Here is a 72,089-nt window from a genome sequence, read left to right on the forward strand (position 1 = left end):
GGGAGTGCAATTCATATTATAATTCATATACTTATGTACTGAAATAGAAATCTAATATTAATTATTGCCATAAAACAACCTCTACACACTAAGAAAAAAAAAATCACTATGGTTTTTATTTCTTGTGAGAATGAACCCCTATGCTTACCATTATGTCTCCGAAGAGCCACCCACTCCCAGTCCCAAACAAAAAACCAAAAAACAAAAAACCCCTCTCCCAATTTTCACACCTCCTCCTGTATAGAATATACAAATTTCAGGATTTATCTAGAGGAAACAAATTATAAAGACATTATTAATACTTATTTAAGCATACTTTCGACTCAGTAGCATTTCCTTTCACAAATTTTGGTAGTCCTCTAGAGTGACCTGTCTCATATAGAAAAGGCTGTGGTCCCTTGGGTTTGCTGGCAGACGATCCTGCACATGCAAGAGCATTTATCAAACACATAATCGAACACTTCTGAAGTCTATGGTAAATTTAAAAGTTACTGGTGTTCTGAAGATTTCCTCAACTTCTCTTTTGATACAAATGTCAAAAATGTAAAATGACAATTCTCATTCAGAAGAGATATAAAATATAAGAAACCTGTGAAAACCCAACACCTCAAGATCAAGAGTTATCTGAATCACTGACACCAAGCAAAGGAAATTTACACCATAAAAAGTATGAAAAGTTTTTAAATTTACTTTTAAGATTGTCAGTAGTTCAAAAGCTCTATCATTTCCTTAAACCGACTAACACTTCCAAATGTGTAGACACAGTAAGGTCTGCCACATCTACATCCATGATTACTATTTCAGAGGCTTCATTCCTTACATGCTGCGTTCCTTTAAGTACTAGACTAAATATGTTGTGCCTAAGAAGTCTACACTGGAGAACAGTTTAGACAGGACAGGACAATAATGTCCCCTTTTAGCACACTAATGAAGTTGATAGACTGACATTTTCTATACAGCACTGCTCCTAAGCTTTCACAATGCACAAGTAACTAAATTATCACCCAAGAATCTCATCTCTCCAGTATTAAATGCCAGCATTATAATACATCAAAACTAGTACAGTAGTCCCATGAATTCAGTAAAAAAAAAAACCTGCCCAATTCTTCTCTCCTGCCTCTGGGAGGCAAAGCCCTGCCCCATGAAACCAGAGCAGGGAAAGCACCCTTCCCTCCTCAGTTCTGTGCCTGCCTGTGGGAGCTCCTGAGTGTAAGGCTGGAGCTTGTGTGCACGGTGGGGGAGGGGGAGGGGGGAGGTGGATATGTGTGTGGTTGACTGGAGGCTGGGGGTGGGGAGGAAGCTGGAGGGATGAGAGAAAAATAGGTCATCTGTAATTCTCCCAACATTTCATAAACTTGTTGACGTCACTACCAGGTGATTGACCAGCAAATAAAACTTTTAGCTCAGTAAGTTTAAATTCTCCCAAGCAGGTATACACATTCTTAGAGAAGGGCAGAGATAGATAATAGTGATCAAGAAGTAATACCTGCCTAGCTAATACCTGTGTACTCTAAATCATATAATAGTTTCAGCACAATTAGAACAACTTTCTCGCTTCTTCAAAACTTCCTTTTCCAGCCTTTTGATTATCAGGATACACAATATAAGTTGTGTAAAGTTCCTATCCCTGACCTATCAGTAACTATGGTTGGTGTTATGTGGCAGGTGCTCAAGGCTACGGACAAATAGGGTTTTTTTTGTTTGTTTGTTTTGTTTTTTAAGATGAAATGGTTTTTCACTCAGGACAAGCTTGGATACCTAATCAAATCCAGACAGCAAATCCAGAGGGTCCCAAATCAAAAACATGCAAGAGAACACACCAGTATAAGACTCTGTTTCGGAATAGTTTACACATAAGTGCTGCAGTCATATAATTGGTTACAGTTACTCACCTGCCACAACAAGCCTAACTGTAAGTAAATACGAGTATGTACAAGAGCATTCCTGAGGTAAGTAAGAAGTCAGTATGAGACAGAACCTGTTAGGTTCTATCATGGGTGACTCTTCCCTATTAAAGACAACATCTCTAAATTCCCACAAGTAAGGCCAGCTCCAGTGCCCTGTGGTGGCTCCTTTGCTAGCCTAACTTTTGAGCCTCTGTTTTCGCCCATCCCAACTTCCATCCATTACAATGATCAATAGCTTCTGAAATAAACATCTGTGGACCAAAGAAAAGTCGCATCAGTTTTTAATACAAGACATTTGTGGGCTTGGTTACCCTCAGCCTTTTTTTTCAGTTTTCCAAATCTACCTCCAGTTCTTCTTTAAAGAAGCCCAAATGACTTTTGATCAAATTAGAGTGAAGGAGGCATAGTCTTGAAGCAAACATTGGTAACTGCTCCTATTCTCAGAGCCTTGATCGTTGACTTTCAAAATGACTCTAAATAGGCATTTGAAAATTATTTTCTTTTTTAAAACTTAGTCTTCTATTTTAATCATTATTTCCCGTAACAAAATAAGCTCAAACACTTCTGAATTTCCACACAGCTCTTAGAAAGACACTTAGATGCTAATTAAAAGCTAAGCTACAGATTATAGTAAAACAAGTAAAAGACAGCTACAAAAATATCTGTCAGAAATTAAATACATATATTAAATACTGGACAGTGCAAAACGTTGAGATGAAGCATAAAAGAGAATGGCTGCAACCCTCACACAGTTGGAGACAGACAGTGGGCATTTCCTGAGTTACAGACCTGGGGGCGGATAACTAAGATCAGAGGGCTCGTTGTTCACTGAGCTGCAGCTGCTAGGCTTCTGTTGCTCCTGACTTGCCTGGTGGTCAGTAGTCCAGGCCTCCCCATCTATCCCAGGTTCTAGCACTTCGGGTGCCTCTGCCTCCTCTTCTCCACTCTGCTCTGCATGGTCTTCCTCAGAACCATTAAGGGTTTTTCCAAGCTGGAGAGTCTCCATTGTTCTCTGGGTTTCAGAGACCCACGACTCAATTCTACTATTGAGCTGTACTTCTACAGATATGGGTTCATGAGTATAATCTTCCTCCTCTTCCTCATCTTCATCATCCTCTTCTTCAAGCATGCCGGGGACAAGGGTGCTGGTGGTGCTGGTGATGGAGGAATTCAAGAGATCTCGGCAACTGCCATCCAAAGAACCAGTCTCTGTACTCTGCTGGGAGGCCCATTCCAGGTCATCTGGCTTCACTTCGTCTTTATCGCCGCTCCCTGTTGACCTCCCAGGGTTTGTAGCTGAGGTAGTACTGCCTGCAGCCGGCAGTGACGGCTGCTTACCAACAGGGGCTGCATCCAAGGGAAGTTTACTGGGCTTTTCTGATGCGCTATGCTTACTGGAAACCTCTCTCTCATTTTCTGATGTTTCCAGCCCATCTGAGGTTTCCACCATGTTTCTCCAATTTGTTTCTGCAAATACCAAACAGATTTTTAAAAAACCAGAACAGTTTCAGAATCACAACTCCTAAAAGAAGGAAGAACAAACTAGCAGAAATCTGTTGGCTTACCAACTGGTTGGAAAAACTAAGTTTATTCTAGTACTGTTGTAAGCATTACAAAAGGAAAACAACTCTCAAAAATGTGCGTTTAAGATAAAGAAACAAGGAGGCAAAAGTAAGTGTATTTATGTCTCAGAATGCACAAGATCTTATAACAACAGGAGCTCATTAATGCTTCTAAATAAAATCCATATATTCATGAGAACCAATGAATTGGGTTTTTTTGTTTTTTGTTTTTGTTTTTGCCTAGAGGTGTACTGGCCCCAAGGATCACAAGTCACAGATGACAGACCCAAGATGTCCAGCAGAAATAGTTCTAATTTAACATGTTTGTGTCATGCTCCCACAGCAAGTTACCTGAGAACTATCTTAGGCTGTAATGGGACTTGTTTCCACTTATAATAAGCAAAGAAGCCATCCATGCATTTCAAATATTTGTGAAAATCTGTTTTATACTATATGTAGCTGGGCTCACCAACTGAATTTGGTAGCCAAAAAAGGAAGTGTTATTATATAATACAGTGGTGATAATCAATTATTTTTAATGACAGGAAGTCAGTTTAAGAAAAAAAAAACATACTAAGATTATGAGGAGATGAAGGACAGCTCTCCTATCCCTAATTTTTCCTGTGCTTTTCTTTCATTTTTCATTTTTTTATTATTAAGGTATAATGGACATATGGCATTAGTTTCAGTTGTATGACATAATGAATTGGTATTTGTATATATTACAAAATTATTGCCTTAATAAATCAAGTTAACATCTGTCAGCATACAGTTACTAAAAATGTTTTTCTTCTGATGAGGATTTATGATCTACTCCACAGCAATTTTCAAATATGCAATACAGTATTATTAATTATAGTTGTCATGTTATACATTATATCCCCATGACTTATTTATTTTATAACAGCAAGTCTCTACCTCTTGACACCCTTCACCCATTTCACCCACTCCCCAAGACTCTGGCAACACACATGCACAATGTCTTCTTTATCCATTCATCCATTTGATGGACACTTAGGTTGTTTCTATAACTTGGCTACTGTGAATGATGACGAAATGAATGTGGGAGTAGAGATATCTCTTTGAGATGATAATTTCACTTCCTGTGGGCATATAACCAGAAGATGGATTCCTGGATCATATGGTATTTCTATTTTTAATTTTTTGAGGACCCTCCATACTGTTTTCTGTAGTGGCTGCACAAATTTACACCATCAGAGTGTATAAGGATTTCATTTTCGCTATATCCTTGCTAACATTTATTTTTTGTCTTTTTGATAATAGCCATTTTAACAGCTGTCAGGTGGTATACCTTGTTGTAGTTTCAATCTGCATATTTCCCTGAAGATCAGTGATGTTGAACACCTTTTTATATTGGCCATCTATATGTCTTCTTTGGAAAAAATGTCTATCCAGATCCTCTGCTCACTTTTTAGTTGGATTGTTGGTTTTCTGCTATTTGGTTGTATGACTTCTTTATCTATTTTGGATATTAACTCCTTATCAGACAGATGATTTGCAAATATTTCTCCCATTCAGTAGGTTGCCTTTTCATTTTGTTGATTCCCTCTGCTGTGCAGAAGCTTTTTAGTTTGATGTAGTCCTATTTATTTATTTTTGCCTTTAAAAAAAAATGCCCCCTTCTATTTGCATTATAGCTGCTATCTGCAGTTTGTAAATATGTTGATCAAGCTGTAGTGATAAAGGAAGTCTACTCACATTAATGTATCAACTTGAACATCGCCTATCAACTATTCACTGATAAAAACCGTATTTTGGGCACTTTAAGTCAGGGCACATGGTTTGGAAAAAAACATTTCCTTCCTGCAGTTACTTCAAGTTTGAAGTAAGTTGTTTCCAGTCTCTCTCCTACCTCATGAAAACAAACTAACTCCTCCTCCTCCTATATTTTCATTCTTAATTAATAACATTATCACTTCCATAGTCTCAAAACAGAAGGAAACTTATTGTAATCCTTGACCCTATCTTCCTCCCTTACTTTATTCCACTGAACTTATATGTCACTTCTAGCTCAAAAACTATTAAATTTGGTTACTACTGTCTTAGCCCAAGCCTTCTTTATCTTGCTATACACATACATATATTCCTAAGTGGTTTGGTGAATTGGTCACATGACTGTCTTAACGGGCTTTCTATTACCCTAGGACAAGATCCAAACACCTTAGCTTGGCATAGCCAAAGCCCTCTGTGATCTGACCCTCACCTAACTTTCCCACCCCATTCATTACAACCCCTAGCCATGCACTCTATGCTTGGGATCACTCTGCCTTCTCACTGCTCCCAGAAGTCATAAACTTTTCTATTTACAATTCCTTGCTTTGCGTAGGCTATTCTTTCCATAAGAGATTTGTTTTCCTCCTTTACCTTTCAGACTCTCACCCATCCTTGATAACCATTCCTAAAGGTCAATTCCGTATGAAGTCTTTCCTGACTTTCCACTAACTTGAATTCCCATAGCACTTTTTGCATATATAGTTCAAAAGCACTAGTTTTGTGTTTGCTGTGCTGCCCCTTCCTCCCTCCTTACCCTCGTTCCTGCTCATCTGTGTCCCTATGGTTGGCAAAGAGTAAGTACTGAAGGCAAAAAGCCTATTAAATTAAAAATACCACACATATATTTAATGATGCCCCCCAAAAAACTTTAAAAGGGCATTAAAAAATTTTTTTTAAATTTTAGATGCACATTTATACTTCCTTCTAACAGTTTTTTTTTTTTTTTTAAAGATTTTATTAATTTGACAGAGAGAGACACAGTGAGAGAGGGAACACAAGCAGGGGGAGCAGGATAGAGAGAAGCAGGCTTCACCCCGAGCAGGAAGCCCGATGCGGGGCTTGATCCCAGGACCCCAGGACCATGACCCGAGCCAAAGACAGACGCTTAATGACAGCCAACCAGGCACGCCTCCTTCCAATAGTTTTTATCCTCCTTCAAAAATGTAAGAATCCACTTGGGGTCCTGGAAAAAGTTTCACCTCCCCCTTCTCAATGAGTCAAGGAATAGGAGAGAGGAAGGAGGTCAGGATACTAGGTCAGGCCGATCTTTCTCCAGAATCAACCTTGGGCCTTCATCTAGTTGGGTAGGTGAGCTGAAAGCCCACATGGGTCTTGGGATAGGAAAGGGAGCTATGACTTTAAAAGCAGAGGCAAAGGACTCTATCAGCCATCAAAAGACTTGTCACAATAATCAAAAAGCCACCACTCAACGTATCTACCAGGGAGGGAGGGTTTAGGCTCCCACTTTAAAGTAACAGATGAAGCTTAATAACAACTGATGAGCACACAAACACAGGCAGACAACATGGAGAAATACAAGGGTATGAGAGTGCCACCTTTCTCTAGGGGACAGGAGAAATCTGGGATGGGGAGGAGGACAGTCTAAATCCAGAACAGAATCTCTACAGAAGTCCACTTCTGATAGAGGAACAAGGAAGCACGTTATTAAAGGAAGAACCAAAGCTCTCAACAAGCCTAGAAATGGTACTGATCCAAACATACTCTGCTTCTGAACTATTTACTGTGGATAACTTATTCAATAGAGCTCTTCTTTGCTTATTAATCCCTTCTACACTTTCCTGTTGTTTATTGGGTCTTAGTGAAAATGTCTTTTAAACTTTCAAATCACTAGAGGATTTGTCGGAGGATGAGATGTGTGTATTTCTCCTTTCAGTCAGTACACACAGGGAAGCTGTCCATCTTTAGTTAACAGAACAAGCAAATGAGTTCAAGAAACTACAGAAGAAACCAGTGGCAGAGAAAGAGCAGAAAAGTCAGGAATGAGCAGAAAATTCAGAAAATTCAGGCACACCTACGGTATAATATTTCTTATCTCATAGGGCTGCTCACACAACTGAATGTATTAATAAACATGAAATGCTTAGAGAAGTGCCTACCACATAGCAAGGATTCAGTGAGATACTATCATTATGTATCAAGTGCCCATTATGTACCAAGTTCCTATCTCAAAGAACTTACAACTTAGTTGGGATTTATGCTCAAAACTATTTGTTTCATGTAAAAGTATGACAGAACTGAGACTCAGCACAGGTGGAAGGAAAACATAAGCAAAGAAAACGAGGGATATACAAAAGATAGTAAGACTGGACTATCATAGGAGGTTTTCTATTCTACCAATGATGAGCATTTTTTCCCCAGCTTTTTTTTTTTTTTCTTTAAACTATGGGGAAAAAACATTTGAGAAATCCTGTATCAGGATAACATGGAAGATGTTGTTTGTTTTCTACCCAACGGTCATTCCCCATTTTCTTCCTGGATAACAGAACCCCCAAACTTGGGATGAACTTGGGCCCAGTCCTAGAGGATGAATTAAAATAGTTCTTAGACTATCACAGTTATCACATTCCCTTGCCCATCTCCCTTGCAGCTAAAAGGAGTCACAGTTCTGGCCAAATGAAACAAAAGGAGAAGTCTTCTGAAAATGGTTTCCTTCACTGACAAAAGCAACTCACTGCCTGTACCTCCTGCTTTTGACTACTAATGCCAGAGCCACAGCAGCTACTTATGAACATGAGATGAAAAGCACAAGAATAAAAAGCCACAAATTGCGAATGGGAGAACAGAAAGAAGGAAAGAGCTAGGGACTTTGAGGATATTGTGAAATAATTAAATATCCTGATTTCTTTAGGCTGCATTAGTGGTTTTATGTTTGTTGCTAAATCCAATACAGAAAGAATCCAATACAGAAAGAATAACTTCATGCTTCCTTCTCAATGTTATTTGTGATTCCTTCCACTATTTTGTTGGTGTCCTCATACATGAGCTCATCAAGTCAGATTCTTTAAGATTCTATCTAAAACCCTCCTTAAGGATTCAACCATTAGCTCTACACAGATTTAAAAAAAGGGGGGCACGCAAAATGGTATCACTTAGAATTGAGTTCCCAAACTGGAGCTTAATTCCCAATCCAACTGCAGTTTCAACCTCCCCTAGAAATGTGGCCTTAACTGGTCAGTCAGGAAATTTTTCTTTTCATCAGTACCAATGAGTCTGTCACTTGGGTCCTCTCCATCCTCCAAAGAAAGATGAGGTAATCTGCATAAGACCCCTTGCTTTTTCTACTAGCGAAGTCTCCTCTGGAACAATCTTCTTCTTTTCCTAATAGCTTTCTTGCCCACCATGCCCCACCAAAATCTTCCACTTGGTAAAATTCTTCAGAGTGCTTATCTACTTGCTAGATGGTGGCTGCCCAATTCATGAATCATTTAATAAAGCTAACTAGATCATCAAAAACACTTGGCTGAATTTTTGTTATTTAACAGCTCATAGAATTTTAGCTTTGAGTGAAACCTTATAGATGACCTAGATGAACCCTCCCCATTTCACTAAAGAGAAATCTGAGGCCCAGAAATTAATAAATTATTTCTCAGTCCTCCACAAAGAGTGTGAAAAAGCTAAGGCTCCAATCTTTGAACACTTTAAAATTTGGTGCTTTTTAAAAACATCTCCTAAGTCTTTGAAAGGTTCTTTTCATAATTTTTCTTTTCGTGTGCCCAAATGAAGATTATGGTCATCTGCTCAAACCTACAGCTTTATGAATTTACCTTGAAGTTTGCTTTTGAGATCTGCATATCATTATACAGAGAGAACTGATCTCATTTACAAAGTTGGCACTTTATCTGCTTTATTTTCAACTAGTGGCACTTCAGGCAAAGAAACATGTCTGCCTCTAAGCCAATAATACTTATCCTTGGTCTGCAGTTTCCCAAAGTCCTACAGTAACTTGTTCATTGTCTCTGGCCTAGAGCTTTGTCAAAAGCATTTCAAACATTTAACCACAATCATAGATAGGGAGACTAGGAAAGACAGTGTGAGGGAAAATATGAGGACTCATTTTTTTACATGTTAAATTTTAGGTGGCAACATGCTATTCAATAAATTCCCCCATAGATTTAAAAAAGAAGAAGAAGAAGAAGAAGAAGAAGAAGAAGAAGAAGAAGAAGAAGAAGAAGAAGAAGAAGAAGAAACAGGAGCCAAGTTGAGCAGGTGGCTATCCTAAAATGGGGAAATGAACCAGAAACTACACCATGAAAAGCAGAGAACTTAAGAGTTCAAAGTACTGTAGAAAAAAGGCAGAGAAACTTCTAAGACATAGACTGCAGTAAATAATGTTATTTTAAACATTATACATGTTGAAAAGAAAACCACAGTCCCCAAACAGGACCAGAGGCCAAGTCACCAAACCAGAGCTTAAGATGTAACCTAAAAGCAGTTTCAACCTCTCCCAGAAATGTAAGTTTGAAGAGTTTTCTGGTCAGCGCCAAGGCAGTAATCTGTCACAAGGGCCCTTTCCACACCCAACGGGAAGTTGAGACAATTCACTAGTAAGACCCCTTGCCTGTCCCCCCAAAGGAAGGTGACCTGGCCAGGAACAATCCTTTCTTTTCTTTTGCTAATAATTTCCTTGTACCATCCTCTTTCCTATATAAGCCTTCCATTTTGTGCAATTCCTCAGAGCTGCCCTCTACTTGCTAGATGGGATGTTGCCTGGTGCATAAAGCACCTTCGAAAGCCAATTAGATCTTCAAATTTACTCAGGTGAATTGTTGTTCTTTAACACACACAAATGCTGGGTTATAGTCTGTTTCTTTTTGACTACCATCAAACTTAACGTAAATGTTGTATGTCTAGGCTTTATAAGCTTATATTCCATAACATTCAGGTCTTCTGTTTACTTAATATATCAAAACTTCAATAACTCAGTATAAGGCATCAGAACAAAACTTCCTAGAATTTACTTAGTTATAGGTCACAAGTATAGTACCTTTTGCTTTTTAAATCCTTTTGGGCATTCTGGAAATGTGACTAAATTACAGGGTCTCATAGCAAGTCTCAGCTCCAAACAGTCTCCTAATTTTTAATGGACATGCTTCATGCAATTTTTCAAACCAAAATTCTGACCAAAATGTGAATAATCAATGAGATAAAAAACAAAAGATAGCATGAAAATAATTTCCAAAATGATTTTAATCACTTAAATGATTTCAGTATTTAAATCATCTGCTATATACCATATATACCAACTTACCATATTCCTTTTCATTTACTTCAGAAATAGGCTCAGAAATGACACTGCAGAAAGAAATGGCGCTTGCTGCAGAGGGGTTCCGAGAATGCCCCATGTGGTGTGGTACCTTTTTCACATTCTTCAAGGCTTCCTCGGCCTGCTCTTGCTCCATTGCTGCAACCATATCTTTATATGCTTTCCTGGCTTCCTCAGTGAGCTCTACTAACTTATTAAACAGGCTCTAAAAAGAGATTTTGATTAGTCAGTTTTTTTGCTATACTTTTTATTCCTACAATTAACAATAAATGTCTCTATGGTTTCAGGATCAGACACACTTTCAATCAGCACAAAATCCAAATGGTATGCACACTGCAGAACTTATAAAATACTCTATAACTTATAGATATTGTTCTGTAATTCTCACAAGTCTGAGGAAATTTCTTTATTCAATACTAGTCATTAACTGTGATACACTAAAAGTTCTTGCAAAGTTTATCAATTCAACAACTGCACTCTTGAGTCTCTGGCACTACAGTGAGTACAAAGACCACTGGAACACCATCTCCTCGTAAGGAAACTTCCATGTGGCTGAAAGATAGGAGACACCAAGGATTCAAGGTACCTCATGTTAAATGCCTTGAGATGTACAAAAAGTTTTGGCTTTTGGAAGAAATATTACCTCTCATACAGGCCTTGAAAAATAGGTACAATTTTGAAGGGTGGAGATTCTGCATTCTTAGCCAAACAGGTATAGACTTAAGAAAGTACAAGGCTTGTCTGGGGAGCAGTGAAGAATCTTATATGGATTAGAATATAAGAGAATGAGTGTACGCAGTGTGACGTTGAAGGATATAGCAAAAGATGGCAGTCTCCACAAGATTTAAAAGTTCCCTGCATGTGTGCTTATTGGAAGAGCTTGAAGAAGATCAAAAGAAGTCAGTAATGGTGTGGCTAGCTGAGACCTTGATGATGAAAATCTGACACTTTTAAGAAGGACAAGCCAAAGATATTGGAACAAATGCAAATTACAAAAATAGAATAAAGAGCCTGAAGTAGAATGTGGAGCTAAATAATCAGAAGTTCTTCATCAGTGAAAGAAAAATGAACATGAACGGTAATTAATAATTCCAACAAAATGGTGGGTGATGGACTATACAAATGTTAATAAAACGGCAAAATTCACACAGTTCTGAAGATGAACTTCGACAATTATGACACCAAAAAAAAAAAACCTCCAAAGAAAACTGAAGTTTCCACGCCACTAGAAAGGACAAATAATTTTTTGTGATTCTTATATCATAATCAAACAACCTTCTACTTCCGTTTAATGTCTTGATTTAGTATCACAATGCAACACACCACACATTACATAAAAAATGTCAGATGTCAGATCTGAACATTCCTAAGAATACATTTAATATTATATATTAAATTACACTTTCAGACAATGGAGGAAAAGTACAGTACAATTTTTCTCCTCCTACCAAGGCACTGTCATTTAAGTTTAAACCATAGCTGGATGAAAGCATGGCAAAAAGTGTCATATTGCTATGTAATAATATTTCCCTGAAAACTAAACTTCAGAAGGAAAAACCTAAGTAGCATGCTTTTACCCAACTTCAGTTTGAACTGTTTAAGGTACTACGTACAATAAATGCTGTTGCCAACTGCAATGATTTTAAGCATGTTAACTACTAGTAGCAGCAAAATATACTCAGGATTTACTTACTTTTAAAAAGAAGGAGTAATGAATTCTGGTAAAAACAGCTCCTGTGTGTTACATGTAACAGACTTCCTAAATAGTTATTTGCAATGTTTAACAAACTATGCATTTAAGTGAAGCCAACAAAAAGAAAATGGACATATGGATGTGTGATATTGAGATTAACATTCATTTTAAAATATAAATAAATAGTTGGGAATAAAAAATTAAGAAAGAAGAGGAAAAAAATTTAAGAGAAAAGCTATCGGGGAATAAAAACCCTTAATGTCAGGGTAAGGAGAGAAAGTTCAATTCAAAGGTTAGTTTTAGCATATGGTAAAAATAACTCAGGTGTACTACCACATTATTGCAAATGCGTAAACACTTGATAATATACCACTATTTCCTTTAGCCCATTTGAAGAGTATATTTTGGTTTAAACAATAACTTACCTATCTCAAAATAGTAAAGGACAAGTAAAACAATGTACAAACAAAACTGGCAAGCATTTTATAAAGCCACACAAATAACCTAGTATATATATAATTCAGTGAGAAGTCAATACAATGAAAAACAGGTCCACTTTTCCTGACCTCAATCTCACTCCTATTCTATCAACTAAGAGTGAACAAAAAAGGAGTACATTTTTATTAGGTGTCTTTATATGGGACCCTTTTTCCCACAGAGGTACTTATCACCCAAACTGTCACATACAGTTTAACATAGCAAGCAGGTATACACATACCACACAATTTACTGAACAAACATTTATCACCCGCTCAATTCAAGTGATATGAAAGGTGTCAGGGACACATAGATAAGAGGCCTGCCCTCAAGGAATTCATAGTTAAAGGGAAAGAAACACATAATCTGCAGCAAGGCAGCATGATACCTGTAAGTGAGAAAAGCATAGGCTACTGTGGGAGCAGAAATATTGAGTAACTTCATGGGTAATGGGAGAGAAACTGAAAGGACAGGGAAATGGGGGTATGCAAATATGGTGACTGGATAAGAAAGGACACACGCTTAAATAAATAAAAACAGTATGGCTGGGAAGAGGGAAAATGGTCCATGAATGGTGTTAAAAAATACTTCAGAGTCAACTTCATAAAAGACTCTTAAAATGTTATCAGTTACTAATTATTACATATGGAGATAAATAACTTTTATTCTAATTGTTAATTACCAACCTATTATTATTATTACTTATTATCATCAGCTCCTATGGGCAAAGCTTTGTATTAGCAGACCAAGGGAGGAAGATAAAGGTATCATGAGTGCAGAATTACTTTGACAACTGGTTAGGAATTCCATTTTCAAAAGAAAATCCTCTCTAATTAAAGGATCTTTTTCTCTCTTGACTTTAAGTAACACAAAATATAGCCAGCATGTACACTGAAGAAAATTATTTTATATAATATTGAATATCTTTACCCAACAGCTAAATAAATTATCATGTATTACAAAAGAAGAAAAAAGCACTGTGGGAAAAACAGGAACTAAAATCTTTACAGCCAAAATGCTGCAGGATTAACTTGTGTAAATGTTTTTAGCACTAAAAAAAGGAAATGTAATACTCAAAAATTTTCCACTCATTCTTGGGAGAGTCACCTCACTTCTTCAAATGCTTAAAAAGAACACTGGCATGTGTTAACAGAAAATGGATGTTGGGCGGGGTGGTGAGGACAAGAGGGAGTGAGGAAGTGTATCCTCTAAAGTCTTACCTCAGCACCAAAGTAGTTGAAGATTCCCACTACACTAACAGGAACCAACTTGTTCACACAGCGTCCTAGAGCTTTTCTTCCAAGGGCAAACACAAAAGGAATTTCTTGTTCCCGTGCCATGGCTATAACATTATACAGAGCCTCATCCAGTCCACCTGAGAAAGTCAACACATGCTGAAGTCTTAATTTCCTTACATAAATGGAGGTATTTCAGCATCTAACAGCTGAAGTGTAAAATACAGCAGCAAAGGATTCTATGAATGCTTGTGGCACTTTGACTATTCCAACTAGTTTCCTATTGAAATTTATGATATATGGATATATATATATATATATATATATATATATATATACACATACGTATTTTCTTTCTTCCCAATAAATTTTAAAATTATTCAATGCCAGTTTTTGTCTCTCCATAGGGATTGGTATAGTGGAAGTCAAATTTCCATTTGGAAATTTCCATTGCCAACCATTAAAAAAGAAATTACAATTGTTAGTAACGACTGATGTCTTTATTCTCTCAGCTCAAGTGGCAATAAGACAGAAATATATATTACTATTTTTATTGGTATTTCTCCCCTGTGGATAATATGCCTATGACTGCTACCTCTGCATCCATCTAATCCAATTACCCAAAGTGGCTCATCCATGAAAACAGACAACTCAGAGTGCATGACCCAGCGTAGGTTCACACAAGAGCCTCTACATGGGGCTGCTTATTTTTTGAAACAAATCACCATAAGAAGGAGCAGACAACTTTATCTTTTCTCTAATTCTATTTAAGGGAAAAGGACCATCAAAGGTACATAATATAAAAATTTTTAAAGGAGAAATATATTTGTAGCAATAAAGGAATGTACTCTTATAAGTCCTCACTCTGATTACAACAGAAGAGACACTTGGTTGAGCCAACTTAAATCCTTCACTAGTGTTCACAGACTAGGATTTCTTTACAGTCCAATCTCAATTTTATTACTTAATTTGAGGTACTGAAAGATTTCACTTTCTTTCCTCATGTTCAACATTGTTTTATACCTAAACTCTGCAAAGAAAGACATATGGCTTTCACTTTAAAATTCATTGTATATCCTACAATTATACTAAATAAATACCAAAACACTTCAAAAGTAAAATGTTCATACCTTTCGACTGGATTTTTTCACAGTTTGGAGAAATTATAACACACTTGATCTTATTTAACTTCATATGTTTAGTAACCTCCCTCAGGCCCATAACCAGTCGTCTTCTTGCTTTTGCTCTCACAGGATCTTTTTGGTAGATACGTTCCTGAAAACTGACGAGCTCTTGAAGAAGAAGAGTCACACATTCATCAATCTCTTTACAAAGAACCTGATTGCAATACCTGTAAAGGAAGCACAAAATAGGTAAGTCCATCCTAATTTACTTTCCTGTAATTATAAGATTATGTTAGGAAAAAAAATATCCAATAAGAGGTTTTCACTGAAAAATCAGCTCTTTAAAATCTCTTAAATTCTACTGCAAATTAGAAAAAGAGAAGAGTTTTTCTGAATTGTAACAAACTGGCTTTTATGGAAAGGTTGGATTATCCTCAGGTATGTACTATCCAAACTCCCAATTATTAAATTATTAAGGCTATAAATCAAATGTTAACCTGTTATTTGATAAAAAAGAGATATAATGTTTCTGGTAAGAAGATACAAAGTAATTCCATGCCAGTAAATACCATAATTTCTGGGAAACATAATATCCCAGAAGCTAACTGAATGCTCTCATAACAACCAAGTCATCCTGGATCCACACTCTGATAAGTCACAATCTCTGGGAATTGGCTTCTTCGAACAGAAAAATAAGGAGTTAGATAAGATGGCCTCAAGAGCTCCCCTAAGTCTGAAAATCTATGGCTGTGGAGCATGAACTCAGTAATTAAATTGAAGCCAAAATCAAAGAAACCTTGAGGTAAAAGTCACATGCCCTTATAGCAAGCAAAGCAACTGAATGAGGCCCTTTGTGAGATTATGTATGGCTATAATTTGAGCAACAGAGAGGCAGTGAGTGAGGCCCCTATAGTACTTACCTGCAGGGATAAGGAAGTCATTCAAGTTTACTTACTCCCTATATATTCTATTTCTCAAGTTCTCATCCTTAACCTCTACTATAAACAGGTACTATTGGTGTAACTTCTAATCTAAGACTAACCAGGCAAGTAAACTTCCACTTTTGAATTATATTATACAGTAGAAAAATATGGGACTGCCCTTTAGTGGAAAAAAATTATTTTGGAAAATTTTTTTCTTTATGTGAAAAATGTTTAAGTAAGTAGTGCTTAAATAAATAAATAAAGTCTGACACTACTTAAGAAGATATATACTGAGAAAAATTATCAAAGTTTGCAAAATAAAAGAATGCACTTAGAAAACAGAACATCAAAAATTCAGTTTTCTTCATTCTGCTTTTCTTTCAAGCTATTTACTTCATACATATGCAACATTTTACTCCCCAAGTGTTTCCTTTGCTCCACATCTATTATTTGACATTTAATTAACTTTCCAAATCCAGACAAAAAGAATTAGCTCAAAAACAACAGTATAAAGAAGAGGATCAAGATGGCAGAACAGGAAGATCCCAAGCTCATCTCCTCCCACAGACAAAAATAGCAAAAACAGCTCTTCCACAACTCAAGATAGAAAAAAGACGGGAATGGCAGAAAAGGGCTCTAGTCGGGACCCACATCTCCTGCTCAGTGATTCCTAGACAGGAGGGATATCACAAACACAGAGGCCATCCTTCCTAAGGAGCAAAAGATTCAAGCTCTGTATCAAGCGTGCCCACCCTGGGTACCTGTATCAGGAAGACCCCATAACCATTGGCTTTGAAAATCTATGGGGCTTAACTCCAGGAGAGCCAGAGGGCTAAAGGAAGCTGAGACTCTAATCTTAAAGGGCACAGGCACAAACTCACTGGCTCTGAGACCCAACACAGAGGCAGCATTTTGAAAAGCGCCTGGGCCACACGTGAAGATGTGCTAACTCTAGGACATGTGCAGGAGAGGCAGGGAATCTATGGGAACATTTTCCTGGAAAAGAAAAACTCCCATTCCACCACACTCAGCAAGTGACCCTGAGTGGGATCAGCAGCCCTACAAAGCAGCTATTGCCCTGCCATGCAGCAGGGAGCTTCAGTCTGGCACCTCCCAAAGCAGCTACAGCCCCGACCACCAAAGTGCTCCCAACTATTAAAGCAGGGCCTTTCTTGGGGCACCTGGGTGGCTCAGTGGGTTAAAGCCTCTGCCTTTGGCTCAGGTTATGATCTCTGGATTCTGGGATTGAGTCCTGCATCAGCCTCTCTCTGCTTGGCAGGGAGGCTGCTTCCTCCTCTCTCTCTCTGCCTGCCTCTCTGCCTATTTGTGATCTCTGTCTGTCAAATAAATTTAAAAAATCTTAAAAAAAAAAAAAAAAAAAAAAAAAAAAGGCAGGGCCTTCCAGCCAGCTGCATCTGAGGTCAAACCCACCTACCTGTGCGAACCCAGCAGTCACAGCCCAGCCATAACAAAAGGACATGTGCAGTCCACAAAGGGGACACCCCTGAAGTACCTGGTTCTGGGCACTAGGGGAGACTGTGCTTCAAGACCCAAAGGATGTCTTCTACATTAGATCACTCCATTAAGGCTCTGAGACATAGCAAATCTATCTAACACACAGAAACAAAGAGAGTCAAAATGAGAACACAGAGAAACATGTTTCAAATGAAAAGAACAAGACAAAACCTGAGAAAAGAATGAAATGAAATGGAGATAAGTAAACTACCTAATAAAGAGTTCAAAGTAATGGTCATAAAAGATGTCACCAAACCCAAGCAGAATGGATGAACACAGTGAGAACTTCAACAGATACTATCAAAAAGAACCCATCAGAGCAGAAGATAAAATGATACACTGGAGGGAATCAAAAGCATATCAGATGATGCAGAAGAATGATCAGTGATCTGGAAGAAGGGTAGTGAGAGTCACCCAAGTTGAACAGCATGGAGATAAAATAATTTTTAAAAATGAGTAAAGTTTAGGAGATAACTCTGAGAAAACATCAAGCAGACTAACATTTACATCATAGCAGTACCATAAGGGGGAAAAAAGAGTAAAAGAAGTAGAAAGCTTATTTGAGAAAATAATGGCAGAAAACTTCCTTTACCTGGGGAAGAAAACAGATATCCAGGCCCAGGAAGCACAGGAAGCAAATAACAAGATTAACCCAAAGAGAGCTACACTAAGAAATGTTAATAATGAAGATGTTAAAAATTAAAGATGAGGAGATAATCTTAAAAGCAGCAAGAGAAAAGCAACGTTATGTCCAAGAGAATATACACAAAATCATCAGCTGATCTTTCAACCTAAACTTTGCAGGCAGAAGAGAATGGCATCATATACACAAAGTACTGAAAGGAAAAAACCTACAACCAAGAAATTTACTTGACAACATCATTATTTAGAACTGAAGACAAGATTAATAGTTTAAAGACAAAAGTCAAAGGAGCTCATCAACACTAAACTGGCCTTATAAGAAATGTTAAAGGGACTTCTTTAAGTGGAAGAGAAAAAGCCACAACTAAAAGAAAATTACAAAAGAAAAAAAGCTCACTGGTAAAAGCAAACATATTGCAAAGGTAGTGCTGATCAACCACTTATAAAGTTAGTATGAAGGTTAAAAACAAAAATAGTAAAATCAATGATATCTACAGTATTTTGTTAAGGGATATAAATACGTAAAGCAGGATGTCAAAACATAAAACACTGAAGGGTGGGGGGAAATGCAGTGCTTTTAGAATGTGTTTGAACTTAAGAAATCATCAACTTAAACTTACATACATAGAATATTATACATGAAATTCATGATAAACAAACCAAAAACCTATGATAGATACAAAGGAAATAAACAGAAAGGAATCTAAACATAACACAAAAGAAAGTCATCAAATCCCAAAGGAAGAGATCAAGGAAAAAAACGAAAAACAAATAACAGAGAACTACAAAAACAGAAAACAAAAAAATGGCAGTAACTACATACCTACTGATAATTACAGGGTAAATGGAAGAAATACTACAATCAAAAACTCAGGATGGTTGAATGGATAAAGAACCAAGACCCATCAATATGCTGCTTATCAGAGACTCAACTGGCACCTACGTGGCTCAGTCAGTTAGGCATGAGACTCTTGGTTTCAGCTGCGGTCATGATCTCAGTCATGAGATCAAGCCCTGCATCAGGCTTGTGCTGGGCATGCAGTTTGTTTAAGATTCTCTCTCTCCCTCTGCTTTTCCTCCCTATCATACACCTGCTGTTCACGTGCTCTCATTCTCTATCTCTAAGAAAGAAAAAAAAAAAAAAAGACTAAGTTCAGACCTAAGACACATACATACTGGAAGTGAAAAGATGAAAAAAGATAGTCCAAGCACACAGAAATGAAAAGAAGGCTGGGGTAGGAATAGTTACATCAGATAAAATGGACTTTAGAACAAAGACTATAGAGAGACAAAGAAGGACATTAAATAATGACAAAGGGACCAATCTAACAAGAGGATATAATAATTATAAATGTCTATGTATCCAACATAGGTGCACCTAAGCATATAAAGCAAATATTTATAGACACAAAGGTAGAAACTGACAGTAACATAAAGACACCTCACCTACATCAACAGAGAGATCATCCAAAGAGAAAATCATTAAGAAACAATGGCCTTAAACAAAAGATTAGACCAGGTAGACATAATACAAATATAAAGAACACTCCATCCAAAACAGCAAAAAACACATTCCTTTCAAGTGTACATGGAACCTTCTCCAGGGTGGATCACATATTAGGTCACAAAACAAGTCTCAATACATTTAAGAAGACTGAAATCATATCAAGCATCTTTTTAACTACAAGGGGATGAAACTAGAAATCAATTACAAGGGGAAAAAAAAAACTGGAAAAAACACAAACATGAGGAGGCCAAACAAATGCAAATAAACAACCAATGGGTCAAAGAAATCAAAGAAGAAATTAAAAAATATCTTGAGACAAATGAAAATGAAAACAGAACTTCCAAAATCTGTGGGACAGAGTACAAACAGTTCTAAGAGAGAAGTTTATAGTGATACAGGCCTACTCTAAGAAACAAGAAAAATCTCCAATAAACAATCTAACCTTACACATAAAAGAAGAACAAACAAGGCCTAAAGTGAGCAGAAGAAAGTAAATAAATATCAGAGAGGAACCAAATAAAACAGAGACTGAAAAAGACAACAGAAAAGATGAATGAAACCAAGAACCATACTCTGAGAAGATAAATAATATTTATATGGACCTAGATAGTATTATGCTAAGTACGTCAGAGAAAAACTACCATATAATTTCACTTACAATGTGGAATCCAAAAAACAAAACAAGTGAACAAATTAAAAAAAGGAAAGAAAAGAAGAGAAAAGAAACAGGGCGCCTGGGTGGCTCAGTGGGTTAAGCCTCTGCCTTCAGCTCAGGTCATGATCTCAGGGTCCTGGGATCGAGCTCTGCATCGAGTTCTCTGCTCAGCGGAGAGCCTGCTTCCCCCTCTCTCTCCCTCCTCTCCGCCTACTTGTGATCTCTCTCTGCCAAATAAATAAATGAAATCTTTAAAAAAAAAAAAAAAGAAAAAGAAAAGAAACAGAAACAGAACCATAAATACTAAGAATGAACTTTACCAAGGGGTAAAGGGTGGAAAGATGGGCACAAAATGGGTGAAGAGGAGGGGAGATATCTGCTTTCAGTAATGGAATGAATAAGTCATGGCGGTAAAAGGTACAACATAGGAAATATAATCAATGGTATTGTAATAGCACTGTATGGTAACAGATGGTAGCTATACTTGTGGTAAACATAACATACAGACTTGTTACACACCCAAAACTAATGTAATACTGTGAATCAACTATACTTCAATAAAAAAATTTTTTTTTAAAAGGGACAATAATGATAAACCTTTAAGTCAGACTCATCTAGAAAATAAAGGGGGCCCAGATACACAAAATCAGAAATAAAAGAGAAATTACAACTGACACCACAGAAATACAAAGAACCATAAGACTACCATGAAAAATTATACATCCAGGGGCGCCTGGGTGGCTCAGTGGGGTAAAGCCTCTGCCTTCAGCTCAGGTCATGGTCTCAGGGTCCTGGGATCAAGCCCCGCATCGGGCTCTCTGCTCAGCAGAGAGCCTGCTTCCCCCCCTCTCTCTGCCTGCCTCTCTGCCTACTTGTGATCTCTGTCAAATAAATAAATAAAAATCTATTTAAAAAATTATATATCCATAAACTGGACAACTGAGAAGAAATGGTTAAATTCTTAGAAACACATAATCTTCCAAAACTGAATCATTAAGAAGTAGAAAGTCTGAATACTGTTTACTAGTAATAAAAGAGAAACAATAATCCAAAAAACCCCAACAAAAGTCCAGGACCAGATAGCTTCAAAGATGAATTCTATTACAGATTTATTATTTTTTTTTTATTTCTTTTTAAAGATCTTTTTTATTTGAGAGAGACAGTGAGCAAGAGATAGAGCACAAGCAGGGCAGGAGAGGCAGAGGGAGAAGCAGACTCCCGCTGAGCAAGGAGCCCAATACAGGGGTTGACCCCACAACCAACATGATCTGAGCAGAAGACACACACTTAACCAACTGAGCCACCAGGTGCCCCTCTATACACATTTAAAGAAGAGTTAATACCTATTCTTCTCAAAGTATTCCAAAAACTAAGAGGAACACTTCCAAATTCCCTCTATGAGACCCTGATGCCAAAACCAGAGATACTACAGAAAAAGAAAGTTATAGGCCAATATACCTAATGAACATGGAAGCAAAAATCCTCAACAAAATATTAGCAAACCAAATTCAATAATATGTTAAAAGGATCACACACCATGATCAAAATGGCATTTATTCCAGGGATATAGAGATAATCCAATATCAACAAACCAATCGTCATACACATTAACAAAATGAAGGCTAAAAATCATATGATCTTCTCAACAGCTATAGAAAAAACATTTGACAAAATTCAACATCCATTTATCGTAAAAATTCTCAACAAAGCAGATACACAGGGAACATACCTCAACATAATAAAGGCCATATTTGACACACCCACAGTTAATACCATACTCAACAGTGAGAAGCTGAAAGCTTTTCCTCTAAAATCAGGAACAAGACAAAGACGCTCAGCCTTGCCACTTTTATACAGCAAAGTACCAGAAATGTTTAACTATAGCAATCAGAGAAGATTAAGAAATAAAATGCATCCAAGTTGGTAAGGAAGAAATGAAACTGTCCCTATCTGCTGATGAAATGATACTGTGTGTAGAAAACACTAATGACTATATCAGAAAACAATGAGAACTAATAAATTAATTCAGTAAAGCTACAGGATACAAAATTAATACACAAAAATCTGTCGCACCTCTATACAATAACAAGCCAGCAAAAAGAAAAATTAAGAAAACAATCCCATTTACATCAAAAAGAATAAAATACCTAGGACAACCTAGGAATAAACTTAACCACGGAGGTGTAAAAACTGTACTCTGAAAACGAAAAGACATTGATGAAAGAAACTGAAGATGACATTAATTGAAAGATATACTGTGCTCATGGACTGGTAGAATTAATGTTGTTAAATGTCCACATTATACAAAGGAATTTACAGATTTAAAGCAATCCCTATCAAAACAGCATTTTCCACAGGACTAGAACAAAGAATCCTAAAATTTGTAGGGAATCACAAAAGACCCAAATAGCCAAAGCAATCCTGAGAAAGAACAAAGCAGGAGGTACATGCCCCGATTTAAAACTATTCTGCATAGCTATAGTCATCAAAAAAGTGTGGTACTGGCACAAAAACAGAGATCAATAGAATAGAATAAAGAGACCAGAAATAAACCCACACTTAATGGTAAGTCAATCCAAGACAAAAAAAAAATGCAAGAATATATAATGGGGAAAAGACTGTTTCTTCAATAAAATGGTTCTGAGCAAACTGGACAGTTACATGCAAAAGAACGAAACACACAAGAAGAAATGCAAAAGAACCCCTTTCTTACACCATATACAAAAATAATCTCAAAATGGATTAAAGACCTAAATGTAAGACCTGAAACTCCTATGGGAAGACATTATCAGTAAATTCTTGGAAATCAGTCTTAGCAATATTTTTTCTGGATCTGTCCCCTCAAGCAAGAGCAACAAAAGCAAAAATGAGCAAAAAGAAAAAAAAAATTGATGAAACGTCATCAAACTAAAAAGCTTTTACACAACAAAGGAAACCATCAATAAGACAAAAAGATATCCTACTGAATTGGAGAAGATAATTGCAAACGACATGTTAGATAAGAGGTTACTATCCAAAAAAAACCAAGACAAATGACAGGTTAATACCCAGAATACATAAAAGGATTCCTACAACTCAACACCAAAACCCCCAAACAATCTGACTAGAAAATGGGCAAAGCCCTGAACAGACATTCCAGAAAAGACATAAAGAGGGCCAACAGACACATGAAGAGATGTTCAACATTGCTAATCTTCAGGGAAATACAAATCAAAACCAAGAGATACAAATAAGCTATCACCTCACACCTGTCAGAACTGCTACAATCAAAAAGACAAGAAGTGTTGGCAAGCACATGGAGAAAAGGGAAACCTCATGTACTATTCATGGGAATGAACTGGTGTAGCCACTAGGGAAAACACCAGAGAGGTCCTCAAAAATTGGAAATAGAAATATCATACAATCTAGCAATTCCACTTCCCGGTATTTACCTGAAGAAAATAAAAACATGAATTCAAAAAGATATAAGCACCACTATGTCCACTGCAGCGTTGTTTGTGATAAATCCAGATATGGAAGCAATCTAAATGTCCATAAACAGATGAATAAATAAAGAAGATGGGGTTGTATATCATATGATCTCCCTGATATGAGAAAGTGGAGATGCAATGTGGGGACATTGTGGGGTAGGAAGGGAGGGAGACAAACCATAAGAGAATCTTAATCTCACAAAACAAACTGAGGGTTGCCAGGGGGAGGCGGGTAGGGAGAGGGTGGTGGGATTATGGACATTGGGGAGGGTATGTGCTATGCTGAGTGCTATGAAGTGTGTAAACCTGGTGATTCATAGACCTGTACCCCTGGGGCTAGTAATACATTATATGTTTATAAAAAATTTAAAAAAAAATATTAAAACCTAAAAAAAAAAAAAAGATGGGGTTGTAGCTATGTGTGGAATATACTGTGTGTGGCATATTACTCGGCCATAAAAAACAATCAGAGCTTGACATTTGAAACAACATGGATGGATCCAGAGGGTATACTAAGTGAAATAAATCAGAGAAAAACAAATATTGTATGATTTCACTTATAGATGGAATCTAAAAAACAAAATAAATGAACAAACCAGAAACACACTCAAAGACAGAACAAAATGGTGGTTGTCAGATGGGAAGGGAGTGGGGTTACAGGTTAAATAGGTGAAGGGAATTAAGAGGTACAAACTTCCAGTTTAAAATAAAGAAGTCAAAAATATTTTAATAACTTTGTATGGTGACAGTAACTAAAACATACAGTGATGATCATTTCATAATGTATATGAATGTCAACTCACTATGTAGTAGGCCATTTGGCCTGTAACTAATGTAATATTGTGTATCACTACACTTTCGTAAAAAAAAAAAAAAAAAAAAAAGGAACAGAACAAACCAATATGGTTTGGATTCATACTGATTTTACTTTCACCCTGGGATTCTTTCATATGTCATTTTTAAATGTATCATCCGCACAAATGTTAAAATCCTAAAATCCTTCACAGAAATAACCATTAGCTCAATATTATCTACTGATAGGTATTTTAAAACTTAGAAACATGTGCTTAAAAACAAAAAGCTTTATGTAATAGGTTCACTTCATGTAACAGGGTCTTAGAAACTTGTTTTTAATTGGTTAGAGAGGGGTTCTTTTCTGAAAGGCAATAATATAAACAAAAAAGCAAAAGCATTTGAGGAGGAAAAACCCCATATTAAGGCAGTGTGCATGTAAGATGTAGGTGAGATTTCCAGGTTTATTTATAAATATTATCAGATATAAAAAGAATGTATTTGCTGGCAAAGCATTTTCACATGAACAATGATAGCTGACAGGAGTCAAATGCTTTAAATAAAACTAGCTATTAAAAAAAATTGAAAAAAAGTTAAGTCTCTTTGAAGTTTTGTATGCTCAACCCACCAGGTAATGACAATACTGCAGTCAGAGCCACAATCCAGACAGTTAAACTATTCAACCTCAATAATGAGACTAAAACTTACTCTCTAAATCTTTTGCTGTGGATTTTGGTTATTGTTGAAGATGCCATCGGACTGCCTATCCCAGAACTAGCCGGAGAGCCTTGTGACACAGGTGTCATACAGTATGGAGAATTTTGACTTGCTGGAGAAAGCGAAGTATCACTGGGCATGCTCAGTGCAGTATCTGTGGAGATGTGGGGGCAGAGGAAAAAATTTAGAAACTTCAAATGCTGAAAAACTATATACCGATCAACACTACTTAGAAAAGCAGTTGTCTTTTGTGTAACTTTCAAATTCTCCAGAAGCTAACAAGTTGGGTATTGTTTATATCATAAACATCTCTCATATTCTACAAAAATGAAGTCTTCCTATTATCTGTTAAAACATACTCTTAAAAAAGAAGCATAGTCTATAAGTCTCTGCACAAGAAACGTGAGAAAGTCAAGTGATGTAAAACATGTATTCTAAAGGATTTAAATTGAAGAACAAAGGTAATAACTTCTGAACCTCTTTCCAGATCATACTATCCATCTCCTTGATCTCTATTTTTTCACCTAACTGTCTAAAAATTCCCACTGCTGCTGGCAATGATGAATTCTACCTAACTCATTCTCTCCACACCCCTCCTGATTTCTTTAGACACCACCCCCAGTTTCTCTCTCATTTGGTCTTTGCTTCTGTGCTATGGCAGCCTCATTTTTTTAGATACCATCTTTTAACTTGACAGCTTCCTTCATTTGGTGCTTTTTTCCTAAACAGCTAAACTCAGGAAATGAGTTATTATTTGTATTCCAGTCCACTAGTTAGCAAAGTTACACATGTATCTTCTTGTCTCCAATCCATTCTTTTTTTTTTTCCCCAATCAACTCTTTATTACATTTCTTGACCTTCCAATCTCCCACCCAGTTACTGAAATACCCACGACAGGCAATCAATAAACACCTAAATGAATGCTGAATTCATCCATTTTTTAATGAATGGATAAACCTAAGTACAAAGGAAACGATATTTAATTGAGAGTAAAGGGGAATCTTAACCAAATATGTCCTAGCTGAACAATCTTTAGAAGCAAAATCTTTACTAAACACAATGGAACACTGCCAGTAAATACGTGTAAAACAGATTTAAATGTGTTGCCGAAAGGAATACACATACACCAGCAGAAAAAGGGACCAAGCCAGGTATCTCTTAAAATCTCTCTTCAACAGTAGTTAAAATATCAGAAGGAATGTGCAATTTTGCTGAGGTCCTACCTAAAATCATATGTGATGGCTACCGTATGGGACTGAAGCTTACTGACCAACTGAATTCTGCTCTACAAGAGGCTTTGTAATTCTCTACTCACTCACTATGGTATATGTATTAATTCATGAAAGTGAGAAAGAAAACCAACAAAACCAATCCAATGAAAAATAGTCCTATGAAGAAACAGCCAGTAATGTTCTAAATACAAAAGAAGACAAAATGAAAAGAACTATGAGTTATAGAGGATGCACTGATGAGACCATAATTATTAGTACTTAAAACAAAACCAGGCCTTAAGCTTTAAAAATGTCACAGACCCTACATAAGACCTGCCCCATCCCCCCTTTTAAATATCTCCCTACAAAAGCATCTTCAAAAGAAACCACTCCCAAAAAGTAAATGTAGATAAATATGGAGCATATCCTACAATTAGGATAGTAACTAGTGATGGCTTATTGATTAAAATACTCTGCACCATTCCATGATAAGGGAGAAAGGGGTGATCTTACCTTCCTGGGAAACAGTCTCCTGTGGCAAATCATCAATAAAATCTAAGTGCATTTCTATTGGTTCCTCAGATCCCAAAAGGTTATGGTCCACAGTTAAACGGCCCTTCTTTTCCTCTCTTTCCTTCAAAATAACCTAAAAGTCATTACCGGTCTTTAATTACTGATCACTCTTTATGTACTGAATGATGAAAATGTTCACTACTACACAGTTAAAGGTCACTTACAAATGGACATGGGGAGTTTGGTTGGCTACATGTTTAGCTGACTACAAAGAAACTGACTGGTAAAAAAGTAAATGTTAATTTTAGACACTGTAGTTGAAAGAAGTACTATATCCAAAATAAAGGCAGGTAATTAAGCTATATAATGCCACAACTATCAAACCACATTTGCTTTCCTCTTTAAATCCTGAGTTTCCACAAAAAAGGATAAAATATAAAGTGTGGAAACCAGGTCATACAATAGATTTACACTTTATAGTTTTCAATTATCTGGGCATGGATCATCTCATTCTGCTCCTAACAATACTGAATTAAATAAGGCCGATATTATCTTGACTTACAGATGAAGAAGATAAGGTTAGGAAAGGTTTGCCTGAAACTATATAATTTAGAACCAGAATCCAGGGCTTCTGATTCTAGGTCCAACATTTTGGATGCTAAATGTTTAACTTTTTTTTCAACCTTACAGAAAGAATTCATCCTCCAGGGCCTTGTTCAATACAGAAAGATAATCTTGACGCTGATGATATCCCCAACCCCCAATTAACTAGTCCTCATAAAGATGTATGCTTAGGACTATCTCATAATAATCTGTTGGCTAAAAAAAACCGCCACAAACTACTTTTGCAAAACAGATTTAAATCCTTATTTATCTTGTAAGATAAACACCAGCAGATTTTGGTTTACCTTTTTAAGTGCTGTGGGCCGTTTTAGTTTTGCAATTTCCTTCTCTTTTCCTTTCTTTGCTTTAGAGGAAGTAATGTCCAAAGAATTAAAGGATGTCAAACAGGGCTGACTTTTGGTTAAAGGTTTTCTGTTAGTAGAGTCTTTAGTGTGAAAAGAAGCTGCAGTAACCACTAAAAACAAACAAGAACATTAGTTTTACTATTATGACCAACACCACATATTACGAAAATTTCTAATGATAAATCTACAAGAAAATCCTCTTCTTGGGTGAAAAACAGACATTGTAATAGTAGGAGTAGTACAGGGCCATGCAGTGTCTCTCAGGTACAGCTTTTATGCATCCATTTAGCCTCTGTAAGATAAAGATGACAAAGCCAAGGCATTTAACTAATTTAGCGATCCAAAGCAGGGACAAATAAATTATTAGTTCTACTCCACCACAGCAACCATCAAGCATGCAATTCTTTAAAACTGGTCTCTAAGCAGTACCATTCTACCTCTGCAATTTCAAAATTCTGCACCTCTCCTTATTCCTACTGAATCTTACATAAGAATCACCCTTATATAAAACACATAGTCTGTCACTCCTCTCTTCATTTGAGCCTGCCAGTGAAGAATGATTTTCCTCTTTGGCTGCACTCTTAAGTACTTCTTTAATACTTTTGTAGTTCTTTTATACCTGATTGATATCCTCTACCCTCTAGTGGCTACCACAGTCCTTTAACCGGTCCAAAGACTAAGCTCAATCCTCACTCTAGCAGCAGAAAAGCTTTCCTCCTACTTCCCTGAGAGCTGCTATCTGATATAAATGTGCAACACCCCCTCCCCCACCACCCAGAGGAAGCAGCAGGCATCCTAATTCCTGTTCAAGGCTTATCACTGCTTCTCCTCTTAATCCCATCTCAGGATTAATTCCTCAAGGATTTTGGTGTCCCTTCCCCCTTGCATCTTTCAAGGTTCTCCTTGACCCCTGATTCTTTTCCCTAACTCCCATTAAGAAGCTAAAATCTCCTGTACATGGAAGAAAGAAAAACAAACAACCCAAAAACCAGACAACCCAACAAAACCTTCCCCTGAATGGCTTCCCCTCCAGCTAAGGTACTATCACTCCCCTTTCCTTCCTTATTAGACTTCTCAATGGTCTGCCTTATCAGTTATTTATACTGATATGGATACTACCTAGTTGTATCCCAGCAACGAGATAAGCCTGGGATCTTCCTTCCCCACCATCTTCCCCAGAGGTCCTGAAATAGTCTGCTTTCTCCTTATCACTTCCCAGATCTTTACAATCTGGCCTCTGACCTACCCACAAGCTCACAACTACTATCGTCAAGATCACATACAAGCTAAATCTCTATTGTAGTTTTTTTCAGCATTTGATATGAAAGACCTCTTCCTCAAAATTCTGCCCTTGCCTTGTGTGATATTATACTCTCCTATTTTTCTTACTCTTTCTCAAACCTATTTTTTTGGTTCTTCCCCTTGCTATCTTATAAGTCTGAGCATTCCACAAGGCTTTATCCCTGAACGTGTTTTTCCTAACTGTTCTTTCTTCCAACAATCTTATGCATTTCCACAGCTACACATCCATCTCTATTTAAAATTCATGGGCTTTGGGGTCCCTGGGTGGCTCAGTTGGTTAAGCATCTGCCTTCAGCTCAGGTCATGATCCCAGGGTCCTGGGATTGGCCCCATGTTGGGCTCCTTCTTCAGTGGGGAGTCTGTTTCTCCCTCTCCCTCTGCCTTTCTCTCCTGCTCATGCACTCCCTCTCTATCTCAAAAGAATAGATTTTTTTTAAAAAACCTTAAAAAAACCCCAAAATCCTCACTGACTTCTAACATACACAACTGCATACTAAGTAGGAACTACTCCCTACATAGCATTTCAAATACAACAGGGATGGAGTCTGCTCTTCCCAACAAAATTCTTCTTCTATGATCCTAGTTTGATATCATCATAATCACCATAATCCTCTAACTAAGAGAGTTTGGAGTCATGGAGCCATCTTTGACCTGTTTCCACATTCCATCAGTTTAAAACAAAAACTGCCACCAATTCCTCACAATCCTTTCATGTATCTACAATAGTCTCATTCTTTTCTTGGACTTCCCAAGAAAGTAAATTTCTTTGTAATCAATGCTTTCCAACTTAAACACTGGTGGCATGTTAGAGGTTAATCTCATTTCCATCTGGTAAGAATCCTCTCCCTTCAAAGCCCAGTCCACATGTTATCTACGTGAAGGCATTTGTAACGTCTTCCCCATTTCTCCCAGTTGACACAGATCACTCTTCTCTTCTGCAAAGTTCATAAAACTTTGGCTGGCATCTTTCCTAAGGCACTGTTCTTTATTAGTTATTTGTTTATGTCTTTCTCCTCAATTAGATTATAAACTTTTGACCAAAGGAATACCTCAATCTATAATTCCACAGTCCTTGACACCATGCTTTCCATGTAGGTATCTACAGTTGTAGATATTCGCATGTGGTCAATGAATCAAAGTTTTAACAATGAAGCCACTTGAAGTATCACAGGTTAACAATCTCTTCCCCATAGTAATCAGTGACTATAACCCAGTGACTATAGGGACTATAACCCAGATGTTCTTCTAACCACTTCATATGCGTCACCTCAGTGATCTTCAAAACAACCCTGTAGCAGGTACTATCACTACCTCCACCTTAATGTCAGGAAACTGAAGCACAGCAAAGTTAAATAACTTGGCAAGGAAATGCATGCAAGAACAGAATTCAATCCCAGGCAGCTTAACTCCAAAGCTCCTGCTTGTTGCCATGAGGCCATACTGCCTCCAGAACCTGCTAACTCTCAGTTCCACTGCTACAGTCCTCTTTACTCTTTAAGGAGATAAAACTGCCACTCTCCCCAACTCAACAACATTCAACTCAAAAGCTCAGTACTCATCCAATATTATTTTTACTAAGTAAAGCTAAGGTCTATTATACTGGACAGGAAACTAGCTATAGATTTAAACATTTTGCATACAGAATTAAAGTTCTACACTGTTAATTATCTTTTTGTCTAAAAACAACAGACCCTTTACATACAACAGAAGAAAGAGAATATTCCAATTCTGCCTCTTAACATCATGCTTTTTGTTGGTGTCTTTCCCTTTCCTTTATCTTATTCCTCTCCCTCTACAACAAAGGCTATGCAAAGAAATGAGGAAGCACATAAGAGCTGCTCAGCTCTAAATTTGACAAGGTTTATTAAAATATACATTGCCATTTCAGTAGAAAGCCAAATCAGTCATTCTCTCTCATACACACATATACACGCATGTATATGCGTGCACACACACCCCTTGATCATAACTCCTATGTTTCCCAGTATCCAATTTAAAAGTTATAAAGCCAAATTACTTGTGATTCTTATTTCAACCCCTGAAGAAGAAAAACATTAGCTACTTCATAATGTATACCAACTGACACGTGAACAGAGACCTACAAGACATGAGAGAACAAACCACACTGGTATATAAGGAAAGAGTGTCAGGGTAAAGACATACCAAGCACAAAGATACTGAGCTAGGAGCATGCTGGGTGTGTCTGCGGAACAGCAAGGGGGCCGACTGGCTAGAGCAGTTTGTGTCAGAGAGAATGGTGATGGGGGTAAAGGTCATTGGATAGCTAAGATCTGGCCCTAGGACTCTGGCTTTACTCCAAGTGAGATCAAGAGCTATTGGAGTGTTCTGAGCAGTGCAGTGATATAATCCTGTTTATATTTTTAAAAAATCACTCCTTTTAAGATAGCCTGCAGGAGGTAATAGTGGGCTACTGCAGTGTAATACAAGGATGCGAGTTACGAGCGTAACAGGAGAGAAGCTGGTGAGTAGACTCTGGATTATCTAGATAAATGCAATTAACATTAATAATATTCAAAAACTATTACCAAAACCAAAGAGGAAATTGCTCAGATAGTGAAATCACCTGTATATGCCAGAGGTCTGGTATTAGTAATCTGCCGTGCTTTCATCGCTTGTTGTTGTTTTTCCAGAGCTGCTAACATATCCCCCAAATCTAGCTGCACAGGGGTTTTATTTTTTTTCCCAGCTGCCTTTGATAAAGCTTCCTGCAAGATAAATGGAACATTTATTTTTTGTGATGGCATTTAAGTGTGGCAATTTATGATGACTGTCACTCCTTCTGTGCATCCCCTGCCAAACCTACCAATTACACCTGTTCATAAATATGAAAAAAATACCTGTAGTTTTTTTTGCTCCATACTTATTTCTGAATATTCTTGAGCTGTGGCAAGGGCCGCTGCTAAAGCTTTCTTCTTCTGACTTTTTGCACGTTTAGGAACTGAGGTTGTAATGGGAATTGGAGTCTGAACTATATTGATTGGTGAGTTTTCAGGTAAATCATCCAACTAGGATAACCAGACAAAAACATTTGTTAGTGATTGAACAAAGGTCTAACCGTAAGGAAAGACAATCCAGAATGTGGGATGTTCTATACTATATCTGGACTGGAATCTTTGAGGATTCAATGCCATAAAGAACAAAGTGAGATGGTGGATCCTTCCAGACTGGAAAATAATAAAGAGACAAACTGCTTAATGCAATTGGTGACACTTGTCCGCATCTTGGCCTGAGAACAAAATAACTCCCAAGTAAAGTTTCGCGACAACAGAGGAAATGGACTGTATGCTGAATGATATGATTCAATTAATGGTGTTTTCTTGTCCCCAACAGAACTATGGATTTTACAGGAAAGTATCTTTGTTCTGGCTATGTTGAAAATAAATATTAAGTACCAAATATATGGTTTTCTTCTCTACCATGGTGCCCCACGTCTTTATGCTAACCTATAATACTTTTCAACATAGCCACAGTTCAAGGGATGTTCAAATACTTTGCTTATCTTTTTAAAGAGTCACTTACTACTTTTGAAGAAAGTTTCTGTTGAATAGTCTCATCTTTAACATTTCCACTCTCATTTAGTTCTTGAAATCTATCTTCATCCTGAAATAATTTCACATTTTAAGTAAAAACCGTTCAAATCAATAAACTCTTTAAGAAAAATGCTTTATAAAGCTTTAGAGTAATGAAAAATGGGGAAGTAATTTTTAAAATTCTAATACTAGACTAAAGTCAGTCTTAAAAAGGAAATCTCATTTCTCACATGCTACAACATAGCTAACTTTATTATTCATCAGTGGGGGCATATCTGTTCATGTCCATTCTTTGGATTTGTGTTTACTATCCCATTTTAATTAATTCTATTTTTAAAATGAATACATAATTGAAAAGAAATACAAAAGGGTTTTTATATTTCAGATAATTTGGAAAATATTTTCAACAGAAAGCTTAGTATGAATTTCATAAATATATTCCCTGTCCTGTAATACTATACACACCTGTCAATAAGGTTAAAAGTATAAAAATTTAAAAGAAAATCCTAAGTAATTTCTTAACCAATATCCTCCTTTAGAGTGGAAATTATATCTAATATTTTTAAGTATAAGGATGGAACCAATTATATGGTTAAGTGCAAATAATAAATCTGCTACATGTTCTCGATAACTGAACAGAGATGCACTCACAAGTCCTTTAGGTCGATTACTAAGTTATCTAACATATTATTCATTTCTAGTCTCTGGCCTAAAGCACATTTGCCAGTTTAATTTCTACCTATTGACCCATTTTACAAAAACTATGATCCAACAAAAATGAGTTATTCAAATGAGTTACCTGGGATGTTGTTCACTATCCTGACACAACCAGATTCTACTGATTCTTTAAAGTCTATTCCAAAGATTGTCTCTAACCTACTCCAAACCCAAAGGGACTTGTCCCTCCTTTCAACACCAACCACACCTAAGCAAGTACTAGGTGTATACGCATCTACATTACTATATAGCAACCTTCCTAAGGCCACTGTGTTTACTCAATGTATCATTCACAGAAACTTATTTTACACATAACAGGCCTCCAATAAGAGTCAGTTAGATGAATAAACAATAAAAATACTCCAAGCAGAATACAAACTTTCTGCCTATTAGAGAAAATAAATTAACTTTTTTTTTCTTCTTCAAGATTCTCCTGGCTAGCAGCACAAATTACCTAGACCACACCATTCAAATCTAAAAAAACTTGACAAAGAGACTAAACAATAATAATAAAAATTAGGGAGAAAGTTTCTTACTAGAAGAAACCAACATAAAATCAAGTTCTACCTCTACACAGTACCTCATGACGAAAATTATAAAAATAGACATTAATGAAGTTAACTATAACTTCATTACTAACTATTATTAACTATTACACTAACTATACATATCCTGGACAAAAATGAATACTTCTGAGTAATTTATGATCTAATAACAGAGTCATAAAAAGTACTTATCAGAATGTAAGAAAATTAATTTCTTTTTTTTAAAAGATTTTATTTATTTATTTGACAGATAGAGATCCCAAGTAGGCAGAGAGGCAGGCAGAGAGAGAGAGAAGCAGGCTCCCCTGCTGAGCAGAGAGCCTGACGTGGGCTCCATCCCAGGACCCTGAGATCATGACCTGAGCCAAAGGCAGAGGATTTAACCCACTGAGCCACCCAGCACCCTGAAAACTCATTTCTTAATGGGAACATTTGCTATAATAGTTTACAAATAAAGCCTGAAAAAATACCTCAAAATATAAAGACTCAGAATTTGAGTCGCCTCTATGAGATTGACTGGTGTTTAATTGCTTATTATCTTGTCTCTTTTGCAAATTCTGTCTTCTTTCTGAGGAAGTACTATGTCCTCGGCATCTGAATCCAACCTAAGTAAGCACCAAAAGAAAAAAATATATTATTTAATGAACATTTTACTGAAGTATAACATACTTATAGAAAAGTACACAAAAGTATACAACTCGATGAATTTTCATAAAGTGCACAATTTACTATAGAAGTTTTGTTAAAGAGCTTTTGACAAGATCATCTTAAGGGAAATAAAAAATGTGATAATGCAAGTTACTTCCCTCCTCCCCTCCACCTCATACATGAACGTTTAACCAGCTTTACTTGTAATAGCCAAAAACTGGAAACAACTCAGATGTCCTTAATTGGGAAAATAGTTAAACTTACTGGGGTACATCCCTACTACTGAACAACAGTCAGCCGCCCAATGGAACAAACTTGATGTACTCAATAATCTGGATGAATCCCCAGAAAGCCATGCAAGTGAGGAAGCCAATCCTAAAAGTACTGTATGAGTTCATTTATAAAACATTCTTCCAATGACAAATTATAGAAAGGGGGAACAGATCAGTGGATTCTAGGGGTTAACGAGAGGCTGGCCAGAAGAGGAAAGGAATGTGGCTATAAAACAGAAACATGAGGGATTCCTGCAGTGATGGCTGTTCTTCCTTGTGTCAATGTCAATATCCAGGTTGTGACATTGGACTACAGTTTTGCAAGATGTTCTCATTGGAAGAAACTGCACAGTACCCTATTAAACTATTATAAGTCTTCTAACATCTGTGGTTTTATTTTTTAAAAAAACAATTCCTAGGAAAGGTTAAAAATTAAAACTTATTTCCAAGAAAATAGATTTAGAACAAAATTTTCATTCAATCTATAAATTATCCTATTAATAAATCTGTGAAATGTTCAATGGTCATAAGGGCAAGATTTGTAAGAATCTTAAGACATTTCAAGATCCTCCTCTTAAGTACCCAATGCGGCTAACATGAAATACCTCTCTTAACCAGGACACCTAGAAGATGTGAAAAGTATAATCTTCATTACCAGTTACCCCCAAATTCTAACAATAAATAGAACCTGAAGCAGATCTAGAACAGAAGGTGCTAATATACATGTTTTTGATTATGCACACAAAGACATGAAAACCACCTAGCAATTCCCATACTAAGTAATTGGTCTAAAAAGACTTGCTGATAAGGAATAGAATTTTTTTTAAGAAACAGAATTTTTATACTCTTTTGGGAGGCAGGTTACATGGCAGAATAATAAGCCAGAGAAGACGGTCATACACCAAATTTAATTCTTCCTTAGAGTACGCACTGTGACAACTGGGCTACTCCCTATAATTAGATACCCAACAGTTTCTTAATTTCAAATATTCTTCCAGATACTCAACAGTTTCTTAATTTTAAATATCTACCTCATTTTAAAATAGGCTCAAAAACATAGATAGAGATATGGACAGAGGAATACACACACGATGAAACAAATCTCAGTAAAATGTTAGCTAGCCTCTAACTGGTAGCTGTATGAATGAATGTTCTCTATAAAAATACTTCAACTTCACTATTTTAGCAATTTTTTTTTTTTAATTTTATTTTATTTATTTATTTGACAGAGAGAGATCACAAGCAGGCAGAGAGGCAGGCAGAGAGAGAGGTAGAAGCAGGCTCTCTGCTGAGCAGAGAGCCCGATGCGGGGCTCGATCCCAGGACCCTGGGATCATGACCTGAGCCGAAGGCAGCGGCGCAACCCGCTGAGCCACCCAGGCGCCCCCTATTTTAGCAATTTTTGTAAAATGTTTTAAAAATAGGTCCATGAAAAAAGGCTCATACAAGACTGGTAAAACAAATGCAATTTTAATGTCTAGGTAATAAAGAAACAAATTAATTCACATAAATTATTAACACTGAAGTGAGTACTCATATTCAAGCCCCAAGACAGGTATGACCAAAAAGCAAGAGAATAATTCCTGAGCACAACTCTGCATTTCTGTGGACAGTCACCATGACAAAAAAGTAAATGTAAACCTGCTCTCCAAAAGCATTAAAATTATATCCAAAAATAAACCCTGTTGTAAATCATTTACTAAATACGTATTAATGTTGCTACAAACACTAAAGCAATTAAAAAAAAACAAATGGAACTTGATTTCTTATACTTGGGAGACAAAAGCTCCAGGATTAAATTAAAACCCCCAAACTAATGTCCCAACAAAGCTCATGAGAACTAAATTTGCACGTATACCAATTACCTCCTAAAAAGATGACTCAAAAATAAGAAGACATAGAGTTTTTTGCATAGGAAGATGCCACATCACAAAGGTAATCCACCCTCCCTAAGTTGATAGATTAATTTAATGATTAATACAGAACAAAACAGAAATTCTAGAACTAGATTTCAATATACCTGGGAATTTAATAGATGATGAAAGTGGTTAATATCAAATCAGTGAAAAGATGGACTTTTCAATGAATGGTGCTGGAGATTTGGGTAGCCACTTGGAATATATGAAGTGGAACTATATTTCACACCATGCACAACAAAAACCCAAATGGAATAAAGATTTAATATAAAAAATAAGAATAAAAACACACTAGTGGAAAACAGGTAATTCCTTTATAACCTTAGAGTAAGGACTTGGCATTAAAACTCAGAAGCCATTTTAAAAAACAAAAACAAAAAACAATAAATTCAATATATAAACTTCTTAATGCTATTTAAAACATAAACTGGTATATGGCAATAATAGTGAGCAAAGTCAAAAATAAAAATGAAAGCCTAGCAAAATATTTGTAACTCATATTACAAACTAAAGGCTCCCAAGAGCTTGATGGAGAAACTGATTTTAAAAATATACCAAAAAAAAAAAAAAAAAAAAAAAAAAAGGGCAAAAGATACTATCAGACAAGTTAACAAAAAAATAAGAACAGCCCATAAATACGTGGGAAGATGCTCAACAACATTCATACACCATTTCCACCTAATTGGCACAAATCCAAAATCCTGAAAACACATGATTTCTGAAGCTATATGGAAAAAGGCACTTGCCACATTATTGTTGAGACTTAAGTGGTAGGGTTGGCCGATACAATCAAATAACAGAAGTGGCTTTACCTTTTCACTCAGCAGTCCCTTACCTAGGAATTTACTGCTATACACATACATTTCTAAATGATACTGCAGTATGTCTACAATAGCAACAAATTACAAACAACTCAAATGTCCGTGAATAGGAAGACTACAGAAATCAACAAGTATATCCATACTCCAAAAATTACGAGTTATTTTTTAAAAACTGTGGAAGCCCTGTGATACTATAGAAAATGTTTTCAAGATACACTGTTAAGTGATGAAAGCAGAGCACAGACCAGAGTGGATAAAACATAAGATACACAACTGTATTTACTTAGAATGACATGAAGAAACTCTGGGAAAACACATAAGAAACTACTCAAATTGGGACAGATATAGGGAAGATAAGACAAGGGGAGAGAGTGAAAATGAGATTTTTTTTCATCATATAATCTTTTTCATCTCTTCTATTTTTCAACCAATTCACAAAATAAAACCATTTTTGAAAATTTAAGTTTTTAGATTCTGTAGATTATTTAAAATTAAGGTTATGACAGGTTATAGGAAGAACCTGTCTGTTCAAGTGTTAAAACATAGTAAAAATATTAAAAATCACAAGGAAAACAGCATGGTACAGGTACCAAATTCTAATAAATGGAATAAAACAGCCCAGAAACAGCACCTAAGATGTAAGAAATTAGCAAATGAGAGAAAAGAATGGATTATGATTTTCAAACAGCTGGTTAACTACTTTGAAAATCTACATCATTGTATCATGCATCAAAATAAATTTCAGATAAAAAGTTCTTGCAACATTATCCTATAAAAAGGTAGTGGAAAATACAAGTGAATATGTCATTTCTAAAATACTTTCTAAGCCTAAAAACAATCAGAAACTGCAAAAGGGGAAAATATTTTGACTTAACAGAAAAAAAAAAATTCTGCACATCACAAATCAAACACATACTTCAGAATAAGTATTAACAACACATCAGAAGTAGAAAACACATTATTCAACATCTGGCTCCAGTTCTTTTGGAATGAAGAGAGATACAAAATAAGCAAAACCTAATATATTACATGTATTTGCATAATTTTTTATTGTTCTTTTATTATTCTTCACCAGTTTGGAGGCTCAATAGCTGTACTACTTCCTCTCCAGTGGGCCACAGATACCAAAAGTCTAACAAGTTACAATTTCAACATAAAATTTTAGCACTTAGCTAAACATTTAATAGATTCTGTTTATCTCATCTGTATAAACAATTCTTGTTTTAGCTCTTTTGTTTCTAATCAAATAAAGCTAGACTGCCTCTCATGGGTGCCACAAACAATGACTCATTTTTGCAATAACCATAGGGGAAAGGGCATTATTCTGCTTGTCTTCCTGACAGTCTAATTAATGTTAGGGAGCAGCTGACGTCCTTCATTTCAAGGAAGCAAATGAGCAGGCAAGTATTTGGCCTATTTAATCCATTAGTAACTTAACTCCTATTTCAGTTCATCCACAGATCTATTCAGATGATACTTTTAATACCTTAACTAGATTTAAGGAATCCAGGAAGGCTATCTAAAACTTGAAAAGGAAAAAACGCTGACCAACAAACAAATCCCTGATTTCACAATCAACCGACTCAAGATTACTGGGAATCCATGGCGGTGTATAACCTGCTCAGCTGTATGGCAGCTAGATATTGTTCCCCAAAAGCAGGAAGCCACCCGTCCAGCTACATTACAGCATGAGGCAGCAACTACTACGGCCCTGCAACAAGCACCGAGCGCATAGCTTATGGTGTTTATGGTCTAGTAAAGACACATGAACAAGGCCACGGTCCTCAAGTTCAAAGAATCAGTATTTGTGGCATTAAAATGTTTTTAAATTTTTTATATGGATAAGAAAAAGTCACGGCAGATGAAGCAGGATTGGAGGATATTCTTTTTGAAAACTATGAAATATGCAAATCTATTTCTTAAATACAATATAGTAGAAAATAGCACAATATACACCTATATACACATCACCTATAACCAAGATTTTCATTTTGTCTCATTAAATAATAACTTTACTGGCTAGGCCATTTTAAAGTTACAGATGTCATGGTATTTTATGATTATGTAATACAATATGCATCTTCAAAAATTAAGGACACTGGGACACCTGGGTGGCTGAGTTGGTTAAGCTGTTGCCTTCCGCTCAGGGCATGATCCCACTGGGATCAAGTCCCACACTGCGTTCCTTGCTCAACAGGGATACTACTTCTCTCTCTGCCTCTCCCTGCCACTCTGTGTGCTTGTGCGTGCTCTCTCTCTCTGACAAATAAATAAATAAATAAAATCTTAAAAAAAAAATTAAGGATATTGCCCTTCAAGACCACTATACCATTTATAATAATTCAAGTTTCTCCAACCTAAATCAAATTACCTGTGAATTATTTCTTTGTTCCGTCTGCCTTCCACCTCTAGAAAATGTCTGATTTTTTTCCATCCAAGGTTTTTTCTGAGTTGCCTGGCAAGTTACATTGGACCAATTTACACTACCTGTAACCAATGAGATTAAAAATATGATTTATTTATGAAAGATGCCAAAACCTAAATTATCCCTTAACTTTGTAAATTGAAAGTCAGTTACTATAAACACAAAACTGGAAATTTCTCTACAAAATTTAAGTGGTATTCCAATTCTTAGTAATAGAAGTGCCATCTTGCAGAATACCCCAATTTCTCAACGGAGAAATTTTCTCAAGTTTTATCAGCCCAACTGTACTTTCAAAGTAAGGTGAATCTCTTTGGAAGATTTCTAATTTTTTTCTTCAGTATCAGCAGGCTTCATGCTTGAAAGCAAAGCTCTGACATGGACAAAGAAGAAAGTATAGCAAAAACACTATGCAGAAAATAAGTACCTGTACATATAGATGATTCCACATGCTAAAAATAAAAACAAAAAAGACAATTATTTTCCGCTTAAGAGTCAATACCATATGCCTTGCAACATGTTTCATAACTTAGTCTAGTGTGAAGCATGCTTATTTACAATCTGAGAAAAACACTTCTCCATATGTATTTTTCATATTAATATACAAAATACATTTTAATCCAGTCTATAACTACAGGAATTGTTAATGAAAATAGATACTTAAGCTTGAGAGAAGATACAAAGATAATACTGACATAGGTGACCAATAAAGGAATCAAAGCAATGTTACATACATTCACGGTGCTAGAATCGGGATTTCTCAAAGCCCCTGCTGCCGGCTGGTTGTTGCTGTGTTTGGGACTGCAGTAGCCACTATCACTGTCAATGTCAGCTTCACTAGCCCCCTGCTCACTGGAGGATTCCGCAGTCGGGTGGGACGCTCGTCTCCTCCTGCCTTTGGACTTCCAGAGCATCGTGGCAGAGCTCTCCGAGAGAGATTTGTTAGCAATATCTGATGGGAAATCTATAAAGCAAGGAAGGTGTGACATCTATTTGTGAGGACCAAACTGATAAATTCTTGTTAAATTATCATTAAGGTCATTAAGAAAATAAAGATATCTAACTTTGTAAATGAAGAAAAGTAAAAATTTGGGGTGGGAAGATCATCAAAAGGTAAGATGTTCCTGACAAGCTGGTTTATGACATGTATTTATTATGACAAGAGAATAAAATATTTGTATAAATATTAAAACAAACCACCCTTACCCATTTCAGAAAAATAAGAATACCAATCTTTTTGAAGTCCACTGCATACCCTCTCTTCCACTACATCCTCTTCCTCCCCCAGAAGTCACCTCCACATGGAATTCTGTGTTTATCATTTCCTCACTTTTTAAAATACTTTTTTCATGGATTTTTCTATTACTAAAACATAAATCATGTAATTTTACAGTTTTCACTTTATAAAAATGAAATTATACTGTCCATTTTCTTTTGTGACCTGCTTCCCAGTGTGCCACACCCCCTCAACATTAGTTTTGGGATTCTAATGCATGTGGCTGTAATTCATTAATGTCACTGGAATCTAGAATGCCTATGTATGATGAACATACCACACAGTACTTATCCTTTGTTACCACTGATGGGACACCTGGGACTGTTTTGGGGTTTTGCATTATTAAATAATACTGTTAGGCCTTATGGGATACACATACTCAACTTTACTTGGTAATGCCAAATCACTTTCAGGCAAACTGCTTAAAACAGTTTACAACCCGAAAGAAGATATAAATATCCACAGTGATCCATATAGTCACCAAATGCTTGATACTGTCTGCTAGGCTATAATTTCTGTCAATTGTTAGATATAAAAAGATGGCTCATTTTGAGTTTTGTCTTTTCTTGCCTAATCATGAGGTTTGGTATCTTTTCTAATGCTTTTAGCTACTACTGTTTTCTCTTCTGTGAAATACTTAATTTTATTTTTGGATTGTTTAACTTCTGCCTATTTTTCTACTAAGTTGTCTATTTTTCAATTTCAGAAATTATAATCAAAAGACATTTAAAAAACTCTTGCAATGTCCTCCTATCCTAACAAATAACAATTTTCCTTTTTCTATATTTCTTCCCATAACTTTTACACAGCATCAATACAATTTTGAGTTGGGCTATTTAATATTATGTATATGTTCTTCAAAATTATAATGTGAGAAGGCTCCATATTATTCCACTGAGTGAATGTTCTACACTTCTCTTGTCACCTGTTACTAAACATTAGGAAGCTTTCAGTGTGCTGCTGCAATTTGGATCTTTTTCAAACAGTCCTTTTTCTTTCTAGGGAAATATATCCATTTTAGATATAGTAACAGGAGAAGGACAATTGGGTCAAAGGAAAGATTCCTATAGTCCCACCACACTGTTTCAGCCCCCTGGTGCTGTGTCCCAAGGCCCTGAGAACAAGGTGGGATCATTTTCTTATTCATTCATATGAATTTTTCATGTCTTCATACTAATACTTTATTAGTGACAGGCATCGTAAAAATCGTTTCCAAATTTGTGGCTTATTCTTTCACTCACTTTTGATAGAATTTATTTCAGAAATAGTTCTCTCCTTGCAGTCATAAAGATATCTGCTTATATTTTCTTCTACTGTGGTTTTCCCATTTGTCCTTAATCCACCTAAAAAGATTTACATGGGGTGTAAATTAGGTATCCGTAATGCTATCTCTGTTATTTTCCACGTGTTTCCACATACATGTGAATCTGCTTCTGGGTCCCCTGTTCTAACTTTTGTATAGTGCATTTTTTATATAAGCCTACAAGAAGTAAGATAGTTTAATAGGTCTTGATATTTAGAAAAAAAGTTCTTTTCTTTTCAGACAAATGATCCTTTTAGAATTAGTTTATCAAGTTCCCAAAAAATTCCTATTAAAATTTTGATTAGAACTGCACTGAATCTACAGACTGAGTACTGACATGGGGAAAATGACATTTGCAGTATCAAATCGTCCTATACGAATAGGATATCTAGTTGTTGTTGTTTTTTTTAAATGTCCTACCATAAAGTTAAGATTTTCTACATAAATGTCTGGTACATCTTTTGCAAAGTTCATTCCCAGAAACTTATATATTTCTTGCTATTATAAATGACACCTTTTCTCAAATTTTGTTTGTAACACACGTTGAACCACGTTTTAATTAGCGAACCAGCAACTGGTTTGTGGAAAGCCTTGTTGTGCTGTTGAGGGCACAGCCTGAAGCAGCCCAGCCCTAGCCTCTTGGTCCCCGGGGTGCTCACAGACTCACGGTCAGCACGGTACAAGCCCCAACAGAGAGAGGCCTCCGCACCAGAGAACCCCCAGCAACTCAGACCAGCCCCCGGAAGGCCAGCCCGAGAGATCTGCTGCAGGAAACCAGCACCGTCCTGGGCACTGGGCGCCGACACGGTCCCAACAGAGACGGGCAGCACTCAGACCACTGACACGCGCCGCATGTGGGGTGGGCAGCTGCCCCCGCAGGGACGGCCACAAGCTGCCACGGAAGGTAAGGAGGCCCTGGAAGAGCAGGGGGCACGGCCCGGGGGCTGCCGGGACCGGTGAGAGGGGCCTCCGTACAGACGCAGTGCCACCTGACCTCCTCGGGACGTGTAGACCTCCCAGGACAGTAACCGCCAGGCCCCACTCCAGCACTGTCACTCAGATCCCAGAGGGTTCCGGAGTCCCTGACTGTCCCAGCTCGAACATCCCCGGACCAAGAGCCCTGACATCTGTCAGGTGCTCAGGCTCCCAGCCCAGAAGCCTGAGAGGCTGTCTTGGCCACCCCGGTGCAACTGCCCCTGCCCCGCGTCCACTCAGCCAACCTCCCCAGGGGGAACCAGCCACGGCCAGAGGTAGAGAAAGGCCAGCCCGGGGGCCTAGATGGCTTGGTGGGTTGAAGTGAAACACACTTTTGTATATTATACCTAGTATTCTTGTTAAGCTCATTAAATACAAGCTTATGTTCAAGAATAACAACTTGTTACAAGTTCCTTTAAGTTCTAATATTTCAGTCTATCTGTGACTGATACCAATTAATCCTCAGAAATTAAAAACAAATTAAACAAAAATACTAATAGAATGTAAAATTCTCAGAATTTGAAAAAAACTAAAGGGTAGGAATACTGATAAAAGGTATTATCTTCTAATCAAATTTTACCTTCATTTTCATTTTCTTTTCACTTCTATCAAAGCATAGTTGACATACAATATTACATTAGTTCTAAGTGTACAACATAGTGATGCTGCAAGCGTCTATACATTACGCTTTGCTCACCACAAGTGTAGCTACCATCAGTTTACTCCCAACCCTCTGGCAACCATCAATTTTTGTTCTCTGTGTTTATGGGCCTATTTCTGCAGGGGGTCCCCCCACCCCTTTTTAAAGATTCCACATATAAGATTTTAAGATTCCATCTGACTTATTTCACTTAGCATTATAGCTTCTGGGTCCACCCATGTTGTTGCAAATGGCAAGATTTTATCCTTTTTTATGCTTGTGTAATATTCCATTGTATATACACGCCACATCTTCTTTATCCATTCTCCGTTCATTTACTTATGGACATTTGGATTGCTTCCTTATCTGGGCTATTGTAAATAATGGCACAATGAACATAGGAGTGAATATATCTTTTCAAATGAGTGTTTTCATTTTGGGGAGTAAAATACCCAGTAATGAAATTATTGGATCACTTGGTATTTCTAGTTCTAGTTTTTTGAGGAATGTCCACACTGTTTTCCATAGCAGCTGCACCAATTTACATTTCCAATACATGAGGGTTCTTTTTTCTTCACATCCTCACAAACACTTGTTATTTCTTGTCTTTTTTATTCTAGCCACACTAACAGGGGTAAGGTGATATACTGTTGCGGTTTGGTTTATATTTCCCTGATTAGTGATGTTGAGCATCTTTTCATGTGTCTGCTGGCCTTCTGTAGATCTTCTTTGGAAAAATGTTTGTTCAGATCCTCTGGCCAATTTAAATTGGATTATCTGGGGGTTTTTTTGGTACTGAGTAAATATTTTAGATATTGACCCTTATTGGATATACCATTTGCAAATATCTTATCCCATTCAGTAGGCTGCCTTTTTGCTTTGCTAATGGATCATCTATTCATTTTCTAATTCTTATGCTTCAGAAGATTGTCTTTGTGGTCACTAAATGAGCAAACTAAAGAAGTAAGGATTTTTAAAAGCAGTCCCAGGGTTTAAAGCATGTAGAAGTAAGTCACTATAACTAGGAATGACCAAAACATAGAAAACTTTGTAATGTATTACATTGTGATTCTTTTCTATAGCTTCTCCAAGCATTTGTTAGTCCATTAATCTCACTGCTTTAGGATTACAAACTACACACAATGACTGTACCAGCAACAAGACTGTTTTTCAATGGATTCCCAGATCCTCTTACTCCTAATGGATCTAAGCAATTGCAAAAAAAAACAAAAAAAAAAAAAAAAAAAAAACAAAAACAAAAAACAAAAACCTGAATTTATATCACAAACGAAAAGGTGCAACCCAAATAAAAGAAAGTATGCACCGCCAAATTTATTTTAAGTCAGAGTGGAAACTACAGAGGGGTAAAAGTAAATGTGCCTTTGAGCAGATCTAATTCTTGGCCTTGGATCATTAACAAAAATTTTTACTAGCATCAGTGACGATGGGTGAAGAGAGAGTTATCTATCTACTCTGTAGCCATTAAGCTGAGATCAGAGATACAAACTAGAGTTTAATGATATAAACTGGAAAATATTAATTTTTATCTATTACCAGAATGAAGCTTCCTTAAAATTTATATATAGTCTTCTAATAAACTCTGGACAAAAAATATCCAACTAGTCCAAAATTCTTACTTGCTTGATAGGATATATGTGCCACTCATGTTTGTTTCAGATCTATGCTAAAATGTGGCACAGAAAACTTGCCAAGTTATTTCTATAAAGATATTATATAACATTAGAGTATTTTATAAAGAGTTTTAAACTATTTATAAAAACATACAATTTTGATTTCTGCCAAAATGAGTCCTCAAATTCTTACAATGTCTGCAATATTCCATCTCTGATTTCTGAACTGCTCCGCTACTACTCAGGAATAAGGACACCTCAAATCCTCCTCAAAATTGCACATTAGCCAGCAAACAAGCTGAAAGAACATTATGGATATGGACTGCTTTTATCCTTCCTAGAGAATTTCACAAAGTGGCAGGATAAATGAAAGGATGAAAGTCTAGAATCCTGAAACGTGGTACAGCCCACAATTATAAAATCAATTACTGAAAACAGATGAAAATCAATGATGTATACATAAACACTCTTGCTTACCAGTTTGTTGTGAAGCATCTACCAGAAGCACAATTTTTGATCGATTATCAGGACCTGCTGCATTTGTCTCTTTCTGAGTAGCTACATTTTTCACCAGTGGCCTTTTGCTTTTTATGTGCTGTTGTAAAAGCTGTTGCTGATTTAAGCACACACACACAAAAATAATAATTTAAAATCCTACTCAGTGTACTACATTATAAAATACATATCCACTATGAAACACACCTGAATGTATGCTCTAAATTAGTGGCTCCCAACCCATGGGGAAAGAGGGTTACTGTGTTAGGAATTCATGACATTATCTGCATTTAATTATACATTAAATGATATATTATAGATACACATTTTAATACTATTTTCAAATAACTATTAACACTACTATGACTAATAAACTATTAACATACTTTATATTACTTGTACTTCATATTTTCTCAATAAATAATTAATAAATGATAGAAGTATAACATGTCATATCAGGGTTTGTAAATTTTTATTTAGAAGGGTTCTAAAAAGGTAGTACTAAAAAGGTACTAAAAAGGGTACTTAAAAAGTAGCTCATCCAGGAGATAAATTTTCCTTTCATGATAGTAAGAAAATCCAAAAAATTTCTGCTTTAGAGCTTAAAAACAAAATATAAAAAAGTTGAGCCTTTCCTTCATTTTTTAAAACAGGAGTATTCATCACTTAATAGCAATTTATACAACAGAATTCTGAATTTAACTTCCTAAAGTGAAGTGCCGGAAAGGCACTCTGAAAAATCATGTTTCTTTAGCATCTGAAAGTTATATTTTACTATATTATTTCCCATAATTGTTTCTTTACATTCTCCAGAGGTCCCAAAACAATTTCCCTTGACCTAGTCTTTCGATGAACAAAGACTAAAAGCTTTTTATTTTTATTTTTATTTTTTTTTAAAGATTTTATTTATTTATTTGACAGAGAGAGAGATCACAAGTAGGCAGAGAGGCAGTCAGAGAGAGAGGAGGAAGCAGGCTCCCCGCTGAGCAGAGAGCCCGATGCGGGCCTCGATCCCAGGACCCTGGGACCATGACCCGAGCCGAGGGCAGAGGCTTTAACCAACTGAGCCACCCAGGCGCCCGACTAAAAGCTTTTTAAAGCAAGCTGGCTGCATGTTTGTATTTTAATTTATAAAAAGTATGCCAAAAAACATCAAAGATTTTTCACTGAAGAAACTAGGCTAATGGAATCTACGAAATCATCAACTCCTTCATGATAGAACCGTAAGATGCATTTAGGAAATCACTCTGCCTTCTATTAGCTCAAAACTGCTGAGAAGAAACATGTTTTTCTTTTTACTTGCTTTGCATTAAGGCCTCAATATAAAAGTAACCTTTTAGTTAAGAAATAGTTACCTAGAATAAACCTTAAATCTCTTGTGTTTTCAAGGCCTTTGTGTCCCCCCCCCCTTTTTTAAACTTAGTCAAAAGGCTGATCTTAAGAGTGGTTTCACACATTTATCTTTCATTTTCTTCAGCTCAAGGAGACCTTGTATTCATATAATATAGTAAAGCAACACTTGAATAATAAAGTGCTATTGCTACTAAAAATTCACAGAATAGCAACAATGAAGTTGAAGGGATTGAATGAATCACAAATGTCCTCCATAGCATCTCCTGCTGATTTCTGAGGACTGAAATATATGAAGTGCATTAGTCATTCAACACCACTGGCATAGGATCCAAACTACCACTTAAAAATACTGGTGTCACTATGCAATTTTTATCATTAAATTAAAACAATTTGGAAATACCTATGTATAATGATTATGTAAAACTCTCAAGGAACCTGAAGATGGCTGTAAATCATATCATCAATTAAGAATAAGGCACAATAAAAAACAGGAAAAATTATTTTATAAATGCTCTATCCTTTACTATTTTATAACAGTGAATGGAATGTGATAGTAAATTCAGCATGAAAGCTAATCAATACAAGTAGCAAATTACTTCCATTATTATTAACAACAGAAATATCAAACATAAAAGCCAATCAAAATAAGTTACTTACTTTCGGTACAACTGGTCCTCTGTTACTGTTTCTGCTTCGATGACTGGACAATGGGAAGACCTGTCCAAGCTGATTTGGACGCTCAGTGCATTCTGTGGTTATAGTATTTACAGTATTTGCAGCCTGAAAGGTGTTGGAGTAAGGTGTAGGAAAAGGATGATAGAATCCCATAACTTGGGCACATGGTGCTGGCATCAGCTGATAATACGTATACTCTGTAGAAACAGGTGGCTGAGCAGATATAATGGGGTAGGCAAGGTATGGTCCAGCAGGGTTTGGATTGGGCTGTTGCCATCGTATATCATTGTTATATAATGGAAACTGTCTGTTAAAATCAAATAAACAAAGAACAAATCTATTGAGAAGTCTGAAAATAATGCTGAAGCAAAATTTCTTAATGCATTTTAATTTTTAAAAAGTGCAGAAAGGTGCCTTCATAATAAAAAGGAGATAAAATTATCACCTTATTTCTTTGCTGTAATTAGAGATTATTATATACATGTAGTAACAACTTAAATGACAGTATAAAGGAATTCAACCTGATCTACTGCATTGCAAAATTTTAAAAGTACATATCATTCTTATTTATAACTCTCTCCTCAACCTCCTCAAGGTATTTCTGCCTTGAAGTTAAACCCCTAGCTGCTGGATCTGTAAACAAAGGAATCCAAAGTTCCCATCCAATGCTAACCACTGTGATGGCCTCTGCAAAAGCAGGGTAAAGTGAACACTGTGTAAGGTGACCATTACAATGGGTGATTTGATTCTTCCACTTCTCAGTCTTCAGTTCAGTCCCAGGGCCTCCTACTCTTCTCCTGTACTCCCGGAACCATCTGGCCAAGTCAAGCTCTTTTCCTGGCTCCCCTCCTTGACAATGGAAGCAGGTTCCAAGTCCAAGGGAAAGAAAGAAGAGGCAAGCCTAACACTGCCATCCTGTCTCTAGCATTAGAGCCTTTCCTAGTGCAATTCCTATGCAGCATCAGCAAGACTCTTCCTGTCTCAGCAGTCCTTACAAAAGGTTGCTGCTGAAGAATGAGGGGTCATGGGGAGCTGGAGCATTGAGCTTTTCCTCACTAATCCCACAGCAAAGCACAATGGAAAAATGCTCACTGTCATAATTTTAAAAAAATAATTTTAATCCACTGGCTGGTTTACTCATGAATTCTCAAAGATTATTTAGTATGGTAAGAAAAATTAATTGAGGGGCGCCTGGGTGGCTCAGTGGGTTAAGCCTCTGCCTTCGGCTCAGGTCATGATCTCAGGGTCCTGGGATGGAGCCCCACATCAGGCTCTCTGTTCATCAGGGAGCCTGCTTTCCCCTCTCTCTGCCTTCCTCTCTGACTGCTTGTGATCTCTCTCTCTTTCTCTGTTAAATAAATAAATAAAATATTTTAAAAAATTAATTGTACTTTATACTAGGCCATTTTGTCAAATACAAAAATAATAGTATTATTAAATTTGGTTTTTAAGTTGCTTTAAACATAGCCCGATATAGGTCAAAATTTTTTGACATTATGCGAACTTCAACTGAGAAGGATCCCTTACTCTTTGTCCAATCCTGAAAACTACAGGGTTTTAGAAATTATTAACCTGAATAGTTCATATTTCATACTTCACGGTCTCATATCTCTTACATCGAAAATATCTGAAAGAATGTGCCTTGGAACACTAGTGTGCCACACCATGGCTTACACAGGGGTGCAGAAATACTGACTGTCTTTGCTTTTGTGGGGCTGGGCAGAGGCTAGAGCTCACCTGCCTCATCCATTTATCCCAGATGCTAGAGAAGTATTTTCTATGTATGTTACTTGTGAAAGGCTGAAATTACTTTATACAGCACATTAAAAAAAATACTTTAATACAGCAGCAACACGAACTACACTAACAAAGCACTAATCACTCAGATAGTCTAAGCAGCGTAAAATAGGCTATCATGACCATCACAAGTTACACCCTAACCACCAGGTCACATATTATCTGAACTGCAAGCATTTTGCTAAATCACCCTGTGACTATAGCACAGAAGCTAAATTTAAACTAGAATCAGAGCCCAGAAATATATGTTAACCATAAACGCTTCAATGTTAAGGACTATCCCTTGGTATTTTCTTCTTACGCCTAACTGTCCTGGAAATTATGATTAAATACCTAAACTTAAAAAAGGGTTTCCATTCACCACTTTCTGAATATTCATTCCTCCCTTTGTATCAACTTATTTCAAAGTAATTTTAATGACTTACTGCAGGAGTCAAAAAACTTTTCCTCTTAGAAAGAATGAGAAAATAACCCATGTTAACAATTAAAATTTCTACTTCATTTGGTTTTATTTACTTCTCTTAAAAAAAGAGAAATGGCTAATGTTTAATATTTAAAATGGAGGGTTGCCTGGCTGGCTCAGTTGGTGGACCATGGGACTCTTAATATCAAGCTTGCAAACTGAAGCCCCATGTTGGCTGTAGTGATAATAATAATAATAATAATAATAAACCTGAAAAAAGAAAAAGTTACAAAAGGAAAAAATGAAGAAGTATGTCTTGCCCATTTCTGTTCCTTACCCACCCCCTACAAAAAAGAAAATAATAATAAACAAATTACCTATTGGACTGGTTTTCCTGCACAAATGGATAACAAGTAATCAGGTAGCTGGGAATTGGAGTTGGTTCTACACCAGAAACATTTCCATTATCATTTGGGAGTGCCATCGGGATCATAAATGTATCAGGATTCTTCTTCTGGGGAATAAATGGCTCTACCTCAGCTGACAGCTTGACATTCTTCAAAGAGAAAGTAAACCACACATTTAATAAAGGAGCAAAAAACTTAATACAGATCCACAGTTTAACAATGGAAGAGACAGGGCTTACACATAGTAATTAGATATCCTTAGTATTAGAAAACATCCAAAAGAACAGCAATGTCAAATTAAAATAACTAAATATGATTATTAAGGCAAAGCCGTCAAATAAAAGAGGGAAAGGTTTATCAAAAGTTATTGCATTTTTTTAAGTTATTGCATTTTAACGAAATCATTTCTTACATAACCAAAGCTGTTAAAACAATCAAGAGTACAAGGAAGTAGACTTGAGTCCAAAAATAAAGCTGGTAGTAAGAAATCTAGCTCTTCAGACAAAACAATGCTTTTAACTAATTTTGTTAGGAGGGAAAGTCATTAAACAGAGTTCTGAAGGATAATCACTTTATATTTATTTGACTAGTCTAAAAAACAGTCTATTTCTATCCATTTCAGGAAATTAGGTAAGTATAGTTTAATTAAAAGGAAGGAAAGTGTCCAAGATTAATGAAAAAAAATACCTAACATATGAGCAAGAAACTTCTGGTTCACAAACTAGTAAAAAAAAAAAATGAGTACTTCAGTTTCCCAGTAGACAACTTGAGTAAACTAAAGTAATCCAGAATATGTACTCCCATTTTAGTATTTAGTATCTTTTCTCACAAAAAAATCTACAGAAGTTTAAAAGATATATTTAAAAAACTAAAGTATTTTTGGATGCACATGTGGGTGATGAAACTATAAAGAAAAATAAGAAAGATCTGGGATAAAAGTCAGGATAGGAATTACTCATATGAAATTACTCATGTGAAAGAGAGTTGTGATGACGAGGGCATCTAGAGAGATTATGAGGGCCTGACAATGTTCTATATCTTAACTTGCGTGATAATTACAAGGAATCCACCTTATAATTCATTCAGCTATATACTATTTTTATGCAGTTTTCCTTCTGTTTTTAACAACAAATTCTTGAAATTTAATTACAAAAAAAAATTTATAGGCACATTCTGCAAAGGTAGAATGTTTAAAACCACATAAACACCACAATCTAAAAAGGTATTATACACTTTTTCAGAAAACAGTAAATGAAATGCAATCCAATGTTTCAATCTTTCAAATCAATTACCTCAAAGCAATAGTCCTAACTAGAACTTGTGCCCAACAAACCCAGTAGGATGGCATTTATTGGAAGTTCTGAGCAAGGCAGAGTTCCCAGAATAAATATCAGGCATGTTTCTCACAAAGGTAATCAGTAACAAATGCACCAAAATCTGAAGATAAAATCTAAAGATTTGATATGCTTAATAAATAGCCTTTATTCAGATAAATTATTGTCTATAAAGAGCCTCCTGGAAATATTTAGAATACTTACAAAGAAGTGGGAAGAGAAGAAATCTGAACTATTTATAGCAGTATTAATTCAATATCCTTCCTACCTGATTAAACTTTGAAATCTACTTTTATACTATTAACCAAATATGAAACAGAGATAGTACTTGCATTTACTAATACAGTATCTGTGACCTGAAGCTCGTTTCTTGAATTTTAACCTTGAAGGCAAAAACTCCTTCAAATGCTAATAGCCTAAGTCCGTAATTTTCACCGCGATAGTCAACAGAACTCAAAAATCATTTATGTAAAGTATAAAATATTAATCTAATAAATGCTTCCTCAGGAGGAAATTAGGGGAAAAGGTAGATTTTCAACAATAATGCACAGATAATGGAAACTTGTTTTTATAGTTCATGCATAGGCATAAAAAAAGGGAAAACGTAAATCACATTTTAACTATACTGAAAATTTAATTTGTAGTATATCTTTGAAAAATCTCAAGTCTTTCCTAACATATGAGTACTCTCTGAACAGTTTTATAGATCTGTATAGAAGGCATTAGGACAAAAAACAAACAAAAAAAGGCATTAGGAATTTTTAAATGCAAGGAATATGATTACATCAAATTTCCATATTAAAAGGAAACAATACTAATATAAAGAAATGAAATGATTTAAAGATAATAAGTTTCATGATACCTCTCTGCCAAATAGTACCAACTCATAAATTACTTTGGAAACAAATTCAACTTCTTGCTCAAGTCAAAAGTTGCAACAAGTTTTTATACTTTGTTTCATTTCACTTTGTAAGAGTTTTATGAACTTAGGCAACTCATGGTCAAAAAAGTATCACACACAATTTATAACTGATATCTGTACATATATACATTATATACCCTTAAATATCAAAGTTTGTAATATTTCTATTCTAAGTGCAATTCTAGATATCAGAGTTCAACAATAAAACTCACAAACGCTGAAGTTATCCTTTGTTTTTAGTAAAAAAGAGAAGCTGCTAGAGTCAACAGCTGCGCAAACAGAAGATGTCACTAGTAGGAACAGACTGGCAAACTTTCTCCTACAGTTACAACTCTGCTATGGTCTTAAAAGTTGTTGTTGTGACTTTGAGGACTTCAGTATCATACATTAAAATGAAGCATGTGCTATTCTCGGGCCTAAAAAGTAAAGTTAAATCCCAAATTATTCTTAAAATTCTACATAATAAAGCCCATATAGACAATATGTTAAGTAACAAGTTCTGGCAATATTTTAATTATATTAGTATAGAAATCAAATGTTGTCCTACATAGTAGACAACAAAACATTATAAAAAAATTAGGCTAGTTACTTCATACAAGGATATTCCTTAGTTTGAATTTTTTGGTCTACTTTTGACAAGATCTATTTTTTTAGGAATAGGAAATTTTATAGCAGAGTTGTCTCCTTAAAGTAAACATAAATATAAAGTAAGTCTAAACTACACAAAGTCTAACTATTCCTGTACCACTATTTGCTTAAAAAAAAATCTATATAGTAAAATTATCTTTATCTTTCAGATATTATTTCAGAATTTTACAAATGAGTGAAAAAATTATAATAATCCCAAAACCTGTATGGGGGAAAAAAAATAAGCAGTTTCACATTCCTTTTAAATTTAGCATATATTAGGGGCGCCTGGGTGGCTCAGTGGGTTAGGCCGCTGCCTTCGGCTCGGGTCATGATCTCAGGGTCCTTGGATTGAGCCCCATATCGGGCCCTCTGCTCAGCAGGAAGCCTGCTTCCCTCTCACTCTCTCTGCCTGCCTCTCTGCCTGCTTGTGATCTCTGTCAAATGGATAAGTGAAATCTTAAAAAAAAAAAAAAATTAGCATATATTAAAATCATAATAATAAACCTTCTTTGATGTGAATAATCTAGAAAACCCAAGAATTTATCAGAACATGAAAATATAAAAGCCTTTTTTAAAAGAGTAGATTAAACAAATGCACTCAGATCACTGAAAGCCTACATAAATTCAACAAATATGCAATGAGTACATGTTCTGGGAAAAGTGCTGTACTAGACTGGTTTAAGGAAAATGGACAAACATTACTATGAAGCACCCAATGGCAGGAAACGCACACTAAACTCCTCTGGGATAGAACCTCCAGAAGAGTGCAAATAATTTTTCCAGATTAAGCAACAGAATAAAACACCCACTTAAAATCAAAACTGAAGTAGAACATAATAAGGCATTCTCCCACAGTGAAATTTCAGTATGTACCACACACCTACAGAAAAAATATGACCATGGAAATCCTCTACATCCTTTCTATATTAAGGTAAAAATATAATATATCAAACATTAAGGTATTTTATATCTAATGGGCAAAGAAAAATAAATGTCTTCCAAAGGAAAAAATGAGTAATGCTTAAGAGATACCCGCTGGCTATATTGCTTTTGACTGGAAGGACTTCTATGGAAAGTAAACACTTGACAAATCAATTGCAGTAGTTATATATGTAAGTTTTACAAGACTTCAGAAAACACTGAGGAAAAAAAGACACAAAATATTGAACTAAGACTGTCCACTTGATTTACTATTCAAATCTCTTCCTCTTTTCTTAATACAGACTACACCTAATCCTATTTAAAACCTGATGGTACTTTTCTAAAAATCAGCTCTCTAAATTTAATACTGGTTTTTGGATTACCTAATTTATTAATTTCTGGTTTTATATTTCTTTTCCTCTCTTGCTTTGATACCTTTTCCCTGCTAACTTCTAACCCTGGACACTTTATTTACCTTTTAAAATATTTAATAATGAAAGCATTTCTAACTATGCATTTGCCTCAGAGTATAGCTTCAGCCACATCCCATAGGTTTTCATATGTATTACTTTTTTTTTTTTTTAAGATTTTATTTATTTGACAGAGAGAGACACAGTGACAGAGGGAGCACAATCAGGCAGAATGGGAGAGGGAGAAGCAGGCTACCCGCCGAGCAGGGAGCCCCATGCGGTGCTCAATCCCAGAACCTGATCATGACCAGAGCCGAAGGCAGATGTTTAATGACTGAGCCACCCAGAGACCCCTTCATGTGTATTACTACTTCAATAACCCATAATTCTACTTTTTAATTTCCTCTTGATTGAGGGCTTAGGGAAAAATGGTCTTTTTAAATTTCCAAAGGTCAGGGTGCTTGGGTGGCTCAGTTGCTTGAGTGTCAGACTCTTGGTTTTGGCTCAGGTCATGGTCTTGGGGGCCTGGGATCCAGCACCACATTGGGCTCCCCACTCAATGAGGAATCTGCTTCCCCCTCTCTCCTTCTTCCCTGCTCCCCCTACTCTCTCCTTGTCAAATAAGGAAATCTAAAAAAATAATAATAATAAAGTTAAATTTCCAAAGGTTACTTTACTTTCCTTTTGATTATAAAAGTATTTTTTAAAACCTGTTAAAATAAATCATTTACTTATATTCATTAAGGCCAATTACAAGTAGTACTGAATAATAAATGTTTTATAGTAACTTATTTAGAATATATTTAGTTTGCAACGCTGATACTATTTGAAGTTTATCAGTTATTTAAAGGAAAGAATTATAAACCAGGTGATTTTGTATCTTTATTGGTGAATAGCACTTTGCAAAAGGTTATGTGTATTTGTTATGTTTGCTTTTCTAAGAGTTAAAGACACTGATGATCAACAGTTTTGTAAATTCTTTTTTTTTTTAACATTTATTTTAATAAACATTTTTTATTTAAATTCAATTAAAATATAATGTATTATTGGTTTCAGAGGTACAGGCCTGTGAATCATTGGTCTTATCTAATACCCAGTGCTCATTACATCACATGCCCCTCCTTAATGTCCATCACCCAGTTACCCCATCCCCCCACCCCCACCGGCAACCCTCAGTCTGTTTCCTATGATTAAGAGTCTCTTGTGGTTTGTCTCCCCCTCTGGTTTTTGACTTGTTTTATTTTTTCCTCTCTTCCCCTATGATCTTCTGTTTTGTTTCCTAAATTCCATGTATCAGTGAAGTCATATGATAATTGTCTTTCTCTGACTTATTTCACTTAGCATAGTACCTTCTAGTTCCACCCATGTCATTGCAAGATTTCATTTTTGATGGCTGTGTAATATTCCAATGTGTGGGGGGGAGGTGTGTGTGTGTGCACACAACTTCTTTATCCATTCATCTGTCACTGGGCTCTTTTCAGTTTGGCTACTGTGGACATTGCTGCTATAAACACTGGGGGGCAAGGCCCCTTCGGATCACTACATTTGCATCTTTGGGCTAAAACCCAATAGTGCAGTTGCTGGGTTGTAGGGAAGCTCTATTTTCAACTTTTTGAGGAACCTCCATACTGTTTTCCAGAGAGGCTGCACCAGCTTGCATTCCCACCAAGAGTGTAGGAGGGTTCCCCTTTCTCCACATCCTTGCCAATATCTGTACTTTACTGATTTGTTAATTTTAGCAATTCTGAATAGTGTAAGGTGGTATCACACCATGGTTTTGATTTATATTTCCCCGATGCCCAGAACTTATCTAGGGATGCCTGGGTGGCTCAGTTGGTTAAGCATCTGCCTTTGGCTCAGGTCATGATCCCAGAGTCCCGGGATCAAGTACCACATCCAGCTTCTCCCTCTGCCTGCTGGCCTGCTGCTCCCACTGCTTGTGTGCTCTCTCTCGCGTGCGCTCTCTCTCTCCAAGAAATAAATAAATACAACCTTTAAATGAACTTATCTGATGTTAATGTACTAAAAATTAAGCCAACATTGAAATTATTTGATAATACAAAAGACACTGTAAACTTCAAGTGTTTTGTCACTTCTAAGGCCATTGTTCATTTAAAAAAAAAAAATCTCAAAACACGGCCTTAAATTTCTTAAAAATAGAAACATTAAGCCTTTATAAACAAATAAACTCTGTGATTTATTTTTCACATCCCTTTACACCAACATTTTTCCCATCAAGGACAAAAAAAAAAGAAAAAAAAAAGCATTATACCAAGTAATAACTGTTCTTAGACCATCTAACTCTGGCAATTAAAATTAAATTACTTGTTTTGATTTATTGCTAAAAGAAAATACTCCTGAGATCCTCTTTTGGTTATAACATTATTTCCAACAGTCCCTATTGCAATTATATTATCTAGGATGTATTCCCAGTAACTTACTTTTTATTAACCTTATCAACATATATACAATCTATCTTTTTATCAAAGTTTTTTTTTTTTTTTTTAAGAGCACTATGAATACCTCAGGCAAAACACACTCAGGTTTCTTTGTTTGTTTGTTTAAGTTATTCTTGTGCAATACTCCAAGGATTTCAATTAGGTTAACGTGAAATGCATAGTTTGTATGTAGTACTATTTTTTAAGAAATTAAATTTCTATAAATTGCTAATCACTACAATATTATGAGTGAGTTTTAATGCTGCAGGCATTCCCCCAAAATTCTGAATATAAATGAACAGTGGTTTAAAATGAAAAACAAACATTCTGTGAGGAAAATGGAAATACACATATCACATACACTTTTAGTGACTTTTACCTATCTAAATTCACTTCATTAGTAAAAATATAAATGCGGCCTGCAGCCGCAACGGGCCTGCGTTCCAAAAAACCTAGAAGTCATTACATTACTCTATGGTATAATGGAAACAATGAAGAACTTCACAAAGTGGAGAAAGCTCAGTTCTAGCCCCTAATCTATTATTAAATTAATAGTTCTTAGCCTTTTTTCAGTGATAAGATTCTTTTGAGAATATGATGAAAATAATGGAGTCTTGCCCCAGAAAAATGCTAATATAAAATGAAGCACACTCCTTCCAGGTCATCCATCAACCCCTGCATTAACTGCCTAAAGCCTGAACAAGGCAAAGCAGCATCCCTTTTCTGTATCTAGGTTTCCAGTGAGTGTATAGCAAGTGGGAAGAGAGGGTAGTTAGAATTATTCTCTTACTTTAGGTTAGGCTGAGGAAGAGGCAGGAGGTATTAGAATAAAAAGACCTAGAAATTCTTCAACGGAAAACCTACATTCATGATTTCTTTCTAATCCTTACATTTCTACAAGGTTTTAATAGGTTGTGGACTTTGGAAAGGTGTAGGATGAAAGAGGAATAGGTTCTCTAGTTTCAATAATTTGCTCACAGCAGTTGCTGTTAAGATAACCACACACAAACAGCTATGCTAAATAGTTAATTATATTTCCTGTAAGATGAAAGGAACCATAAGTATATATATGGTAGCATTACTGGTTACAGTTTTGGCATCATAATGAAGAACCAAAGAGTTTTTTAACCTTTTCATTAGTGACACACATACAAGAAAATTGTTTAAGAAAATTTCCTATTCAATTGTCAGGCTTTGATATTAAAAGCATTCTTATAGATGCCTTAAAAAATATTTTTCATTAAGTGAGATATAGGCTGTATATAGGATACTCCAGGTCACTAGAAAGCTAAGAGGCTCCGATCAATTTTGCTTTGGTAAATCCACATATTATCTCATAAAACTTATCTGTGTTTTCAAATTCATAATCTCCTAATTTTTTTTTAGTGAAAGCTTTTGTAAAAACAAAACAAAACAAAACCAAGTATACACAACTAGGAATCTGCCTGCTAAAAGAGCCAGATTTCAAAATCAAAATTGCCTTTGACTAGCTACATATATACTGAAATTTGGAAATCTTGTCTCATTTCCTCAGATACTAATTATCTATTTGTAAAATAATTAGGCAAATCGCTAGTCTTTTTCTCCTTCATCTATCTGCCTCCCTCAACACTGGGCAAAGCCTTCAACTGAAGAGAATGCATAGTGAATAAACTTCAATTTCATCAAATTTTAAGTTTCATAGAGGTCTCAAGGATGGAAAATACTAACACTTTGCGGCGGAGGGGGAGACCGCTTATTTTGGATTACTATTTACATTTTCATCATCCCTGCCTCCCAGCAACTACTCGCATGCATAATCAAGAATTTAATACAATTAAAACCAAAACAGAATACTAATGGAACTACTCGGTGAATATGAAAACGGTCTCGGAAATGAATTCATAATTCAGATCCAACATTCTTAAAATATAACCTCAGTTTTTCAAAAATACTAATTTTTGCAAAATGGACAGAAAAGCATGGGAAACCCATAGTATTTCATACCTTAAAGGAAACACCTCCCTAAAACCACTGCGAAAAACAATGCTCTGCTCAACGGAACGCTGATCCAAAAAGCCCATAACCCCCTGCATCTGTAGTTACCACACATTCTGTGACAGTCTTACTGGGTGAGAAGCCTTCGAAAGCCTTGCCACCTTGAAAACACATTCCAGAACTAAAACGGTGGGGGGGGGGGGGGTACTCGCTGGAAGTTATAAACCCTCCTCTCAGGCGAGCACTGACAACTTGGGGAGTCCTCCGGCCCCTAACACCAAACCACGGAGGAGGGGCAAAAACGAGTCCCCAGCCCGGGGGAGGGGGTAACCAGAGCTGGAAAAGCCCCCATCCCCGAGGCAGCAATTGGAACAATGCAGGAGTGGGGCGCCGCCAGGCTCTCAGGCAAGGGGAGTCTGCTCCCGCAGGAACCCCAGGGCCCCGGCGGTCCAGGCCCACGCTCAGGGACCAGGGCCCGCTCCGGAAGAAGCGGCGACCCCCAGCACCCGGCCCGGCCGGCCCAGCCCGAGCTCGCGTACCTGGTCAGCGGGGGCTCGGTCCATGGCGCCTGCAGCCGCAACGGGCCTGCGTTAGTCGGTGTGGAAAGCGCCTCGGGCCGCTTTCTCCATGGCCCCCCGCTCGAGTCGAGACGGGGCTCAGGACCTCCGCCCCTAACTGGCTGGCCCTGACACAGACTCTGGCTACGCCACTGGCCGAGGGGGTGGCTCCAGCTCCAGGAGAAGGAGGAGGCGGTGGCAGCCTCGGGGAGGGATCATCTGGGACGGAAGCCTAGGAGGCCCCAAAGAGGTGGCAGGCGTAATTGAAAATGGCGGCTCGCGGAAGGGAAAGGTGGGAGGGGTCGAGAAGTGGCGTGGGCAGAGTGACAGCAGAAATCCTGAGCAGGTGGTAGCGGGAGCCTGGGCTGGCTGACCTGGAGGCTGAGGCCAAGTGGAGATTCCTGTAAGCAGGTGCCTCAGACCACTCTGCGCTTTGAGCCGGACTTAACTGTCCTGGACTGTTAATCTGGAGGAGTGTCCGGCCACTAGGGACCCAAAACACCTGGGTTCCAACCTTCAGGGACCTTAGAGACTACTTCATTATTCCGAACCACCTCTTAGTAATGTAGGAAGAGCTTTTAGCTGCCCACTGTACATAGCGATGCTTCCTTATGTTATCCAGCTAAAAGAAGTCATGATCATAAAGGAAAATACCACAGAAGGGTCACTGGAGAAAAACTAAGTGAGGAGGTTCCACAAATGCTTATTGATTAGGTAATTCGTTTGTCCAGGCCCACGCTCACTTCCACCCTCACCTCCAGACTGATCTCGCCTATCTCAGAATCCCTAATTTTACTGAGTCTGTATCACACCAACCAACAAGTAAGTAGGTACTCTGCTATGTTGCTTTTCTCCCTGTGGTTATTGATTGTTCCTTTTATCTCCAGCTCATTAGCTCCTTGAGGAAAGACTGGGCACTTCCTAAGCATAGCTGATTCCCTCTGGGCATCTCCTCGGACAAACCTTCCAACAGGTACCTCTTCCCGGAATAGTTCTTCCTTGCTGGTCAGCTCCAGGATGAGGAAGAAAAATAAAAAGCTTTATAAGCTAAATTCTACTTAAGTGAAGGAAAAGGAGAGGAGGTGGCTCCTGTTTGAGGGACTGGAAAGGAGATTTACAGCTGGGAAAGAGAATTTTAAGCAGTTTGCTTTGTCATGCTTCAGAAGACATCAGTAAAGACTTAAATTGCCTTTTCTTTTAGTCTAGGTTGTTATTCTGGTTTTGTTTGGATACGATTCCAAGAAGAGGCTGGTCTGTGAAGCCTCTAACTGTACTGACGTTGATACTGTACTTTGACCTGGTAAAAGGAGCTCTATATTGGGTCAATAAGACTTACCTCAAGGCTGGCAGTAGAAACTGTTTATAAGGAGAAACATTTATATTTGTACACAGAGATCTTTCATTTATTTAGCTCTAACTAAATAAAATATTTTTATTCTCAAATTTTATGTTTTAATATGCATATGCGTGTGCGTGTGTATATATGTGCTTAAATTGTACACATATGTCTGAATGTTACATACATGAAGAATTCATGTAATGTAGCCCCTATTCTCTATCAATGAATGCAGAATAAATTTAGGTTTGCATAGAAAAGCTAAGCTATTTATAGGAAGTCGTTATGTAAACTAACAGATGATCATCCTTCTTCATAATTGTAAGATAAAAAGAATTCTGAATTTTCAGAATGTCTCCCCACTGGTGGTCTCTAGCCATAAGACACCCAGATCCAAGTAAAAAGATGATAATAATGCAGTACCAATTTAGTCATAAAAATACCACAGTACTCGTTTTCCTTCCTGCTTCTAAGGAGTAATCTGAGAAAATTGAAATAGAGCCTCTCTAAGGATCTTTCCCTATTACAGGATTTTTATGACTATGAAATCATTCTCGTTGAGAATCTTCTTTGTAGAAGATATTCATTTAAATTTTAAAAAATAGAATTGTAAGAAATTATATGAACAATAATGTCACAATGCCATTCTTGTTTAACGCAATCCTAGAAGAGTACATAGAAATTAGAATAAAAAATTAAATTATATGAAGAAAAAAGACATTTAAAAATACTACTTTGTATGGATGATATGATTGAATTTTAATTAATCAATACATGAAGCAACAGATATATAATGTGCCAGGCGCTATGCTAAATACTGCAGGTATAGCAATTAACAAGACACTGCGAGAACAGAAACCACGTTTGTCTTCTGGGCAGGACATACATAGAACAAGTAACTACAGGTAAGTTCCATGTCATGAAAAAAGAAGTTCAGTAGGTTCTACCATGGTGTGGGATTGAAGGTCAGGAAAGTCATATGTAAGTAAATGGCATCTAAGCAAAGACCTGAAGGGTGAGTAGGAGTTAAAGAGAAGAAGTAAGCAAGTGGTTCCAAGAAAATGGCTAATGTGAGAACTCTGGGATAAAAGAATCCGGCATTAGTACTTAAACAAGCTCATTCCTTGAAATGAGAGTTGAGAATGAGAGGGATAATCCAATAGAGCAAGGCCTCTGACAAAGCAAAACCAAAAGAAATTAGCCTCAGATGGGAGGAGGTCCATGTTGTCCATAATAATGGAAGGAAAGGAATAAAGGGTAGACATGACTGCAGATACATTTATAAGTTGAAGGAATTCCTGTCTATGGCTTCTATTTTCTTGGGGAAATAGGGGGCCAAGAATATCTGCTGACATGGAGGGAGGCAGAGTTGTGATGATCATGCACTTGTCAAAACTCAACAAACATAATTTAAGAGCTCAGCATGTCATCACCTATAAATTTTGTATCAAAAGAAAAAACTATGAATATTGAACTCCAGTTTTAAGAAATTCCTGTTCTTACATAACCCAAATCTCTATCAAGATATGGAATGTTACCATGAACTCCAGTAGCTTTTAAAACTTTAAAAACCATGGGGTGCCTGGGTGGCTCAGTGGGTTAAGCCTCTGCCTTCTGCTCAGGTCATGATCTCCAGGTCCTGGGATTGAGCCCTGCATTGGGCTCTCTGCTCAGCAGGGATCCTGCTTCCCCCTCTCTCTCTGCCTCTCTCCCTACTTGTGATCTCTCTGTCAAATAAATAAATAAAATCTTCAAAAAATTTTTTTAAAAATAAAACTTTGAAAATCAAATATTTGCGTTACTCACTGCTGCATCCTTACTACCTGTACCAATGCCTGCCACATAGCAGGTGCTCAATAGATATTTGTTGAATAAATGAATACGTGCTATGATATTAAATCAGAATTTTTTCATTCAGGGTTGGCTTTTGTTAGGCATATACATTACTTTGAATAAGCAGGATTCAGTAGGGTACGACCACAAAATTCTTTCATTTTTGCTCCACTAAGTCTTCAAATTCTCTGAGGACTGCTCTTCATTCTGCCCTGGATACTTTTTCATGAAGTCCACACAAACTTCATTCCAAGTTAAAGCTTTGCCTTTTCCCAAGCCCAGTCCTGCTTCTGGACTGCAGTGAGTTATGTGGTATGGGCCACTTTTATTTAGTTTTCTGCCATTTACATCTCCACTTCCTCCACCTTAACTACTCACTGATTAAGCTTTCCAATTCCTTCAGGTTTATATTGTGCAGGGGAGGGTAGTAGAGCTTCTTAAATGTCTCAGTTATATGACATGCACAAAGTCACTTCTAGGCAACCACTTACAGCCCTAGCCTTAGCTCTTGGGATTTTTTTGGGTTTAGCCTGCTGCTTGATCCCTTGGGGGTTCAGCAAAGTACTCATTTAGCTAGACTCTGTTTTAAACTGGCTTTCAAGTATAATTCTCTCCCACCATCCCTGGGAACATTTTCGCTACACTCTTATCACTTATCTCTCTACCCATCCGTCCCTCCATAAGTCCATTAATTCATCTTATTTTTGGTGTATAACAAAGTAAATTGCTTACATCCTTCCATTGCTTAGTACCCTTTCTCCTGGGAAAATTCGTGTTTCCACAGTTGGTGAAAGTGTGGCTTGTTTCCAGTGCTGTCTTCCTCTAGTCTGCCTTTGGTTTTCTTAGGAAAGTATCAGATCCCAGGTCCTTGTACTCCCCCCGACTCCAGGCGACATGTATCAAGTTCTCCAAGTGTTTCCCTGAAAGCTCCTCTTACATAGCTTGAGATTAGGGGAAGCATCTCTTTTTTCCCCCGTGGGTGGAGTGGGTAAGTATCAAATGTCTCCAAAGTGACACTTTTCCTGAGTCATCAGTCCCCCACCCCATCTCCATGTTCTCTGGGCTAGGCGTGAGGGATGAATAATGCTAAGCCTCAATTTCTTAGCATATTTTGCATGGTGGACTAACACCTGGCTTAAGGATATGGAGGTACTTGGCTCCTAACCTATTGTCTTTTGGGCACTTTCAAAACAGACAGCATCCTTATTGGATGTCATGTTACATGTTCATTGATTTAACAAATATTTTTTGAGCACATATTTTGTGCAAGGCACCAGTCTAGGTAGTGAGAATGCAGCAATGAACAAAATCACTCTCTCATGGAATTTACAGTTTTGTCTGGGTGATAGACAATGAGCATATAAAAAAGATAATTTCATGTAGAGATGAAAGCTGTGAAGGAAATAAAACATGTTAGTGTAGTTATTGCAGACTACTTTCATAGGTTGACCTCTGAGATGGAGATATCTGACATGACATTTGACGAATATGAAAAGGAAATACTAAGGAAAACAAAGGGCCCTGGAGGGGAAAACCTTGTCATCAGAGTAACAAAACCGAGGAGACAGTTGTGAGTAGAGAATGGTGGGAGGGGAAGAGTGATATGAACAATGGACTGAACAGAAGACTAGAGCCAAGCCAGACCATGTAGGAATTTATAGGCTGAGGTAATTTTAATTTCAAAAGCAATCTGGAGGATTTTAAAGGGGTGCACCCAATTCACATTTTGGGTCAATGCTAAAGAGTCAAATATTAAAATTAATTCTTTCTGGGATATAAAGACAAATCTGAATGGTTATTTAAGAATTGAGGGACACCTGGGTGGCTCAGTCAGTTAAGCGTCTGCCTTCAGCTCAAGTCATGATCCCAGAATCTGGGGATAGAGTCCCCCGATCAGGCTCCTTGCTTAGCAGAGAACCTGCTTCTCCCTCTGCCTGCTTCTCTCCCTGCTTGTGTGCTCCCTCTCTTTGTCTCTTAGAAATAAATGAAATCTTGGGGCACCTGGGTGACTCAGTGGGTTAAAGCCTCTGCCTTCAGCTCAGGTCATGATCTCAGGGTCCTGGGATCAAGCCCCACATCAGGCTCTCTGCTCAGCAGGAAGCCTGCTTCCCCCTCTTTCTCTGCCTACTTGTGATTTCTCTCTCTGTCAAATAAATAAAATTAAAAAAAAAAAGAAATAAATGAAATCTTTAAGAAAAATTGAACTATTAAAATTTTATTACTTAAGGTGTTATGGTCAAACTTTAGAAGTTTGAACAAATACAGCCACAACTTTTCAGCGTTACAGTTCCTACATGTTCCGGCAGTCACAGCATTGCACACCGATTTTAAATAAGAACTCACTTTCAGTTAAATTCAGATAAGGAACAAGATATTTTTTGGCTAGCTATCCTGGTATAGAGTACTCCTAATAGTGATGTTGCCACCTGTTATTAAGTTTTTTTTTCCTTTCTAATAGGAACTAAGGTAGAGTTTTATCTGCTTTAACTCCTGGACTAGAATCGACCAATAGAGATAATTCAATGTCATGGAAGCCCTCTAGAAAATGAGACTTGTGCTCTGATTGAAGAAAATGCTTTGTGAATATTTTCAGATGTAGACCTAAGATTTTACTCTCATTTAGATTTTTAATTTCTCATAGTTTATTTCTGCCTGCCTTTCATTTTTAAGTTGAACGTATATTTTTGGCTCAAAAGGACAATTTTCTTCCTAAACTTATCTAGCCAACCTTTCTAAATATTGTATTAACTTTCAATTACCTCCCTACTTAATTCCTTGAAAGCTTTCAATGATCTTTTTATATAAAATTAACTTTCACAACCACCATTATTATACTGCAACTTAAACTCTGTATTTAAACTATTAATAGAATTTCAACATAAGGATTGCATCCAAAATGCTTACCTATATCTGAAAGTGTATATTCATATAGTAACAATAACTCTGACTGGCATACCATGTTCTTATAACTTATACGTTATGTTGATTAGATATGATACTTACCGTTGAGATCACTTGATGGATGGCCATATCAAGTTTGGGGTTGCCAGAAACTGAAATAGGGATTTAACAATTATTTTTAAAATTAAGATATAATTGACATAAAACATTGTAATAGTTTAAGTTGCACAACATAATGATTTGATATATTGTAATACATGTAAAATATATTGTGAAATGATTACCACAATAAGTTAAGATTTTTCACCATACAGTTACAGACTTTTTTCTTATGATGAGAAACAATTTTCAAATATATGATACAGTATTATTAACTATAGTCATCGGGCTATATCTGATATTCTGCAGGACTTATCATATAACGGAAAGTTCGTACCTTTTGCCCCCTTTACCCATTTGCCCATCCCCCTCCCTCTACCTTTGGCAACCACCAATCTGATCTTTGTATCTAGAAGTTTGGGTTTTTATTAGATTCCACATATAATTGAAATCATATGGTATTTGTCTTTCTCTGTTTGACTTATTTCATTTGGCATAATGCCTTAAAAGTCCATCAGTGTTACTGCAAATAGCAGAAGTTCCTTTTTTTAATGACTGAATAATATTGAATTAAGTATCTAGATCTAGATATCTCACATCCTATGAATCCATTCATCTGTCAGTGGACACTTAGGTTGTTTCCATGTCTTGGCTATTGTAAATAATGCTGCGATGAACATGGGGGTGTAGCTATCTTTTTCAAGATAATGATTTCATTTCTTTTTGATGAATATCCAGAAGTGGGATTGCTGAATTATGTGGTAGTCCTATTTTTAATTTTTTGAGCAACCTCCATACCGTGTTTCATTGTGACTATAGCAATGGCAATGATGGTGAAGCTGAAAAGCAGATTTTGACCAAATAGCAAGGCCAGAACACAGGGGAAGTTGAGTAGATAGCTCACTTTTTTGCAGAAGAGTAACATGCTCTAATGGCAGGAAGGTAGTTAAGGAGATAGGCCATAGGATCAAAGCTGCACAAAGGTAGCATTAACTAAAAATTACTACAGTTAACACCTACATGTTTTCAGCGTAAGAGGTAAACCCAACCAAATTCTTACATATTAGTGGCCAACTGATAGGGAAAAAAGGTCCCGTTGATAATATTAATGGTATGACAGAAAGATGAGTGCTAGATTAAGAATCAACAACTTGGGTTAAATCTTAACTCTACACCTGAGAAGCTGTGTGTCCTTGAAAGTCACTTAAAGCCTCTCTGAGCCTCAGTTTCCTCATCTACACATTGCACAGGACTGTTGAGAGATTCAAGTTAAGGTAATGCATGTATGAACACATTGCAGACTCTAAAGGAGTGGTTCTCATTCTAGAGCACCTGCATTTTATTTTACTTTATTTTATTTTGTTTAAGTAGATTCCAAACCTGGCATGGGGCTTGAACTCACAGCCCTGAGACCAAGACCTGAGATCAAGAGTCAGATGTTCCAGTGACAGAGCCACCCAGGCATTTCTCTAGAGCACGTTTAAAACTGAAATGCTCAGGCCTCTTCATAGACTGACAAAATCAGGGTCTCTGGAGCAAATAATCCCAGCCAGAGTCGCCATAAAAATTTAAGTCAGATTGTACCCCTTCTCTGTTCAAACTTTCCCGTGGAGCTTTCCATCTCAGAGTAAAGCCAAAATCCTTAGAGTAGTGAATGAGGCCTCATGATCAGGACCCCACCTCTGGCTTCATTTCCTACTCTTCACCCTTACTCCTTTGGCTCTAGCCTCCTTTTTGTTCCCATAACATAACAAACACATTCCCATCTGGGAACCGTTGTCCTTGCTGCTGTCACTTTGTCCTTGCTGCTGAGTCCCAGGCCTGGAACTCTACTCCTAGTTACCCCATACTGCTCAAGCCCTCTCTTCAGGCTTTTGCTGGAGTGTTAACTTTTGAGTGAAGCCTTCCCTTACTACCCACTTTAACACATCATGCATGCACACAATCCCTTCTTCCTTCCCCTTTTTCCCCCATAGTATTTATCACTATCTGAAGCATTGCATATTTTATTTGTTTTGATTGTTTATTGACCATCATTTTCCACTAGAATGTAAGCTCTGTGAGGGCAGGGATTTTCTTTGATTGTTTTGTCCACTGCTGGGTAGTCCCAGTGCTTGGAACACCGCCTAGCTCATAGCAAACCCATGATAAATAATTATTGTTGCTATTCCAAATGGACGTGCTAAGCAGGTGCCTTACTCAGTCTAAAAACTTCAGTGATAGCTCACTGCCTCCTCCAAATACCTTCTGTGCTCTCTGACTTTGCTCACATGGTTCTCCCTATTTAGCATGCCCTTCTCATCTTGAATTTCCTCCCTTTCCTGGATGAAAAGGATCCTCCTCAAAATTCCTCTGGCTTATTGTGCCACATCCTGCCTTAAATTATTTGTGTACTACGTATAATTATTTATATAATTATTTCCTTTCTCGGAGTGTACACTCCTTGAGAACTGTGTTACTCAACAGTGTTTGTTGAACGGACCAATGAGCTTCCCTTGTTACTGACTCAGACATTTATCAGAAGAGGAGAGGTAATTAAATGGTAGATTTCAATAGCAAGTCCCCTAGCTCCAGCAAGAATACAGGTTGCACGTGAGTAAAATAAAAACAGATGATAACACCCAAAATTAACTCGCAGATGAGGAGACCCATCACGCCAAAGAGCCACAACTATGAACTGCCGTGTGGATAATCTAGTTTAGTTAAGAGTGACTTGAGGAGAAATGATTTTATTGCACAAATCAACTCTGAGAGTCGGGTAAAAAGTTAGACATGACATGCGTTTTAATGGCAGTCAGGTCTTCAGCCTTAGCCAGTAAAAACAGGAAATAACTTCCCAGATTTATTATGATGTCCTTCGGATTATTTTCATTAACTATTCCCAATCTCAATCTTTATTGGAGGACACTATGAGAGTGAAAACAATGAATCTCTGACACTTTCCCTTCACTTGGATGCACTATATAACAAACTGAAAAATCTCCTTCAATTCAATGGTTTTTTTTCACCCTGCTTTTAAAAACTTTTGTTAACAAGCTATCTAGATTTTTCAGGTCAGTGACTCATATCCTTAGCTCCCCAAACCTAGGTTCTTTCTGGAATGTCCTTTCTGAACCAGCAAAAGCTTACTTCATCAGCAGGGCCTGATTTTTTGAAGCCAAGAATTTATGAAGCTCAACCAGTGAGCGTATAACTCTTCCCCATCTTGGATATGCTATCAGTTCTCTTTAAGGCTTCCAACCAGCATGACTGAGTGAGACATGTCTCATGAGTCTCAGAAGGGAAAATAAGAAGCTGGAGTTAAATAACGAAAGCTGGCAGATAGCAAGCCTCTGAAAAAAATTCCTGCGCCAGAGAATACCATAAAAAAAAAGCATACGTTGTAGATGAGAGAATTTGATTTTTTTCCTTTTCTTGACTTTTAAATATTTTTACATACATTACATCATAGCAATAAGAGCAGAATAGAAAAGAAAGAAAATCACCCACCAACTCATCTTTCTAACAAATGAAGGATTTTTTTTTCTAGTTGCTGCCTATCTATATGCATAAACACCTACATGACAGTTTTTATTTATGTAACCTGGAGACTCTCAGGCCTATTGCACATTTAAGTGTCAGCCCACTCTCTAGAAATAAAGTAGGAAGAAATCACTGCCTACCCTCTACCCCCATTCTGGGGCCTTACTCAGCCTGAGGCACCCAAGAGGTCCAGAGACCCATCACTGGCCCTGGAACACAACAGGGTTTCTCCACAAGACCTCAAATATCATTTAAAACCCTTTAAACAATAGCTGGAATCTTCATTTGGTGATCATATCAAATCCATACTTCTTTGCCAAACTATAGAGTTCTTGCATTATCTCAGCCTGTGGATAGAAGGTAGTATTAGTGATAGAAAAAAAAAAAAAAGGTAATAATATTTTTTAAAAAGGTATAAAAATCCTAAAAGGTATCAGTACATCCATGTAGTGATTTCATCCCCAGACCCATCAACACCAACGTCAACAAGAAACTACACGAAGTGTTTTTATTGTCTTACTTGGTTATAAAACCCTAGCCTCTTCCCCAGTCCTTCCATAATCCAAGTGGGCAGAATTCTTAAGGAAGACAACTGTAGCAATCCTCAGCTTGTCATTCCGGCTGACCCACTCCTTTTCTTTATGTGGGCTTGTAATAGGCCGGCCATTCACCGGCCAGCCGACCTTGGGGTCTCTGGATTCCCAGCCATGCTGAGCCCGAACAGGTTACATTTCATAGGCTCTGAACTGGTCAAGGTCTCTAAAGGAGAAATAGTAGGAGCCATAGCCCCTGGCAGTCAAAAATAATGATCTGTTAAGGTTATCCACAATGACCCCTTATGAAGTAGTAATAGTAACAAGATGCCTACATCCATTGTGCCGGAGATAGTGATGATTCCTTTCCAGAAAGTATCTCGTGTAATCTTTACAACAGTACATGAGGTAGGAATCAGTGTCCATTTTTTTTTCCCAGAAGGGGAAACTGAGATTTGCATATCTCAGTTAGCTTCCATAAGAGCCAGTAGAGTTAGAATGTGGCAGGACTGGAAATTGAACGCAGCGAACAGAGGAGCCTGTCTGTAAGGAGACCACGTTGTCCTGCTGATAGAAGGCACGCAGGGACGTTAACAGCTTTGCTTTGGCACTCAGGCCTGTTCGGTGCCCAGCTGGGCAAGGGCTCTTAAATGCTGCATCTTATCGCGTGTGCTCGGACTCTGACCATGACTGGAGTCACACTGTTGAGTTCTCATTCCAGCCTGAAAATATCCTGGGGTAGAAAATAACCTCACACTTAGTGAGCAATCATACTGGGACAGAGAGAGGAACTAAAGCTTCAGGGGAAAGGTCCTTCTGGCAGGTTCATGCAGCAAGCACCAGGAAGTGGTTTGGGATGACCCAATCCGCTGGGATCAAAGAAGAACGGCAGCTTCACTGCTCCAGAGACTCAGATGTCCATATGTCTGGTAATATATTTTGCCAAGGGCACAAGAAAATCTATGGTCTCCTTCGCAGACGGTAAATGTATCTGTTCCAAAGGATGGGAAACCAGTGTGTTTGGAGGAGGAAAGGAGGGGGACAGAAAACACGCATCCAGGAAAAGAGAAAGGAGAGGAGAAATCAGAGCAGTAACTAAAGCAGGGACAGAAAGAGGCTGCAGGACGCAAAATGGGCATGGTAGGAACTCTTCCTTTTTCTCAGCCTGCCCATCACCAAAGCCAGAGGGCAGAGCCAGTGAGGACGGAGGGGAGGGGCACACACCTGCCCTGCCCCCATCACCCCACCTCACCAGGTCTCCCTAGCTTTCTCTCCAGCTCTTCCTCCCCCATTCTGCCATCCCTTCCTCTTCTCCACCTCTCCATGCTTTACTTTCTTTTCCTCTGCCCATTTTCTCAACCTGTAAATGCTCTGCTCAGAAGCATAGAGTGCTGAAATGGCGGCTAGCCCTGGCTCTGGAGCGTGTGACTCATGACAGTGTTATCCTGGGAAATGAGGTGAGTGGGACATTTAAGTCCAAAGCATGCAGTGTTTCTGAGATCCCTGAGATCAGGTCCTGAGGCTTGGCAGTGGATAGC

The 72,089-nt window shown here is 37.0% G+C and overlaps 1 protein-coding gene across 2 annotated transcripts; it reads right to left on the reverse strand.

Annotated features, from left to right (window-relative positions):
* Nucleotides 1–2,229: 2,229 nt before the first annotated feature.
* Nucleotides 2,230–60,449, reverse strand: LOC111161761 (SECIS binding protein 2 like). 2 transcript variants are annotated; one of them, XM_022525693.1, is made up of 18 exons: nucleotides 60,310–60,449; nucleotides 51,109–51,287; nucleotides 48,514–48,838; nucleotides 46,486–46,621; nucleotides 40,918–41,147; nucleotides 40,611–40,635; nucleotides 40,133–40,248; nucleotides 34,575–34,709; nucleotides 32,832–32,912; nucleotides 32,150–32,317; nucleotides 31,876–32,017; nucleotides 27,930–28,099; nucleotides 27,022–27,154; nucleotides 25,289–25,451; nucleotides 15,083–15,303; nucleotides 13,938–14,092; nucleotides 10,533–10,752; nucleotides 2,230–3,374 (listed from the first exon to the last, which is right to left on the reverse strand). In XM_022525693.1, exons 1-18 carry the CDS (start codon nucleotides 60,331–60,333, stop codon nucleotides 2,689–2,691), a joined length of 3,309 nt encoding a protein of 1,102 aa, XP_022381401.1. In that variant the 5' UTR covers nucleotides 60,334–60,449; the 3' UTR covers nucleotides 2,230–2,688. The 2 variants fall into 2 exon arrangements, with proteins under 2 accessions (XP_022381401.1, XP_022381410.1); XM_022525702.1 differs by lacking the exon at nucleotides 34,575–34,709.
* Between the last annotated feature and the right edge of the window lie 11,640 nt (nucleotides 60,450–72,089).

The sequence above is a fragment of the Enhydra lutris genome, unplaced genomic scaffold (genome assembly GCF_002288905.1).
Source record: "Enhydra lutris kenyoni isolate GAN:26980312 unplaced genomic scaffold, ASM228890v2 scaffoldscaffold4, whole genome shotgun sequence".
Classification (NCBI taxonomy): Eukaryota; Metazoa; Chordata; class Mammalia; order Carnivora; family Mustelidae; genus Enhydra; species Enhydra lutris.

What these genes read in the sequence shown, in the direction of transcription:
- LOC111161761 (XM_022525693.1), bottom strand. Translation starts at nt 60,333, where the DNA reads ATGGACCGAGCCCCCGCTGACCAG. An exon ending in CTGAGTCTTTATATTTTGAG is followed by an intron (nt 32,913 to 34,574) that starts GTATTTTTTCAG and finishes AAATTATTTCAG; the next exon opens with GATGAAGATAGATTTCAAGA. An exon ending in TGGAGCAAAAAAAACTACAG is followed by an intron (nt 32,018 to 32,149) that starts GTATTTTTTTCA and finishes TTTATCTTGCAG; the next exon opens with GAAGCTTTATCAAAGGCAGC.